Source organism: Lactuca sativa, chromosome 5 (genome assembly GCF_002870075.4).
Source record: "Lactuca sativa cultivar Salinas chromosome 5, Lsat_Salinas_v11, whole genome shotgun sequence".
Taxonomy (NCBI): domain Eukaryota; kingdom Viridiplantae; phylum Streptophyta; class Magnoliopsida; order Asterales; family Asteraceae; genus Lactuca; species Lactuca sativa.
Window position 1 is genome coordinate 40993646 of NC_056627.2, and position 72089 is coordinate 41065734.

General features: G+C 38.8%; 4 long non-coding RNA genes across 5 annotated transcripts; 2 read left to right on the forward strand and 2 right to left on the reverse strand.

The window, feature by feature from the left end:
* Window positions 1-25998: 25998 nt before the first annotated feature.
* On the reverse strand, window positions 25999-26441 carry LOC128126199 (uncharacterized). Its single transcript, XR_008223959.1, has 3 exons — window positions 26369-26441; window positions 26195-26301; window positions 25999-26122 (listed from the first exon to the last, which is right to left on the reverse strand). It is a non-coding gene; the product is annotated as an uncharacterized LOC128126199 (long non-coding RNA).
* Window positions 26442-26587: 146 nt separating this feature from the next.
* LOC128126200 (uncharacterized) lies at window positions 26588-27458 on the forward strand. The gene is made up of 3 exons (XR_008223960.1): window positions 26588-26736; window positions 26805-26958; window positions 27203-27458. It is a non-coding gene; the product is annotated as an uncharacterized LOC128126200 (long non-coding RNA).
* Window positions 27459-39004: 11546 nt separating this feature from the next.
* LOC111913801 (uncharacterized) lies at window positions 39005-42722 on the forward strand. The gene is made up of 5 exons (XR_008223963.1): window positions 39005-39188; window positions 39474-40512; window positions 40806-40913; window positions 42494-42554; window positions 42646-42722. It is a non-coding gene; the product is annotated as an uncharacterized LOC111913801 (long non-coding RNA).
* On the reverse strand, window positions 41505-42549 carry LOC128126201 (uncharacterized). 2 transcript variants are annotated; one of them, XR_008223962.1, is made up of 4 exons: window positions 42468-42538; window positions 42294-42400; window positions 42117-42221; window positions 41508-42036 (listed from the first exon to the last, which is right to left on the reverse strand). It is a non-coding gene; the product is annotated as an uncharacterized LOC128126201 (long non-coding RNA). The 2 variants fall into 2 exon arrangements; XR_008223961.1 differs by having other exon boundaries at window positions 41505-42036; window positions 42294-42549.
* Window positions 42723-72089: the final 29367 nt, after the last annotated feature.

Here is a 72089-nt window from a genome sequence, read left to right on the forward strand (position 1 = left end):
TTCCACATCTCAGTAGCAGCAGATCAGGGGCGAGGCCCAAGTTAGGGAAGGAGTGAGGGTGGGCTGGGCCCGTACCTCACTATCAGCAGGAGTATGGACGGGGTTCCATGACTCATCAGTAGCGGGACAAGGGCGGGGCCCAGAGGTAGGCGAGGCCTTAGGACAAGATCCGTTAGAATGTGTTAAGCTTATGTGATGTGATGTGATATGTTTATGTGCTATTGTATGTTAGTGGGCGAGGCCCTATGACAGGCGAGGCCTAAATGAAACAGATATGTATCCGAGCGGGGCTCGAAGCCAGGCGGGGCCTAGAGCGGCAGGGCCGTTGTAGCGGGCAAGGCCCGAGGTAGGGGTGGACGAGGCCCAGGATAGCGGGCGTGGCCCAGTATGTGCAGTATGTGGTTATGCATGGTATATGGTAGGGTGGAGAATTCACTAAGCTTTGTGCTTACAGTTTTCAGTTTTGGTTTCAGGTACTTCCGGTAGCGGATGATGGAGCTCGGGGTGATCGCATGGCACACACCATAAATTAGTCAGCCTGGGAATGTTTACTCTGATAACGATCATGTAATTTGGAAACTATTACTCTATTTATGGTTTGAAAAGATGAATTTGCTTAATGTGATGTTTTATTAAAAGAAATTTTTAGTCTTGAATTTTAGGACGTTACAAGTTGGTATCAGAGCCTTGGTTTGAGGGATTCGGACATGCTCTCGGGTGTATCTGAACTCAAACCGAGGAATTGGTATAGAAGTTTTGAATTTGAAAAGACAGTTTTGTAAAAAGAGAGTTTTGGGAAAGAAAACAGTTTTAGAAAAGCAAAAATAATTCAGAAAGAAAAGAACTTTGAAAAGAGAAAAAAGGTGTGGTGCATGCAATCAACCGAGCTCAAGTAAGTACCCCAAAATACCCATATAAGTTTATGTTTTGATTATCAGTTAGTAGAACAACATGCTAGAATAGGGCTAAGGATCTAGGGATGATGCCTTATGTGCATGTTATATGTGCTTTCGAGCTGCATGATAGTGATGATTAGACAGTAGTCGGATAGCCTGTTTAGGTTATGCCTGAGTCTATGAGTTTGTGTGGGTCTATGAGTTTGTGTTGCATGCTAGTTCAGTTTCTTGCTATGTGGATATGATTGCTTGAGTATGTTGTGGTTAGATTTCCCTTTGTCTGAATGCTGCTTGCTTTGTGCATTGTGGGATTCTGAGTGATGAAAGTTAGCCATCAGGTGGATACGACACGTCACATGTGATCAGGGTTGAATAATCTCAGAGTGCTGGAATTGGTCCTATTGCGCAGCTCTTGTTTGAGTCCAACCGTTGTAGGGACGTGTCTTTTACTTGAAGGATTATCTGAGCCTCGTCACATGTGATGGTATTCAGGTGATGGCTAATTGGCATCACAAGGAGACCCTCAGCAGCTGAGGACTGGTTTGAGTTGAGTCAGAGGTTTTCCTAAGGTAAGCCTAGGATGAGATAGTGCTGGGAGCAGTAGTAGTGGTTAAGGGACCTGGTGGAGTCAAAGCAATTCCTGAGGAAAGTACGGATAGATGTGGAAGGTAGTATGGGCCCGTACTACTGAAAGAAGAGGATCTGTACTTGATTCGGGAAGGGTCGAGACAAAACCGGAACCTGGTAGGGTGTGTTTGGTCTCGCATCAGTGATGAGTATTCTGATAGTGGTTGTGGTATATTTTCAGCATGGTGACGTTGCGAGAGAGACCAGCGGGCGGATCAGGCACCGGAGACGGATCAGGCTCGGGTTCAGGGGCCGAGCAGCTCGAGGAGCGAATGAGGGAGTTGATATCCGCCGAGGTTACGCACAGTATTTTGAATCAGACTCCTGTGATTTTTGGCACGGTCAAGGAGGGTATATTGAAGATTTTGGATGAGAGGCTGGGAGCCTTCCGTACTGAGATGATGGCTTTGATGGGATCGCATACCTTGACATTTCGGGAGTTTAGGGCTTGCGGGGCACCAGATTATCATAGGGCTAGGGACCCCATCGCTAGCAGCAGATGGTTGGCTGATATTGCCAACGCATTCCGTACGAGCCGGTGCCCTGAGGGGGACAAGGTCAGACTCGCTTCCTGTCTTCTGAAGGACAGAGCGAGGGATTGGTGGGAGGAGATTGGTCATGCTTTGGGGGATGATGTCGCGTTGGACGCGATGACTTGGAGCGATTTCTCGGCCAGGTTCAAGGCAGAGTTTTCGCCAATTATTGAGGTGCAGCAGTTGGCACGGGAGTTTCAGGATTTGACGCAGACCACTGAGACTGTGGCGGAGATCACCGCCAAGTTAGGGGAGAGGGCTCTTCTTGTACCGTAGTATGTCGCGGATGAGGAGATGAAGAAGGCTCGATACCATGAGATGTTGAGGGATGACATCAGGGAGTTCGTGAGCAGATCCAGCTGTAAGACGCTGGAAGATATGATTTCTCGGGCTAGAGAGAGGGAAATTGATTTGGAGCAGATCCGGAAGAGGAAGCCGGATGAGGTTCAGGCAGCTGCAGGTTCGGGCAAAAGGCCCAAGGGATCAGATTCGAGATCGAGGGATTATCAGGACCGCAGTCGGTGCGGGAAGTGTGGCAGGGCGCACGGGGGCGCATGCAGGAGTGGTAGCGGTGGTGAGTCTGGTTGTTTCAAGTGCGGTCAGACTGGTCATTTCAGCAGGGATTGTACTGTTACCACCATGCAGGGATCAGACTTGTTATGTTTTCATTGCCATCAGCGGGGCCACAAGAAGGCCCAGTGCCCCAGTTTGTTTTCAGCAGGGCGGGTGATGACACCTGCCCCTGCAACTTTGAGGATCACAGACGGCCGTCAGGGCCGTGCAGAGGCGCCTGCGGTGGGAGGCATAGCTCTTCAGATGACTACCTTAGAGGCGCGATCAGCACCGGACGTTGCAGGTATGTGATTTCTGTTTTCAGTTCTTTATTTGTGCATGATTATATTGTTATGGTTCTGCATCATTATCGATATGATTATTTTATTTTTTGAGCATTTGATTGTGATCGAGTTATATGCCATCTGCATACCTTGGATATTCGAATGGTAGTGAGGGGATGTGCCCTATTAGAGAAGGTTACATAGCATGCAGTAATTGTAGCATGCTTGGGAGGGACTTGGTATGTCTCGCTAGATCGGAGTTGTATAGTGTTAGAAATGGATTGGTTAGATCCCTAGCTATGGTAAGCTTGGGTTCCTCAGCAGATCGATTATGGAATGGTAGCAAGGATTTCCTTTGAGTATTGAGCAACAAGGGGTAAGCAGGATCAAAGTGGGGGAGAATCCTCCGAGTGTGCAAAGGTAGGAGCACGCAGATCCAGAAAGAGTATCCGACCTCCGAGAAGGAAAAGAAGTGGTTCAATGTTTGATGGATTGAGGATTTCAGGGTTGGGAGTTTGAGAAACTCCTCATCAGCTAGTGCGGGTGATGGTAATGGTTAGTACGTGGTTGGGAATTCAGGTTGTGGATCACCCGTAGGACTCGAGGGAGTCGGAATGAGATCTTGAGAGCTAATGGCACATGGGTGCCTTCGCATTAGCAGTTAGTGGTAGAAAGTGATGCAAGACTACGGGGCAGCCGTAGCATTCACTAGCAATTAGTAGTGGAAGTGTTGTAAGACTACGGGGCAGCCGTAGCATTCACTAGCAGTCAGCAATGGATGGTGATGTAAGACTACGGGTAAGCCGTAGCATTCCTTAGTAGCTTCGATAGCGGAGTTGGGGCGAGGCCCTTACCTCCTAGTGATCGGTCAGGGATCAGGAATGGGTAGTGGATGAGAATGATAGGGGGTTTGCCTATATAGCCCTAGAAAGGTGAGACCTTGGGAGGCCGCTCCAGGATATGGTTGGGTGAGACCCGTGGGCGAGGCCCGAGCGAGAGTGATTAGACTAGTGGGACTAGAAGGATAGAGGCGGGTGGGACCCGTGGGCGAGGCCCATGAGTTTTAGCCGTGCAGGTGGGACCTAGTAGGGACCTTAGTGTCAAGTTAGGGTATCGGGGATCCCAGGATTGTAGTTCCTGAATGGCAGAATAGATTGAGCAGTTATAGGTGGTCGAAGTTTCTTTGGAAGTCGCTGGGAGCGACTAGTGGTGGTGTTCGGACTAGCTACCGGTGGGAGCCGGTAATCTAGACATTGATAGGTTGGTAGGGACCAAGGTGGTCTCAGTTCATACGGAAGGCAGACAAGGAATAGCAGAATTTTCAATCAGTAGTGTTGCGGGTAAGCAGTGTATGGTGGAACTCAGTTAGTTGAATCGAGGGGTGCTCGGCACCAAGTTATGACAGAGAAGAATGTCATTGGTTACTGACGGGGATGACCCGTACTGGAAATACCAGGGTGATGGAGTTGGTGAAGGATAGGACCTTCACAGTGACAGAGGAAATAGTTGGATATGGAGCATCGCCTTAGAAAGGCAAGGGAATCGCGTAAGGAAAGAAGGGGTCAACCCCTATGAGTTCAAGTGCAGTACTCGGAGAACACCAGAAGGATTGTCGATTGAGTAAGTTGTGTTATAAGTTGTTCAGGGTCAGGTTTGACCCGAGGTTTTATCTGCGAGGTTTTTGTTAGTCAGAATGACCATGTGGAAGACCAGCGAAGGTAGGCAGTTGGTGTTGAGATAATTGGTGGGTTTTGGAAGCAGATCGCAGGCGGTGGACCATGGAAAACTTCGAGGACGAAGTTTAGTTTAAGTGGGGGAGAGTTGTAACACCCGAAGTTTAGAAGGCCAAGAAAGGAAAGAAAACCCTAACTTTAAGGGGGGGGGGGGACTCGGCGAGTCCAAGCGGGATCCGGGTCGAGGAGTAAGTGACCGACTCGGCGAGTCGGCCAAGGAGACTCGGCGAGTCAGGTCTGTTCGAGGAAAACCCTAAATCCAGGACTTTGGGCGCTATTTAAACTCCTTATTCTCTCCATTAGGGTTCCTTAGAGCCTCCCTCATACAGAAAACGAACCCTAATCCCCCATTGTTGTGCATTCAAGCTTCCAAGTCATTTTTGGGTGAATTAAAGGAAGAAGAAAGAGGGAAATCATTAAAGTCTCAAGGATTGGACTTAGATCTGGAGTTTGTGGAACCTTTCTGAGTTATTGAAGGTAATAAGTCGTTTCTTTCCTTTAGATCTTCTTTGATTGTGAGATTTGGGGCTTTTTAAACCATGGATAGTCATCCATTTGAGTTAGAAGTCGGATCTGGAGTTGCAACTTCAGATCCAAGCATATTATGGTCTTGAGAAGCATAAAGTTTCAGCCCTTGAGTTGATTATGGAGCCTCCTTGCCTTAAACCCTAGTTTATGGTGTATTTTTGCCTAGATCTCTTTCTCTACACGTAAAGTTTGCAACTTTACGTGAGGAATAGGCTTGGGAAGGGTAGATCTACGGTTTGGAGTCCATGCATGACTCAAAATTCCTCTGCATGTTTAGAGATCTGAATGGACTCGGCGAGTAGCATGAAGATGAGGTGGAACTCGACGAGTGGGATGAACAGCTCGTCGAGTCAGATGAAGTTGGGTAGGAACTCGGCGAGTCTGTTGAAGGTTGTCTTGGACTCGGCGAGTCTGTTCTTGGACTCGGCGAGTCAGGTCGCGAAACCCCAAACCCTTCGAGTTGAGACTCGAATCAGTGAGTCGAGTGGAGACTCGGTGAGTTGGACAGGTCAGGACTCGGAAATCGGTAGACACGGCGAGTCATGGACTGATTCGGCGAGTCGAGATGCGAATGGAAGAACTCTGAACATATGAACTCGGCGAGTCAATAGGGTGACTAGGCGAGTAGGGTTGACCTGGAAGGTTGACTTTGACCAGGACTTTGACTTTGACCGGAGTGACTTGGTTGACTGTCGGGGGTCAGCTAGACTAAGTGTTGCATTGATTTTGGTAGCTCGGGAAGCTAGTGGAGCAGGAGTTCAGAGAGTTGCCGGTCAGCAGCCAGTGGGATCATCAGCGAGTTCAGCCAGTGCAGGTGAGTTTCCCTTTGTATGAATGGGTCTACGGCCACAATGTCGGCCCATGTAGTTATGAGTAGAAGACCCGGGGGTTAGCCCTAGGCACAGTATGCTAGTATGATATTCGGTACGAGGTCCAATGATAGAGGGCGGGTGCCCAAGGAATGGTTTATGTGATAGTTTATACTTGTTGTCTATGTGATACTTGCATGTGCCTGGTAGGGAGGTGAGTGTGGGCGAGGTCCCGTATCTCACCAATATCAGAGTGTGGATGGTGTTCCACATCTCAGTAGCAGCAGATCAGGGGCGAGGCCCAAGTTAGGGAATGAGTGAGGGTGGGCTGGGCCCGTACCTCACTATCAGCAGGAGTATGGACGGGGTTCCATGACTCATCAGTAGCGGGACAAGGGTGGGGCCCAAAGATAGGCGAGGCCTTAGGACAAGATCCGTTAGAATGTGTTAAGCTTATGCGATGTGATGTGATATGTTTATGTGCTATTGTATGTTAGTAGGCGAGGCCCTGTGACAGGCGAGACCTAAATGAAACAGATATGTATTCGAGCGGGGCTCGAAGCCAGGCGGGGCCTGGAGCGGCGGGGTCGTTGTAGCAGGCGAGGCCCGAGGTAGGGGTGGGCGTGGCCCAGTATGTGCAGTATGTGGTTATGCATGGTATGTGGTAGGGTGGAGAACTCACTAAGCTTTGTGCTTACAGTTTTCAGTTTTGGTTTCAGGTACTTCCGGTAGCGGATGATGGAGCTCGGGGTGATCGCATGGCACACACCATAAATTAGTCAGCCTGGGAATGTTTACTCTGATAACGATCATGTAATTTGGAAACTATTACTTAGTTTATGTTTTGAAAAGATGAATTTGCTTAATGTGATGTTTTATTAAAAAAAAAATTTAGTCTTGAATTCTGGGACGTTACAGGTGAATGTCTGAAAATCTTGGAAGTAAATCAAGTTATGGGTTGAAGTTTAAGAACCTTAAACAATTGCAATGGAAATATAATGCAAAACAATGTAGTATAATGTGGTTAGGTACCTAAGTTTATATAAGGTTGTTAGGTATATTCTTTTACCCTATATATATATATATATATATATATATATATATATATATGTATATATATATATGTATATATGTATATATATATATATATATATATATATATATATATATATATATATATATATATATAGAGAGAGAGAGAGAGAGAGAGAGAGAGACTTATGTTGAAATGTTTTCACTATCTATTGTGTGCATGTATGATTAATTCTGGACCAATCATTTTAGTTATTTTAAGAAAGTAATTAATGCATATTAAATGCTGAAGATGTAATTAATATCTGTTATATCTTCAACATGTAATATGATTTAATTACTTTCTTAAAATAACTAAAATGATTGGTTCAGAATCAATCATACATGCACACAATAGATAGTGAAAACAAAATAACCTAACCCTATATATATATATATATATATATATATATATATATATATATATATATATATATATATATATATATATATATATATATATATATATATATATATATATATATATATATATATATATTAGCTCGCGGTTCTAAAAACATATTTGCAAATATTATTAAATGGTACATGTCAATTTGGTATAAGAGCACTTTTATGACAAATCACGATTTTAGTAAACCTATGTAACATTCCAAATTTCTGTGAAGTTTCGTCTCAAAATGTAAACTTATTTTTTAGGCAAACATTGTTAAATTTTATGTTTTTGATAGATAGGAAAAATTACTTATTAAGGTAATTAGTTTTTCGTTATGTTTACATTTAGATAACTATTTTTTTTATACATCTAAGTAACAAACATGTTGGAAGTGTTCACATATGATCAGTATGTCTTGTTATAGCTGGTTAAATCCTAGACGTGAGCACTTTCAACAAGTTCGTTATCTAGATGTGTACAAAAAAAATAGTTACCCAAATATAAACAAAACGAAAAAGTAAAAATAAATCACACAAATGGTCGTTATGGTTTGAGAGAATTTGTGTTTTTGGTCATAACTTATTGTTTTTTAACTCGGATGGTCCCTACTGTTTATATTTATTGGGTGTTTGGTTCATGTCTTACCTAAAAAGACTATTGTGCCCTTATTAATTTATTTTTAATTAATTTTCTTATTTATGTATTTATTTTTTATATATTAAAAAAATAATTATAGACCACACATATATGTATCTCCTTATCATAAACCTCAAACTATATTTGAGAAATTTAATTCGGATGGTCCCTAGCGATGGCCGCCATGGCCCAAACGAAAGTAAAAAGACAAAGAAGTATGAGAAAGAAGATTCGCGGGAGAAAAGATGGAATATTCTATCAACTTCACTATTTTAGTTATTAGTTGTAAATAAAGTCTAGAATGACGAAAATCAAGGTCTTTTAGGTTCTTTCTTTATTTTTATTAAATCATTAAGTTTCATTTCTATGACCTAGCAGATTCTAAAGATATAAATTTGAGAGGAGAACTAAGAGTTCCAAACCAGATTAGGGCTTCTTCCCACATCCAAAACTGGAGAATCAACCCTCGAGAGACAACTAGCAAAAGCATCAGTAACGGTCGAACGATAGTAAAAGGTCATAGCAAATAAGCGCCACTAGTCTTTCTTTTCTTTTACAGACTCTGAAATTTACTTCTTTCCAAAGGCGCCGGTTGGTCCAACCAAGAAAGACATGGAAATTTTGGGCGTCAGATTCTTCTTTTTCTCTAACGACCTAGCCCAAACCTACTTAAACAACCTAAAGGCTTAGCCCTGTCTGAAGGAAGAAGAAAAGTCAACCTTGTAGAAAAGCAGATAGAAGAGGTAGCCTATAGACTCAAGCGACGAGCTGTTGCGCGTCTGGTATCTGTCTTACCTAAAAAGACTATTGTGCCCTTATTAATTTATTTTTTAATTAATTTTTTTATTTATGTATTTTTTTATTTATTTAAAAAAATTAATAGACCTCACATATTTGTATCTCTTCACTGTAAACCTAAAACCACATTTGAGAAATTTAATTTAGGTCTTACCGGTCACCATTCCATTTCTCATCCTCCTCAACTTCTATTTCTTTTCCAACTTTAGTAACATCGACGTCTTCACCATCCTTCTTTTTTTGGTACTTCAACTCTGGCGAACCAACACCATAACCTACTGTCTCTTCATCTTTAGTGGGTCGTGATGTTGATTCTACGGAGTTGAAGGACCGAAAAAAAAAAGGATGATGAAGACATCGATATCATTAAAGATTGAAAATAAATAGAAGTTGAGGAGGATGAGAGATGAGATGGTGAGGATACCAAGCTTGTAACAAAATTAAACAGTGAGGATCATCCGAGTTAAAAAAAAGCTAAATTAATTAAAAAAATAAACAATATAGATCATCCGAGGAGATACAAATATGTGAGGTCTATTAATTTTTTTAAATATGTAAAAAGTAAATACATAAATTAGAAAATTAATTAAAAAAATAAATTAATAAGGGCACAATAATCTTTTTAGGTAAGACATGGACCAAACGTCCAATAAAAATAAACAGTGAGGACCATCCAAATTAAAAAAAAATAAGTTAGGGACCAGAAACATAAATTTCTCCAAACTACAGGGACCATTCATGTAATTTATTTTTCTTTTTCATTTTATTCATATTTGAGTAATTATTTTTTTTGTACACATCTAGGTAACAAATTTGTTAAAAGCGTTCATATCTAGGATTTAACCTGCTATAGTTGGTCATAATGGTCATATGTGAACACTTCTAACAAGTTTATTACATAAATATGTAAAAAAAATAGTTACCCAAATATAAACATACCGAAAAGTTAATTACCTTAATAAGTCATTATAAAGATAAATCAAACATAAGGTCACATGTTTGCAGCTTTTAAACAAACATGAGACTCACATTTTTAGGGCCCTTGAATCGTATCATAAAGACAAAATTGTATGCAAAAAACGTTTACTCTATGAAATTATATTTTACGGAATAATGTTGAAAATAAGGGTTTATGTAAAAATGTTTACTTTATCAAATTATATTTTACCGAATAATGTTCAAAATGATGTTTTAAGGGTTTATGTTATACGTTTATTATCAAATATTCAAACCTTTATCAAATCTCAATTTATTTATTTAAGTAAGCTCTAATATTCTCTTATAAGTAAATTTGTAAATGTTGATATTAAAATACAGTATTACTTGCAATTTGTCGTTTTTCATAATACAGCTATATTAAATTCACAAAATGGATTCTGACCCAACAAAATTAGATGTTATCTTTCTTTCTTCGAAATCGAAAGTTTAAGTATCCTCTAAATCATATGTTGAATTAAGAGTATTTTAGGAGTACATTTGATTTCATCCCAAAAAAAACTATAGAAGCCCTTCCATCGAATCAAATATATTGATTAATAATATTTGTAATAGATTGTGATGCATATAGAATGAAAAATAACGAGGTCCAACATATATAAAAAATTAAACAAAAATAGAAAATGTATAATACAATCTAGAATTTGAAGATTTTTTTATAAGTTTTTACATAAAAAAATAGTGTCAAGTAATGATTTTTAGGAGAAAAAAAATGGTGCCAAGCACGGGTTATTTAAACAAAATAGTGTAGGGAGTTTGCCCCACTTCCAAATAGGGACCATCACCCCTTTTACTATATTGGATCCACCCCAGATTCTTGGTATTGGATAAATTTTATTGATAAAAAATTGTATAAACGAAATAAGCCAAATTCATATTCATGTCACATGTTATCGTCACATTAATTTGGTATTTCTGCAGGGGTCTGAAAGTCTCCCAAGTTGCCTTTCACTTGGAATACGAAAAACTATGGCCCACTACCGAATAGGTACCAGTTAACCCAAACCCAAGTATAAGGAATGTTTTTGGTTTTGTCTATACCAAGTGTACATATTAATACAAAAAAAAAAAAAATAATAATAATAATAATAATAATAATAATAATAATAATAATAATAATAATAATTTAAATAGTTGTATTTTTATCATCCGAGTAAAAACCATCAAGTATCAAGTCCTGTAAATTGTCCCAGGTGTGTCGTATAAAAAATACATTTAAAGGGTTGTAGATTATCCAAAAAATGGCTTAAAACAAATACATTAAACTACTTTCAAAAGAAGTGATTTGCCTAAAAATAAGCAGCTCCATATTTTTCATATTTAAAAATAAAAATATGTCTTAATCGTAGGAGTAGCAATACATTGCAAACAATGAAAACATATAATACTTTGTCTTTTTCCAAAATGTGGTCTATGTTTAGCCATCTTCAATGAAAATGCACATGGAGAGGATGGGTGCACATACAATTATGCACATGCCATTCTTAGGTTCAGGAAACATACATATAGAAGTATGGATTTGGCTTTTCTAATAAATTTTAGGAATCAAGTGTGTGCATATAAATATATATATATATATATATATATATATATATATATATATATATATATATATATATATTATATATATATATATATATATATATATATATATATATATATATATAGGGTTAGGTTATTTTGTTTTCACTATCTATTGTGTGCATGTATGATTGATTCTGGACCAATCATACATGCACACAATAGATAGTGAAAACATTTAAACTTAACTCTCTCTCTCTCTCTCTCTCTCTATATATATATATATATATATATATATATATATATATATATATATATATATATATATATATACACACACACACACACACTATATTATAAAACACATTAGTCATATTTTGAATTTTAAGAGGTACAAGTTAGAAAGTTTTTTGTACAAATTATTTATGTATAAATAAATCATTAATACTTGTTAAAAGTTTAAAGACTTTAATTCACACACACTATATTATAAAACACATTAGTTATATTTTGAATTTTAAGAGGTACAAGTTAGAAAGTTTTTTGTACAAATTATTTATGTATAAATAAATCATTAATACTTGTTAAAAGTTTAAAGACTTTAATTAAAAAAAGTTATTAAGAAATTAATTTGGAGAAAAATGATAATTTAAAATACTAAATTACTGTATATAAATTATTTATAAAGTCTAAACATAAATATTTTATTTAAAAACGGTAATTTTTTTATTACATAATAGCTAATAATAAAATTTAATAATTATTTCACCGCAAAGACACTATTAGCCAAAAGAGCTATATATTATCGCCGCTTTGCACGGGCACACATCTAATATATATATATATATATATATATATATATATATATATATATATATATATATATATATAGAGAGAGAGAGAGAGAGAGAGAGAGAGAGAGAGAGATGGAATATATATTACAACCCCACCTAAGCTTAGGTACAAAACATATTAACTATGTGGTTTTAACTTGATAAATATACCATTCATGATAACCTTTTTTTTCCTAAATTATCGTTTAATGATCATTCTTTTCCTACATCCATTATTGTTTATTACTTCACCCAATGAACAGTACTATTTCTCACCGTCATGGATGTCGAAGATAATTAATATTTTTCTTCCCTATAAAAGTTATTGCTTCAATCCTAAATCTGCAACTTCAAGTGTTAATGTGAATCCTCTAATCACAATCTTTAACTAACAAAACGACGTAGTTTCATGAGGTTTAGTATCAAAGTTTAGGTGAGTCTATAATGTATATTCACTTCTCTCTCTCTCTCTCTCTCTCTCTCTCTCTCTCTCTCTCTATATATATATATATATATATATATATATATATATATATATATATATATATATATAGTAACATCCACAAAATCATGAAAAAATTAAACTTTTAAAAACGACCCAAAATCATAATTTTTTACAACATAGCTTTCAAAACATGTTCAATATCAGAGTTTTCCCAAGATTATAAGTTCAAAACATGAAAATGTATACGGTCATGCCTTCGCCTTCCCACGATCCTATTAAGTACCTAAAGCATAACCCAAAACTGTAATCCAATAGCAAACAACATGCATATGGAGCCTTCAGTTTGACTAGAACGCCCCACCGGCCTACAGTCTATCCGGTATGCTTATAGGACCTTCGGCATGACTGGTACGCCTCACCAGGCCTTCAGCCTATCTAGAACGTCATTCGGACATTCGGCCTGACTGGTACGCCCCTCAGCCTGCAGTCTATCCGGGACGTCCTGGGTCTATCGACCTTCAACTCACAGCAGGACCGCCTCAGCCCAATACACAATCACATATCAACATATAACATATCAAACCCTAGCTAGCATATATAGACAATCATATAGATCTGATAGATCATTAAGCATAAGATCATCATATATACGAGGATACATATAGAACAGATCACTACATCATACAATCATGCGATAAACCAGGATAACAATCCAAAGGGGCCAGACTTGGTGCCTTCAACCCAAAAGTACAGTGAGGAAAAAACACCTTGCACTGTCGAATCTCACAGAAAGAATATTTGGCTGCTGCCCCGTAAAAATCCTCGCGCTACAAATCACCAAAATAATCATCCATCAATAATCGGATTTGGTCCATGCTAAGTGCCTAAACTAGGGTAAAATACATTTTTACCCTTTACTCAACATGACCCAAACCAACAATCTAAAGGCCCAAAATCCAAATAAACACTCAAGGCCCATACATGGCCCAATTTTCCAAATTGGGCCCAAACCCTTACATGGGACTTTCCCTAAGGCCCAACAACATTCCTAGTCCAAAACAATTGCATTCAATGACCTTGGTGATAACTTTTCATCCTCAAATGAATCTCTGAATTCTAACCATCTACAATCCTCGTTGATAATAAAATTCCCCTAGCATTTCAAATGACCTAACAAATTATGTGGCTGACACCACCATCTCCTTGCTATCGTTCCTTCCCTAGCAACGATAGTGATTGAACCCAAAGGTTCTCTCATGGGAAACTGATGGTCCTACCTGAACGAATGCTATCATGTCTTAACTCCGACTTCGCATGATGAACTATTCTTGCTACTTTGACCATATATCTTCCAATCCATACCCTTGAACTGGATCCACCCAAGCAACTGAAACAATCCACTGAAACATTGAATCCCGCCCAACAAGATACGACCCACCGATGACTCTTGGTATGCGAAATGGCTTATAGAGATTCACAATACATAAATCAGGAAAAACAGAGAACTAACCCGAAGATACTACTTACCAATACCCAACAAGATTCCAAGGAAGATACAACACTGATCAAGAACTATTTTGCCATAATATGAATACAAAATTGGGGTTTAATTTACATACTATAGATTTCTTGCGGCTCGACCTTGACCTCTTAAGGAACGATGAGCATTGGGACCTGAACTCCCTCTGCCTCCAAAGCAGGACATCTGGCAATCACCTCGAGCCTGAACTCTCACAGTCTACAAAGTTGCAGTTTGCTCCTCAAGCCTGGCAATCACCTTTCTAGTGATCCGATTTACGACACCGAACAGTTATTCTTGCGAAATCTGAAAAACCTCCACGGTAATCATCTTCCGCATCTGGTCGATCGTTTACAATTGCCTATCCTGGCCACTAGCTCCTGATCCTGATTTGGATCCCACCTCCATTCGTCTCGTCATCACCATACTGAACATAAACCAGGGGGTGTCAGATGAAATGCATATCATACCAGGGAAGCCAACTCCCAATAAATCCCTAGGGGTTGTTGTTGGATTTGGTGTCTAAGCCCATAACTATAACTGAGATGTACTTGACCCAATTGTAGCATGGTTCTTTTGGGTTGCCTTCACCAATGCAATTTGATAGGATGGAATTTTGAGAATAAGGTTATTTATGATTTATTAATATATATTACAAGTATAATATATTAATATGAAATCATATTATTTAATTGTAACATCCCAAATTTCAAGTCCCAAAATTTCATTTTAATTAACTGATTATAAAAACATTCATAAGAAAACTACGTAACAATATATCATTTTGTAAATCAATGTATCATGTCTGAAAACCCAAATCATATAATAGCAACATGTCAGAGTACAATCTGAGAATATCTCAAGTGTGGAAACTCAGTGCGTGTGTGTGTATGATGTGTTGCTACCGCGCCAGCTCCTTCCCCTTCGCTGAAGAGGTACCTGAAACCAAAAATTTAAACTGTAAGAACGAAGATTAGTGAGTTCCCCTATCGTACCACATACCATACGGTCACATAGCATACATACTGACGGGTAATTATGGGGTGCCCGACTTACCCGGTACGACCATTCTGGGGTGTCAACCTACCCGGTACGGCCATTCTGGGGTGCCGACCTACCAATGTCAAGCCATTCTAGGGTGCTGACCTACCCGGTACGACCATTCTGGGGTGCCGACCTACCCGTGTCAAGCCATTATGGGGTGCCGACCTACCCGTGTCAAGCCATTATGGGGTACTGACCTACCCGTCGGTCCTAACAACTGAACTTGGGGACTATTCCCCTCCTACTACCACTATCACATATAACATATCATGCTAGCATATAAACATAACATCACATACCGCCAGACATATCTGGGGTGTCTGACCTACCCTTCGGTCCTAACAACCGAACTCTACTACTATCAGATATAACATATCATGCTAACATATAACATATCAGGTAGTAGAAAACCTAGATGATATCACAAAGACAATCATCTAACATACAAATCCTATTGGTGGGTCGGCATTGTGTCCGTAGACCCACCACTACTGGAAGGTAACTCACCTCGTACGAGTAGCTGATGATAATCTGTGCGGGAAACCTCTGTCTGTTGCTGCTCCGGAAATCCTCCGGCTATAATCCCCACAAAACACTCAGTCATAATCTGATATCTACTCTTAGGGTAAAATGACTATTTTGCCCCTAACCAAGTCCAAGTCAAAGTCAACTTCCAGTTGACTCGACTCGCCGAGTTGGGCCGTCAACTCGTCGAGTCCCTAACCCTTTACCTGACCTTATCCACGACTCTACTCGTCGAGTTTGGCAATGACTCGAAGAGTTCCTCTTCTATATGAACATCGAATGAACCTTCATCCGACTCGCCGAGTTGTATGAACAACTCATCGAGATTCACCTTCATCTGATAAACAAGTCCTGTCCTTGACTCGCTGAGTTGTATGAACAACTCATCGAGTTCATATTCTATTATTAGGATATTGCCTTGGACTCGCCGAGTCTGTTCTAGCACTCATCGAGTCCCATGAACTCCAGGTCTAAGGCTAAGCCCAATACGTTGTGTTACTCCTTTGGACCCTCTAACACCCCTCTAACACTCAACTGGGTTCCTTCGAACCCAAACAGAAAAAGGGGAGTCAAACCTTCGACTCACCGAGTCCAAAGAACAACTCGCCGAGTCGAGGTTGTCCAAGTCTCATTTCTCTATTTCTGATGTACAACACTTGTCCATAAGATAGATCTAGGCTCCTACAATCGATCTAGCACGTAAAGTTACAAACTTTACGTGCATGTATGGGACTTTGAGCTCCAAAAAGGTTCCAAAGAAGCTCTTAGGTTGCATGGAGCCTTCTATGGGTGCAAAAGCAACCCAAATCTGCCTTGTGACCCCTCCCAGGTCCTAGATCCGAAGTCTTGACCCCACAACCATGCTTGTAATCATGGTTGGTTACCTCATATGGCTTAAAAGCCCTAAATCTTCCCCCAAAAAGGGATCTAACAAATGAGCAAGCAAGGTATAGACTTTATACCTTTCAAAGACTGCAAAAGATGTACCAAAATTGAATCCTTCAGTCTCCTCTTGATCCTTCTATGCTCTTCCTTCTTCCCTGTGAACAAAACTACCAAAAATCACCACAAACGCCTTTAGATCTTCACACACAATCTCAAGAATAAAGTTTGGTGGCTAGGGTTTCGTCTCTGGACAATGGAGGCTATAAATGAAACCCTAGAAATGATAATGAGATGCTTAAATAGGGTGCCAAGTCCCGAAATTAGGGTTTCTCAACCCAGACCAGACTCGCCGAGTCAGTCTCCCCGACTCGCCGATTCGGTCACTTAATCCGCGACACGGGTGACGCTCCGACTCGTCGAGTTCCTCCTTGGACTCGACGAGTTGACTCCTTTGACTAAGGGCTTTTCTTTCCTTTCTTGGTCTTTCAGATTCTGGGTGTTACATTAATTAGTATCGATCAAGAATTAATTTGGAATTAATTTTGTGGTCAAAAGAGACTAATTAAATATATAGGGATTGATTATGTAAATCAATGATTCTTATAGTGTGGGCCAATGATCCATGATTATTTAGATGGGCTAAACCAATGAGATAATCCATGGATACTCCACGGAGGTTAAACCTATGGAGCATAAGAATGTGAAAGGTCGTGGAGCATTAGGGTTTGCATGAATGTAACCTTAACTTAGCGACACTATAAAAGCATACCCCTAGTCCCAAAATCACCTACCCCATTCATTCTAAGAGAGTGAAGTTGATTTTGTGCCAAGAAACCTATTCTATCAAGCTTCCTCTTACATATTGGTGTTTGTGAACCATTAGAGGCATCACACTTGAGGTGCTCAAGCTTTCAAAGGTCAAGATCTACAAGTCCTTCTAATAGGTAAGTCATCTAACTAGTTGTATTGTTTATTTGGCAATTTGTATGCTAGTTAGGACAATGCTTTGGAAAATGCAAATATGCATGTATAATTAGATAAAACATAGATCCTAAGCATTTAGGGTTGCATGTGCACCATAGGAGTGTTATAGTTCTCAAAACCCAACAGTGGTATCAGAGCCTAGGATTGTTTTCTGTTATACTTGATGCTTATTGGTTTTCAAAGTTGAAAAAAATCGATTTTCTACCTTCTGACTGGTGGACTCGCTGAGTCCACCTAGTAATAGACCAAATAGATGAGTCCAGTTCATGTACTCGCCGAGTTGGTGCTCCTATGTGCAGAATTTCGAGTTTTTGGTCAGAATTGGATTAGGATCATTACCCCCAAACTGTTTTTTGAACCATTAAATCTGTTTTTTGATATGGTAATGATCATGCTTATCCAATTAAAAGATAATTGTCATAATTTCAAGATTTGTATTAATTTATATGATTAGGCTAATTTCTTAAAGATTGTTGATATGAATTATCTTGTTCTTATGAGTTTAACTAGATTATGGATGAATTATTTGATTATTGTGTTAATTAAAATAATGATCTAAATGCCTTTAATGGACTCAATAACTTGTCCTCAAGTTATGGAAAATGAAAAGTCTTTTCTTTATAATTGCATTAAACTCATAAGTTATGAATATGAAGAGTTTTAACAAGTTTCAAAATTTGCCCTCATGTTTTGGAATTTGTAAAGTCACACTAATGAAACTTTAATTCCAAACCCTAGAGTTTTAAAAGTTAAAATTCAACCCTTATACTTTATAACATTATAAGTTTAATAATATATATATATATATATATATATATATATATATATATATATATATATATATATATATATATATATATAAGACAAGTCGGTCTTACCGTTAGTAGGCCTCATTCACGAAGCCGGTCTATAAGGGGGTGTAAGGTTACTGCCTATAAAATGGTGGTTTAATGGGTGTCCACTCTCATCCACCGCTTCCTTGACTGATAGAGGGCCATTAGCTGAACGGGTAGGATAGGACATTAATTCACCCTCACTAAAAGTATAATGATAAATATAAAGTAACTAAACTTTTGTTAAATCCCCAATCTTAGTTACTTTAGGAAAAATGTGAAAATGGTGCTAATCCATGAAATTACACCTTGCACCTTGTTAAGTCGTTAGTGGAGCGTGTGTGGTTAACCGACACACTAATCTGGGACTGATAATGTGTGGCAAAGGGTAACTTGATGTTAATCATATATCAATGGAGCGTGTATGGTTAACCGGCACATTGATTAGATGATCTGTAACATTGGGTGTACCAAGCTAGTTTGCATGGTTATTCACACCTTGTTTGTGATCCTTGGCATCCCAGTCACAAACTTGAATGGCACAATCGAGATTTAAACATGCCATTGAAAAGTTCAATGAATCTCAAAGGATCTAGGAATTTCATGTAAGGTCCTAAAACATATATTTACCAATGATCAAACAATCAAACAATCAATAGACATAAGAATATGAATAGAAGAAGAGAAATCAAGCTTGCACACGTTTATTACTGAAAAACGTATGGTACAAATCGATATGCTAGGTCGTGAACTCTGTGGCATCAACAACCAATAATGACCTAAACAACCTCTATATATAGTGGACTTGGGCCGGAAACTGGGTTTACGGCCGTAAACTCACTACTGGGCCGTAAACACACTAACAACCTACCAAAACACAATAACGACTCAAAAGAACTTATTACAATGAAAGCCTAGACCAAACCACTAACTGGACCCTTCAATCTCCCCCTTGGTTTGGTGCTAGCTTGAGCTCAGTCTTTGTCGACCACCATCACATCTGACTTCCCCATTGCTCCATTCCACATCCGCTTGTTAATGATATCAATAACCATAGCCATGTATTCTTTGGCAGTTGGCTCAAAGATGTCTTCTGCAACTTTAATCTGATGATGGCTCAGCTGATGTATATCCCATTTTCCAAACTGAAGCAGGTCTCTTTTGTCATATAAGCGAATGCATCCCTTTTCAAGTTTTATGACAGTAGAGGCTGTAGTTTCATCAAACACCCAGTACAGCATGGACCGTAGAAATCCATCTGGATGGTCCTGATGGATAGGAATCTACTTTACTTGATTGGTAGCAGGCCACATCTCAGATCGAATAGGTTAATTGTGTAATGACCCAATTTTCACGTCCAAAAATTTCATTTTAAATCAATACTTTGGAAAACATTTGTGAATAAACATCGTTTGATCCTATCATTTCATAAACATATTTCGTGTCTGAAAACCAAAACATAAAAACAACCATAATGTCAGAGTACAAATCCCAGAATAACTCATGGTGCGGAAAACAATATGCGTGTATGATGTGCCGCTATTGCGCCATCTCCTTCCCCTTCGAAGAAGAGGTACCTGAAAACAAAATTGTAAACTGCAAGCACGAAGCTTAGTGAGTTCCCCCATCATACCACATACCATACAATCACATAACATACAAATACTGTCAGGCATATCTAGGCGCCCGACCTACCCCTTCGGTCCTTTCGACCGGATACTGCCTAGCATATCTGGGTGTTGGCCTCCCCTTCGATCCTTTCGACCGGATACTGCCTAGCATATCTGGGTGCTGGCCTCCCCTTCGGTCCTTTCGACCGGTAACTGGGGACTATTTCACCCCTACTACTACCACATAATATCATATCACACATATCATAATCTGGCTAGCATGGTTGGGTACTAAACTACCCCTTCGGTCCTATCGACCGGTAACCGGGGACCATTTCACCCCTACTACTACCACTATCACATAACATCATAACATGCTAGCGCATAAACATATCAAGTAGTAGCAAACCTAGATGAATATCACAAAGGCAATCATCTAACATACAACTCCTACTGGTGGGCTGACATTGTGGCCGTAGACCCACCGCTACTGGAATGTAACTTACCTCGATAAGTAGCTACTGAAAGTCTGCTTGCTAGATGTTTGAATGCTGCACCGGTAATCCTCCAGCTATAAATCCATAAACATAGATTAGTCACTCATAAATACCCTTAGTTCAAATGACTGACGTACCCCTGATCCAAGGTCAACTCGTTGGTCAAAGTCAACTTCCAGTTGACTGGACTCGCCGAGTCATGGCACAGACTCGTCGAGTCCCTCTCCTAATAACCCAGTACTAACTCATCAAGTCCCTCTTCCCACTCACTGAGTCACCCTTAACTCACTTCTTGGGACGATTAGACTGACTCGCGATCCGATTCACCGAGTCCGAGAACAACTCGCCGAGTCCTACGAGCAGATCTCCTACTCACTTCCCAATCCTCACCAGAGCATCCATCTTGAGGATTTGGGTTTCTGGGACTATTGCTACATGTTAAATTGCTAACTCCGCATGCAGCTACGAAGGGTTGGACCTTCCACACTTAAACCCCTCTTAACTTAGTAACAATTCATATGACTCGCCGAGTTTGAAGAACAACTCGTCGAGTTCCAGGCAATCTTCATAGGACTCGCCGAGTCGTTCATCCAACTCATCGAGTCTAAGACCATCTTCATAGAACTCGTCGAGTCCACTTTGGAGCTCGTCGAGTCTCTTCAACTCTCCTCCCATACATACCAAATCTGAGACATGCAACGGTTCCAAACCATAGATCTAAGCTCCTAGGGCATGCTTATCACGTAAAGTTGCAAACTTTACGTGCATGCATGGCCCTATGAGCTCCAAAAGGCAATTCCAAGCTCTTTCTGAGGTCATACACTCAATAGGGACCTCAATCACTTCAACCACCGATACTTTACACTTCTAAGATGTCCATAAGGTCCAGATCTGAAGTCCTTTAAAAACATAGAGCATAAACACATGGAGTTTGAGGTTTTAGGGCTTGAAAACCACCAATTATGGACAAAAAGGGGATCTAATGAACTAGTAATCAAGGTAGGAACTTTTCTACCTGAATGGAAGCTTCTCACAGTGTAGATTTCGGATCTACTTCCCCTCCTTGCACTCTTCAACCTCCTCCTTCTTCTTCTAAGCTCCAAACTTCCTTCACAAGGCCAACAATCACTCACAAGAACAATATGGGGGCTAGGGTTTCACTCTACAGCTCTCTGGAAGTGTTAGGGACAAGGGAGGCCGAGTTAGAGTGTTTAAATAGGGTGCAAACACCCGGGTTAGGGTTTTACTCGTATAGCATGGACTCGCCGAGTCTGGGACCCGACTCGCCGAGTCCCTCACTTTAATCCCGTGCCAAAATCACTCCTACTCGGCGAGTCGGGCCTCCAACTCGCCGAGTCCAAGGTAAAATGAGAGAAATTACATAAATAGAAATCATACTAGGAATCCGGTGTTACAGATTACAGTCTTCATTGAAGGAAAAACCTTGAGCACTTGATCTTCCAAGAAATGCTTGAACTGTGTAGCCTTGGAATTTTGAGAGGGATTGGCAAAAGGAGCCTTTGACAACTCTGAAAGATCAACTCTGGTCCAAGAGTTGAAGTCATGAGCATCTTTATATAGTTCAGTGGTGCCACTCATTCGTCTCATGATCCACAAGTTTAAAGTGTCGTGAAATCCCCATGAGATGATCCCTGACCTATCACCATATACATTTTTAAAGCGATTCTCTCCAAGATCTGTAAAAGTGATGGTGGGCTGATCCACAGGAGCATTCTGATCCGAGCTCCTTTTGAACAAAATTTGACCCTTCTCAGCAGATTTGGCCAGTTTGGCATGTTTTAAGGCCACAACACTCAGAGCTTGAGCTGGCTCTTCCTCAAATCGATCTACAACACGAGGTGTTTGAGCAGATGTCACAATGGGGTGAGCTTGGATGTGCAGATTGATCCTTGACTCATTAGCGGATGTCTTGAACTTGTCACCAAGTTCCTCTTCTAGCTTTTTCTTCAAATCAAAGTAGCTTGAAGTGAGGAGATTAAAGTGCACTTGGAGGTCAGAAATCTGCTTAGTCTTCAAAGTTTTGTCCTTTTCAAGATCAGAAACTTGAATCTTCAGCTTGGCATTTTCGCTCAAAAGATCAGTAACTTGGATATTTAGCTCAATGTTCTTTTGGTCAAGTACATTCATTTTCTTCTGAAGCTCACCAATGGCTGGATTATCTTATCCTGGATGAACTTCTCTAAAAGAAATTCCTTTAGCTATGGGGGAAGGCATTGAGCTTTGTTCCTGAGCTAGATGCATGGCGAGCCGTACATAAGCAGCATCATGATCTGGCCTGGGAGGAGAAAATTCTGCTTGAGCAGAAGATCCACCAGCCTCAAAGGTGGTACTAGGACCTTCACAAAAAGGTTTTGATGAGACAATGGCAGGAGTGGTTGTTGGTGGAATTGGTAGGCCTTGAAATAGATTAAAATCCAGAAATCCTTGTCTAGTATCACGTCTTCTTCTTTTTGGAGGAGGCTGCGAGGTCTGGATTGTTGCATCATCACTCTGAAGTGGTTTTGTGGTAGGTGAAACAATATCAAGGGGAGGAATCCCTGACACTGTTACCATAGGGGTTGTCATTTCAACCACTTGTTGGGTAGTAAGAGGCGTTGACTCGAGTACATCATCGAAGTCCCGTATCTTCGTTGCTGGATGAGCAACATCATTGATATTGTCAAGTAGCGAGTTGAGATTAACCTTTGACAAAAAAATCTTCATTACTTCCAAAGTTTGACGGAATTTCATGCTTATCGAAGCCAGAAAGATCAAGGTGTTCATATAAATCCGTCTCACTCCCACTCTTTGAAGACCCTTCATTATAATCACTTTGGACTTGAACCGTTGTCAGATCATGTTCCTCTGCCACAGAAACATTTGGAGCAACTATCTCTTCTCTTTCTTCTTAGTCTGACACAGTGATAACATCCTCTTCTGAAATCACTTTCTTTGAGGAAGTAGGGTCAGAGGATACTTTTATCAGAGGATCCATGAGACTCGGATGCCTCATTTAGCTCAGCAAATCTTCCGAATTTGCAACAATAATATAATTGTTGAATCGAACAGAAAAAGCTTGATAAAGTAAAAAAAAATGTCGTCAATGACTGATTTTGCAAAAATCATATAAATATGTATAAATACATTTCTACAAGTTTACATAGGCTATCAAATGTATATATAAATATTAAATACAAGTATATATATATATATATATTGAAAAATATATTTATATTAGTAAAAATATTTGTATACATTTAAAAATGTGTGTATTGAATATTTTATACATTTAAAAATGTATTAAAAATAATAATAATAATACGTATAAAAATGTATTAAAAACATATGAAATATTTTTATACATTTAAAAATTTATGTATAAAATATTTTTATACAATTAAAAATGTAATAATAATAATAATAATAATCAAAATAACAATCAAGGTAAGGGTAAATCCGAACATTTTTGAAAAACTTAAGGGTAAATCAAAATATTTTTGAAAATTCAAGGGCTTTACTGGCATTAGGTAACCGGTAGGTTACCTGGAAACCGACTACAAGGGTAAAAATGAACAAATTAAACAAAACTTCGGGCTTTACTAGACATAAAACACTTCCAAGGGTAAAATCGACATTCTTGTGAAAACTTAAGGGCTTTTATGTCATTTTCCCTTCCATTAAATGCTTAGTTGGTTAAGTAATAATGAGGGTTATTCTGGTAAAAATGTTATTTGTTTTTAGAAGTTGACTATTATTTTGGGACAAACCAAAAAGGAAAGATAGACTATAATTTTGGGACGGAGGGAGTAGTATCACTCATATCAAAAGCCAATGTAGCGAAAGTCAAAACATGTCATGATAAAACATCATCAGAGTATAAATCCTAAAGATCTCCCGCATCTTCTTATAGTTCCGAGATGCTTTCCATGTGCTTATAAGCTTGCTGGTGTTTACAAACTTATTGGCACACATAAACTCATTTATATCTTGTAATCAGCTTCATGTTTAATAAGAATATATATTGCGCATTTTGATTGTAGTCTGAGGCTTGTAAGGTTTTCAGGTCATATTGAATTAAAACTGCATAGGCTAAGTTGATGAACTGTTGTGAAGTGTATGTTGCTTTACGCTAATATATGTTTATGTTTTCAGGTTCCAATGGCTCCAAAACAGCCAAACACAGGACTCTTTGTGGGTCTAAATAAAGGGCATGTTGTCACCAAGAAGGAATTAGCACCTCGTCCTTCCGACAGAAAAGGGGTAAGTAACAAATCATGATATCTAAATTGTGTTGAGTTTCTTTTGGTTAAATTAATGGTTGTGTTTCTTTGGATTATATATAGAAAACAAGCATAAGATCACACTTCGTGAGAAACCTTATCATGTATATTTGAGATCTTTTGTCTTTTAAATAAAGGGCTTTCAATCATACCTTGAGCTATAGAACTCAAACGGAATCACGGGTGCCTATGATTCTGTTTTCCATCAGATCTATAGTCATATTGTAAAAATCATACCTTGAGCTATAGAACTCAAACGGACCCCAAACCAGTTCCCAAAGTTCACAAATTGAGTTGGCTAACTTTCTTAAGCAGGCCAACCTCACTGGTAAGGACTTTATCTATGTGCAAGAATGGAATCTTTGCTGTTAGGTCTGATTCGGGTCTGTTCTGATATGTCATTTTGTTTTCATCATTTATAAGGCTTGGAAAAGGATCCAGAGTGATTCCAAGTTTCTATATGTTCCTGATATTATGAATTTAAGATCTGGAGCAGATGGGGTGTTATTTCCAATTATAAATTGGTTAAAATTGATCCAGACTCCAGATCAGTGGGCAGTCACCAGCTTTTACTAGTGTTGTGATTGTCCACAATGTGAATTTTATATCCGGAGCTTGGGAAATGCTTTTCATTCAATTCCAACTCTGAGACTTTCATTTGTATGTCCTTTACTTCTCTGAATTTTGGTATGGACGAACTCTACTTACAAGTTGGGTAGAATTGGCCATCCTCACTTGACTGTCTTGTTGGAGACAGAAGTGATACACCTTTTTGTAAAATTCATATTTAATTCATCCTTTGGAGTTAGAAGGAGTTCTTTATAGTTCTGGAATCCTGAATAATCATAGTTTCCTATAAAATTTAGTTAAAGCTATGTTTCTGTTTTAGATTTTGGAGTAAATCCATTTTGAACAGCAGGTCTGTTTTAGAGACCTTGCTGTGATTACTCTTTTCTCAACTCATAGCTTCATTACTTCTCCTTTCTAACCTTTAGTCCTTCTAAGATGGGTTTTAAAAGTTTAAAATTTTTGCAAGTGTGCTATTGAAAATGAATAGCTGTACAGCTCTTTGTTGTATCTCAGTATCAATGCATGTTTCATATCTGTCAATGTGTGTGAAATTAAATATTATCAAATTTTGCATATACAAAAAAAAGTGTAGCTCCTATTTATTATAAACTCACTTGCTGAATATTGCCCAGATCTAGTTTTGTAATTCGGGATCTGGTGGTTGAGAGTGCATCAAAATCTTTGCGTATGTTGAGAGAAGAATGGATATTGTTGGAGTCCTGTAGAAACAAAAAAAAAATAGATGATGATCACAAAAGAAAACATAGATGTATAGAAATAGAAATACTCACGATACAGTAGGAAGCTTCTCATGTATAATGACAAAAATGTCCTTTGGGCTACACCCAGGTCGTCTGGCCAAAAGATGGCTGTATTCTCCAAGCAGATAAGCGCTAACCTGCATAATGACATCAGCATACAGTTGTCTATATTTGTGTAGGAAATATAAGATATAATCTACATACCTTCACCATTGTCTCATGTATTGCAGGCTTATCAAGATATTCTCTAGCTTTGAGAGCTGCATAAGGCTAATGATTAAAAAAAGAAAAGTGAGTTGGTAGTAAGTCCTATGAACTTTAATAATGCAGATACCAATCTACATTCTACAATACCAAATTAATTAGAATATTCATGAATCAGAATGGAGATTCTAAAGATCATCATCCAAATGCACCAAAATTTAGAGTAAGATCGAACCACTATTAATGAAGGTATTCTACTAGGCTAGGATGCTTGTTGTTTGGATATGGAGCCATGGAAGAACTTGGACCCTTCCGTGTTAACAGTGATGGAAAAACACTCTACCCCAACCACTATGCATGGAACAATGGTAACAAAAATTCCTTTAATTACTATGTCCCATTCACATCACTTATAATCTTAGTCCCTGTCTTGCAGGTGCATGCCTAACCCTATAAAACCTTTGCTTTTGAGGTACTAACTGTTTTCTCCTGGAATTTTTTTTGCCTGAGATTTTTTGCTGCCAGCTATCCCTTCGGGACCACTCTTATGTATTATGTTAAAAGCACCAATTCAGAAATTTGCTGATTATGTAAGTCAGCTTTCCTCTTCCTTTTTGCTTTTTATTATTTATGCACCCTTATGCCACAAATCTCTTTATTTATCATACTAAATATGCAACCATCCCTTATTTTACTCCTAACTTGTTGTATAATTCATTCATGTCAGCTGCATATATGTTGCATAAAATAAATTGGTAAAAGTAGACATGTGAATTATGCATCTGTTATCTCAAATCTTACATTTATTTTTATTTTTGTTATTGTTTTTTCCAGCTTTTAGGTGTTGGTGTCAAGCTTGTTGGCAATACAGTGTGGAGTACCCTCTTTCATCAATTCTTAATAGTGATGTCACGTGAGAAATCATTTTTCTTTTTGTTAAACAAGTCTTTATTATCATGTATTAGGTCATACCATGGGTAAAAACAGCCTTGCCCCTGGTTCCGGGGTTGTCACAAAATACTTGACTTTTTAACTTTGTTTGTGGTTTCATTTAGTAATAATCCTTCTGAGGGGGTGTTTGTTGGCCTGCTTCTTTCAATGTCATTAACAACAGTGGTAAGTAAAATCTTACTACTATGAACCTCTTTTGCTTAAACCTACCTTATTGACCTGTAGTTGATTAAACATTAAATTAATTATGCAGGTTTTGAAGTTTTTGATGGAAAAGAATAGTGTTAATGCTCTTCATAGAAAAGTATGTTGGTATTTTAGGAAAATTGGCTAATAATTTAGTTAATTATATAAAAAATGTTGAAATCTTACATTTGTCTACTATTGGAATGATTATTTGTAGTATTACATTTGTCTACTATTCGAATGATTATTTGTATAACATTAACTTTTGTGCAATGCATTGTATTATTTGTATATGGTATTTTATTTTCCATTATGTGACATAAAATGCAAATTTAATATGAAAATAAGTAAATCCATAAATAATTTTTTTTTTAATTTAAAATTACGATACGCAAAAATGTGTGTCATCTTCATTTATGACATGGCCTTTCTTGACAGGGGCTTTCTTGATACGCATTGCGTGTCATTAACACGCGCGTCGTAAGGTTACGACACGCGAATGCGTGTCGTCTTCCTTTATGACAGGGCCTTCCTTCATACGCATTGCGTGTCGTAACCGCGCGTCGTAAATGCGTGTCGTAAATGCGCGTCGTAAATGCGCGTCGTCTTTAGACGACGCGCAAATGCGCGTCGTCTATCTTTATGACATGGCCTTCCTTGACACGCATTTGCGCGTCGTCTGAGCCATTTACGACGCGCAATGAGCGTCGTAAAAGGCCTTTTTTTGTAGTGATCGCAAATACTCCTATAGTATTTTAATTCTTGTGTTTGATTCTTGTAATGGTTTGGTAAGGTTTGACTTGTTGCTTACTACGATCATTCCTCGATATACGTTGGTCCAATCTCGGGCAAATATAGTTGATCACGCTATATTTGTCCAAAATCTGATTACATATATCGAGTCTCAATCGTAGTGTCAACTTGTCTAAATACTTGTATAGTTGTATAACATGATAATAATTTGTGGTATGCTTGTAATTGTACTTAAATGAACTATCAATTTAAGTTGAACGCAATGCTGCTTAAGCGTAAAAAGAAAATTTGTTTTGTCAGAGAGTATTAGTCCCTTAAGCATTTATAGTTTGTATATCTTATGTGGTTCGATATACTTAGTTCACTATAAACATTGCTCTGATACCAATCTGTCACACCCCCAAACCTGAACGGCGGAAACATTCGGGGGCGGATGACTTCATGTGGTAACGTAACAAATGAATACATAGTAAAGAAAGCAATACAACCATCATATATATAATTGAAAGTTTACATTTGTCAATAGTTACATGTTCAAAACCAATTACAATATGATGTCAAAATACGAGATTAAACTGGCGCCGCAGCATCCCTTCATCAAAAGCAAAATGAATACCTGAAATTTACTGATTTCCTGGGACATACAAGTAAATTTTGAAAGAGTAGATCAACATTTAAGCTGGTGAGTTTCATAAGTATTTAAATGAAAATGTTTGAATGAAATGAAATGTTTTGTCTTTGTTTGTTTGTGTTTAGAAAATCCTATATTTTCTACTAGTATAATAGTAGCCTTCACTCAAGACCAATGTTTGTTTCTAAAATGTATGTAAGTGTAAAATAACCAATGAGTTTGAAAACCTTGTAAATCAATGCATTTTTAATACCCCTTGTGAGTTTTATAACCATACTATTGACTCGGAATGCCTATACACAACGTTCTTCAGGCGTTGGAATGTTATGACGTTTGTCACCCCAAACGGTGGACTGCAGCTAACAGTCAGGGCGCGGGTTGTCAAGCCCGTATAGATCTATACACAAACACCATGCTCCCCCTCTAAGGGATTCTGGTATATAATACAGGACTTGAAATGTGTACTCGAACGTACATGAAGTTAGTGTCTCACAAAACCGTGGTATAAAAACAGATCTACTTGTTAAAGTGTTACGTTTGTTCTTGTATACGAAAGTAAACTTCTTGAAATTCATGTTTCTAGTACATAAGAGTTAGAAATTTGTTCGTAAAACTATACCTATTATAGTTTTCTAAAAGTGTGTCTTGTTTGTTTAGAAATACCTAGAAAAGAAATCACTTGTTTATGAAAGCATAGATTTTTGGTGTAGAGTCTAAGATAGACAAGAATAATCTAAGAAAAGTTTAGTTTATACATGCATTACAACAAATTTATATTTCAAAAGATAGAATGCTATTTTAACATATGTTATATATATGAAAGTTCCTTAAAGGTTTATAAATCGCATGTGATTTGGATATATAACAGCATATAAAAGAGTTTCTTTATGTAACACACGATAATACTCGTGTGTTTTACTTATAATCCCCCCCTTGAAAGCATATAAAAGATTTTATAAAATATTTAAAAGGTAAATTAAGGGGTATGAACTCACTTGAAAGTTTGAAGATAGCGAGATGGAAAACCGGGCAGAGTTTCGTCTCGGGAAACGGATTTTCCTCGGGATTCTCGGGAATCTCGGGAGTAAAATCGACCCTCGGGACTTGAGCAAAAAGACCAGAGCTTCGGGTTTGAACGGGCACGGAAAACGAGGCAAGATTGTGAGAGAGAGGAGAAAAATGAGCCCTTTTCTCGGAAGCCCTCGCATCCTATTTATAGGAAGGCTGGACTGCCTCGGTACGCGGGGCGTACGCTCGTACGCAGCGCGTACGCGTACGTCATGCATGACCGAAGCCTCGACTGCCTCGGCTTCGGATGGGACGGGTTACTGGGGAGGCGGGTCGGATGGGACGGCGGGTCGGACGGGACAGCGGGTCGGACGGGTCGAACGGGTCGGACGCTTCGGACGGGTCGGACGCCTCGGATAGGGCGATGTGGACGATCAGAGGCCAAGTCTCTCGGGTACGCAGGGCGTACAGGGGTACGCAGCGCGTACCTCGGATGAGGACGCTGACTCCTCTTCGGATAAGGTCCGAATTTTGAATTAAATAAATATATAATTTATTTAATAAACTTCAAAAATTCATATCTTCTTCATACGAACTCCGTTTTCGATGGTCTTTATATCCACGCGTAGGTGAGGCTACGCTCTACAACTTTCGTTTAGACTCCGACGGCAAATTCCGAAATTATTTTTTTATTATTTATTTTAAACTCATCATGTTTAAGGAATTTCTTTGAAAATTCATAACTTCTTTATCTGATGTCGGTTTTTGCCAGACTTTTTACCGCTGGAATACCATTGTCGAGACCTTCGATTCTCGTTTAGGTCATTCCGGCCAAAAGTCGCTCGATCTCCGATTCGAGTTTTTAGCTGTCTGTTGCTAAGCCGAACTTGGAAAAATCATAACTTCGCTATATGAAGTCCGATTTGGGCGTTCTTTTCACGTACGATCATGGTTAAAAGACATTTAAACATAGAAGGAAATTAAATAGAACTATTTGTACATTTTATTATGAAAGTAAATTTTATTACTCAAAAGTGGTTACAATACTTGACCCTTTTTGGTCATTACAAAGAGGTGAAATATCGGGTTGTCACATCATCCCCCCGTTAGAGAGAATTTCGTCCTGAAATTTAAAGTAGTAAAGATACTAGTGAACATGAAAGAGATGAGGGTACTTTTGTTTCATCTGATCTTCGCGTTCCCATGTGAATTCAGGTCCCCGCTTGGCGTTCCAGCGAACCTTCACGATGGGTTTCCGACTTTGTTTTGTTTGTTTGACCTCTCGGTCCATGATTTCTATTCGTTCTTCCACAAAGTTGAGGCTCTCGTTGATCTCGATCTCGTCGAGTGGAATAACAAGAGTCTCGTCGGACAGACACTTTTTCAAGTTTGAGACGTGGAAGGTTGGATGGATGTTACTAAGTTCGCGCGGTAGGTTAAGCTTGTAAGCCACAGGGCCGATTATGGCAAGGATCTCGAAAGGCCCTATGTATCTTGGATTTAGTTTCCCACGCTTTCCAAATCGTATTAAACCCTTCCACGGTGAGACCTTTAATAAGACGTGGTCTCCTACCTGGAATTCCAAAGGTTTCCTCCTTTGGTCAGCGTAGCTTTTCTGTCGGTCTCTAGAGGCTTTCAATCGTTCACGAATCTGAATGATCTTCTCTGTCGTTTCTCATATGATTTCTGGACCGGTGAGAGTGCTTTCAGGAACTCTTCCTCTAGCTAACTGGGTATCGCCAACTTCAGTCCAGCACAGAGGGGATCTGCACTTTCGACCATAGAGGGCTTCAAACGGAGCAGCCTTTATGCTTGTATGATAACTATTGTTGTATGAAAATTCGACAAGGGGTAAATGAATATCCCATGCCTTTCCAAAGTCAATCACACAGGCTCTCAGCATATCTTCTAAAGTTTGTATTGTTCTCTCACTTTGTCCGTTTGTTTGTGGGTGGTAGGCCGTACTCATGTCTAGCCTAGTTCCCAGGGAACTTTGTAGTGACTGCCAGAATCTTGAAGTGAATCTACTATCTCGATCGGAGATAATGGATATCGGAACACCATGCAGTCGCACTACTTCCCTTAAGTAAGTTCTTGTAAGCTTCTCCATTTTGTCAGTCTCCTTGATGGGTAGGAAATGCGCGGATTTGGTCAATCTGTCGACAATGACCCATATGGTATCGAGTCCACTTGTCGTCTTGGGTAACTTGGTTATGAAGTCCATAGTAATCCGCTCCCATTTCCATTCTGGTATCTCTGGTTGTTGTAGTAATCCTGACGGTTTCTGATACTCGACCTTAACCTTAGCACAAGTAAGACATTTACTCACGAAGGTAGCAATTTGTGCTTTCATGTTAGGCCACCAGTACAGCTTCTTAAGATCCAGATACATTTTATCTGAACCCGAGTGAACGGAATATCTTGAGTTGTGAGCCTCGGTCATGACTATGTTTCTGAAACCACCACGTTTCGGGGTCCAGATTCGGTCCATGAGATAGTAGGCTCCGCCACCCTTGACTTCTAGATTCTTCTCCATTCCTCGCAGGGATTCACCTGCCACGTTTTCAGGTTGCAAAGCTTCCATTTGTGCCTCCTTAACTTGTGTGGATAAGTGGGAATGGATAGTCATGGTCAGAGATTTGACCCTCCGACCAGTGTATTCCTTTCGACTGAGGGCGTCAGCTACTACGTTGGCCTTGCCAGGATGATAACGAATTTCGCATTCGTAGTCATTCAGTAACTCAAACCATCGTCGTTGTCGCATGTTGAGTTCCTTTTGATCGAAAATATGTTGAAGGCTCTTGTGATCGGTGAAAATAGTACTCTTTGTTCCGTATAAGTAGTGCCTCCAGATCTTCAGAGCAAATACCACTGCTCCTAACTCGAGATCGTGTGTCGTATAGTTCACTTTGTGTGTCTTAAGCTGTCGGGAGGCATAAGCGATAACCTTCCCTCTCTGCATAAGAACACAACCAAGTCCTTGATTTGACGCATCGCAATACACCACGAAGTCTTCTATCCCTTCGGGGAGGGATAGTATCGGTGCGGTGCACAAGGCCTGCTTTAGTGTCTGGAATGCCTTCTCTTGTTTCGCTTCCCAGTCAAAGGCCACACCTTTCTAGGTTAATGTAGTAAGAGGTTTCGCAATTCTCGAAAAGTTCTTTATGAATCTGCGATAGTAGCCAGCTAGACCTAGAAATTGACGAATTTCTGTAGGTGTCTTTGGTGCCGACCAGTTCTCAATAGCCTTAATTTTGGAGGGGTCCACGTGTATACCTTTCTCGCTAACAACGTGGCCTAAAAATTCGACTCTTCGTGTAACAGCCCGGAATTTCAGGTATTGTTATATTTATGTTTTGGGTGTTTTAAGAGGGGACTCGACGAGTTGGAGCCTAGACTCGCCGAGTAGGATCGCGGATCTGGTCGCGGGTTCGTGACTGGACTCGACGAGTCCGGATATGGACTCGGCGAGTCTGTGCTATTTAGCGAAAACCCTAACCGTTCAGGTTTGGGACGTATATGAGGGACTTTATGGCCATCATTGTCCACCCTAGCCCTCTGAGAGAAACCCTAATTCGATTGTGAGTGCCTGGAGCAAGGTTGAAGACCATTGTTGATTTTGGAGGTGTTGTTTTGCAAGGAAGAAGAAGCTTTGGTTGAGGGACCAATAAGGGAAGCCACGTTCTGTAGATTAGGGACATAGAGAGCACGTTATTCAGGTAATATTTCGAGTTACATTCCTCTATGCTGATGTGTATATGGATTTAGGGTTTATTGAACCCTTTTGTGGCTAGATTGGGTATTGCATTAGTCCCCCAAACGATTGGAACTCTGTATTGGGACCTTTGGAGGTCCAGAATGTCCCATGCCTGAGCATTTCGGGAATCAATGGAGGTTTTGGATTGGAATCCTTATGCCTTAGGTCAAAATGTAAATTATGAATCATGGGGTGTATTATGAGCACCGAAATGGGGACCTTAAGTGATGAATGAGTCTAGGAAGGCCAGACCTAGGAAGGGTCGGAGCAGTTCTGACCTTAGAAAGCAGTTTGAGCGGTTGCATGGCATGGACTCGCCGAGTCCGATGAACAGACTCGGCGAGTAGCTTGAAGATTAACTGGGACTCGTCGAGCTGTTCTTCAGACTCGGCGAGTTGAGTCGGGGTGGCCCCGCGATTCTTCCAGGAGAAACTCGTCGAGTCAAGGAGGATACTCGACGAGTAGAAAGTGAATCTTAGAGAACTGGTGAGGACGTCTAGACTCGCTGAGTCGCCCTAGCACTCGCCGAGTCAGGTCAGGTTGACCGTTGACCGTTGACCAGGGTTGACCTATGTTTGACCTCTTAGGGATAGTCAAACTTAGAAGATAAAAGTGTTAATAAGAGATGTATGATATTATAGGGAGATTATAGCTCGGCGGATCGAGTACGAGTGACTCCGGGATTTGCTAGCTTTCGGCATTCACGAGGTGAGTCTTCTCACTATACTGTACCCGGAAGGGTTTGACTGTGTGACTGGAAGGTCGGATATGATATGTGTTATGGGTGTTCTATGTGCTATGTATGATATATTTGATATGGGCCGGAAGGCGAATATGTTATGGGCCGGAAGGCGTTGTGTTATGGACCGGAAGGTCGGCGTGGGTAGGACCGGAAGGTTTACCCAGCAGGGACGGAAGTCCCCTGAGACACATGGACCGGAAGGTCAGGGCCTGGAAAGGCGTATGTGCGTAAGTTGTATATTGGGGAACTCACTAAGCATTTATGCTTACAGTTGTTATGTATGTGTTTCAGGTACTAGCGAGGACCGTGGGAAGGCGCCGGCGTGATCTGTACACACTGAAGGATGTTTTGTGATCTTGGGATTTAGATGATTTGTATTTTGACATGACACTTGAAATGTTTATGCCTTGTTTTGGAATAAAAATACTATATTTTGAAATGAAAAATTTGTTTGAAAATTTACGTTGTTACACTTCGAATCCAAAATTCGCATTTAGAGAACTTCGCATAGAGTTTCTCCGTTCGCAGTGTTTCTAGGACTTTTCGTAGGTGCTGACTATGCTCCTCCTCACTTCGAGAGTAGATAAGTATATCATCGATAAAGACGATGACGAACTGATCCAAGTAAGGGCGGCATACCCTATTCATTAGGTCCATAAATACTGCTGATGCATTGGTTAATCCGAACGGCATCACTACAAATTCGTAGTGTCCATAACGAGTTCGGAAAGCTGTCTTTGGAATGTCCCCCTCTAGAACTCGTAGTTGGTGATATCCAGATCGTAGGTCTATCTTTGAGAAGTAGTTAGCTCCTTGAAGTTGATCGAATAGGTCGTCAATGCGGGGTAGAGGATAGCGGTTCTTGACAGTAAGTTTGTTCAGCTCTCTGTAGTCGATGCACATACGGAACGATCCGTCTTTCTTCTTTACAAACAAGACCGGTGCTCCCCAAGGTGAGAAACTTGGTCTTATGAATCCTTTTTGAAGGAGTTCATTAAGTTGACTGGAAAGTTCCTGCATCTCTGCTGGTGCGAGACGGTAAGGCGACTTCGCTACTGGGGTAGCTCTTGGAACTAAGTCGATTCTGAACTCGACTTGGCATTGCGGTGGTAATCTTGGTAGTTCTTCTGGAAAGATATCGCGAAAGTCGCGTACTACCGAGATGCTCTTGATGTCCTTCAGTTCTTGACTTGTATCAACGATGTGCGCTAGGAATGCTTGACAATCCTTCCGCAAGCACTTTCGAGCTTTGATGCACGAAATGATGCGAAGGTTTGTACTAAATTTGTCGCCGTAGATAACTAAGGTTTCGTTGTTAGGGAGATTAAGACGGACTGCTTTCTCAAAGCACATGATGTCGGCGCGAAGAAGACTCAACCAATCCATGCCGACTATGACGTCGAAACTTTTAATTTGGACCGGCATGAGATTGATTGGGAAAGAATGGCCGTCTAAAGTTAACATACAGCCCATGTATATGCAATTAGTGTTTTCGGTTTTTCCATTGGCCATCTCTATAGTGAATGATTTTTCTAACTTGCTAGGTTTAGGTTTAAGTAAATGAATAAAGTTTTGACTCACGAAGCTTCTCTCCGCTCCACTATCGAATAATATGCATGCGTATGAATTATCGAGAAGGAACGTACCAGCAACTATAGTTGGATCAGCTACAGCTTCGTCGTGGCCTATTGCCAAAACTCGTCCCACACCTCCGGTGCCTGCTGCCTTAGGACAGTTCCTCTTGTAGTGGCCCACCTCGCCACAATCGTAGCAAGTCTGCCCTACACCCGCACCGGGAACTTGAGTGATAGGTTTTGCAGGGTCTTTGCAGAAATGGGCTGTGTGTCCCTTCCTGTTGCAGTTGGCGCACTGCATTTCCCGACAAGGTCCATGTTGGTGGAAATTGCATTTGGTGCACTTTGGGAGGTTACCTATATAAGGCTTTGTTGGGTAGGTATTTGTAGGAGCTGTAGTAGGTACAGTGGCAGCATTCACTGAAACCAGTTGTTTCTTTGCGGATTCTTGGGAAGACCCACCCTTCCCTTTATTTCACACTCTCTTTCTGCCATTGTTGTTGTTGTTGTTGTTGTTGTTGTTGTTGTTGTTTCCTTTCTGTGGTGCTGGTGCAGAAGTGGTTGAGTTCTGATGACCTCCGTAGTCAATCAGAGATTGTGCCAGTTCCTTAGCACTTTCAAAGGTGTCAGGTTTAGAAGCTAACACGCTTGATCGCATTTGGGGCATCAGTCCCCAGATGTACCTTTCTATTTTCTTGCTCTCGGGAGCAATCATATCTGGACAAAGGATTGCCAGCTCGCAGAATCTGTTGGTATAAGTAGCGATGTCGGTACCAACCATTCCGAGAGTCCATAGCTCGTGTTCAAGCTTTTGAATCTCTCCCCGTGGGCAGTATTCTCTCATCATCATGGCTTTCAGGCTCTCCCAGCTTATGGAGTTTGCCACGATTAGGGTAAGTACTTTAACGTGGCCATTCCACCAAGTTAAAGCTTTATCAAGAACGGTGAAAGTTGCAAATTTGACTTTGCTGTGCTCGGGACATGAGCAGATTTCAAAGACTGCCTCCGTCCTTTCAATCCACTGCCTCAGGGCCATTACACCACCAGTTCCATAAAACATCCGGGGCTTGGCATTAGTGAAGTCCTTATAGGTGCATTCTCGAGGTGGTCCATGACTCTCGCCATGGTTGGATAGGTGTGTGCCAGATCCCGAGCCATTAGTACTCGAGTTATTGATCTGTGACATGGCAGCTGCCACCGCTGCGGTGACTGCTGCTTGAAACATAACAGCATCAAATTGAGGTGGAGGAGGTGGTGGTGGTACAGGTGCTTCCTCACCGTTGTTTCGCCTTGGATTCCTACGCGGAGGCATCCTTCAACTATAGGTTGAAAAGACAAGGATAAGAATTTCATAAAATAGAAAATGTATGTGTCTCATGAACTAAATCGCTATAGTTCAACAGCAGATGATAGTATGAGTCTTAAAATAGAAGAATGAAAGTTATTTGTAAGACTGAAGGTATGAAACAAGTATTTGGCTTTCCAAAGACCATTCAAGGTTTGAACGAAATACTCAACATAGTAGTAATAGTGCCACTTATATTAATATAAAAGTTGTTACAACGATCATGAAAATTTGACCCCTATAAGGGTCTCCGATTACAAAGTTCGAGAAATTTAAAGACTTTTAGCCGAGGTCCTAAGCTATAACAAAATTTGAGTCCTTGACAAGCACTACTTGCGTCGAAGGTTGCGCTTGGAGCTTGACTCCGCATCTGATTGCTTTGACTCCATTAAACGCCTATCAAAAGCGGCTTGTTGTTCCCTCAGTTCAGCGAGGGCTGCAATCATTTGCACTTGAAATGCTTCGGTTTGGAGTTGAGCATTGTCTTGTATCTTGTCCAGCCTACGGATGTCAGAAGTGTGAATCTGCACTTCCACGTTGACATCCCGGAGTCGACTAGCTTGAACTCCAGACTGATAGGACTCATTGGCTAACTTACCCACCATTACCGGGAGTGCTCGATCAGCTGAACCTCCGCCGCGGACATCATAGAAGTCCCGGCACATGCCGTAGGGAGGGCGTAGGTTTTGCTGTTGGCTCCAATGGTGGAGGTGACTTCCCCAGACGGGAGTCGGTCCTTGAAAGTTCCTTACGAAGACGGGAGGTTGAATGGGTGGTGGATCGATAACTTCCGGCTCTGAGTCGGTACCGGAGTCATCACCCACTTCTATGGGTTCCTCGTCCTCTTCGGGATCATCTTCGATCCATCCTCCGTTGCCTTGGTTGGGAAAGTAGGGGTCGCCAGGGTGGTGAAATCCAGCCATTTGACTGTACGAGAAATAGGGTTATAAGAATGTAATAAAGTTGAAACGTGCAAAACATGTAAGTTAAACTAGTTTAGATCCACTACAAGAAAAAAGGCCTTTTACGACGCGCAAAATACGACGCTCATTGATCTATGTTACGCAAAGGAGAGTGACATTAGAAAAATGTCATCTCTTCAAAAAATTTAAGGATAGAAGACACGCATTATTGCGCGCCCTTAAATTAGTGTCTAAAAAAAACACGGAGGGCACCTATAATAAAATGCGCGTCGTCTAAGGATGTCGCTTTATATTTTTTAATGGAACGCGCGTTCCATCCTTTAATAGTGGGGGAAAGGGGGAAATGAAATTCTGAAAAAATTAAAAACCCCGCCATGCTCTCCTCTACCTTCTTTCAATCGTTCTTCTCTCTCTCTCTCAATCAAATACCAAAAATTGACTATTGTTGGAACTAGGGTTCCGGTTCTTAGTGAAATCGAAGGTTTTTTGGTCACCAGGCCATGAAATTGATCAAAGGGGTACAGTTTAGAGTGATTTCCATATCAAGTAGAATAGTTGCTCCATTAAAGTCAAGGTCTCGAAACTCCATGGTCAATCACCATCAACATTCTACTTCTTTATTTGTTCCAGAGGTTTGTCTTACTTTATTATGAGTTTTATAACCTTTTTAATCAAACTCAATTATCCCTCGATACCTAATGTTATCTTTTGCGTTGTTGCTTCTGCTCTGTTCTTCTTGAAACCTCCCCACACACTCATGTCGAAACATAATTTATGATATCAAGTTGGAAATCAATAGAAATGGCTATGAAGGTCGGTTGGGTTGGACGATTCTCTGGAGGATGAGAGAGATTTGGACATGGCAGATCGTAGGGCTACAGAGATTGAGCTTGATACCATGGAGGGTTTTGCGTCAAGGGAAAAGCTCCACCATCATCTCAACGACCAAGGTTGGTTAGGGTTTCTGTTTTTTTTTCTGTTTTTTCTTTTTCTCCTTCCCCAGTTGAAAATTCTCTTTGGTATGTGCTAGTTCTCTCTCCAGCTTCTCATTTTTTAAGATTAATTGTTAGTGGAAATAGGTTTTAGATTCATTGAAATGTTCTCTTTTGCTTCCTTTTCTCTAATGAGCATTATATGTTCTATTTCACATCTAATTTATATGGTCTGATTCTCTTTTTGTTTATTGGGTTTTATGTGTTAATCTGTGATAAAAATAAGTTCACTTTTTTGTGCAGGTTTCTTGACTTGAAGTTTAGTTTGTCTATCATATTTAGAGATAATAAACGAGTCTCTGGGAGGTATGCAATGAGCTTTAAGTAGGTCAATTAATAGATCCCATGAATCCAAGTGCACCACTTGCATGAGTTGGATGAAGTTGTGGGTTACATGAGCCTGTGTTACCCTTTTGGGCTAACTGCCTCGGTTCTGTTTGGAAGACATCATAAGGCCATATTACAATCTCCAAAAAAAAACTTTCCTTGTTCTTCTTTGCTTTAACTTCATCAGCCTCCAGATCTAATATTAATTTTTCTCTTAGATTCAGAAATTGATAAATCTCTTAAACAAGGTTTATCCCATTTTTTTCTTCAGTAGTGTAGAAAGACATGTTGCCAATGTATACGGTTGTTGAATTTTGGAGTGCGTGTTCATATTCTTATTGTGTTCCTGGAAACCTTTTGTCACGATACGCTGAAATCTTTGTTGGATCCTGTAACATTAACATAGGTAATGAATAGAATGCACACTGATAAGTGATATTGGTAATTTAGTAATTTTAAAAATAGGAAAAATATTGGATATTACCTTGAACAGCAACGCCATTGCACCTTATCTGAAAATGAAGACAAGTAGTATATTGTGTTGTTACTCTCGAGTTAATAGTTACACATGCTTATAGAAACAAATCTGATGATGTTTAAATTAGTATGACTATCACATTTGTTGCATGAAATTATTCTTACAGAACCAACTCTGATGATGTTTAAATTAGATGAGAAGCTGAAGTTGATAGAATCTCGTCTGGAAAGCAAAGTATTTACTAAACCACCTCAATACTCAACCCCTTTTACATTGTTTTCATCATATTGTTACATATAACAAGATACACTTTTTGTTATTGTAGAATTGAGGGCCCACTTCTGGCTTACATCCTCGTTGACGTACATCACGTGATATTCCTCCGGTGTGGAGTTAAGAATTTGGGGGTTTCTTTCAAGAAGCAAGTAAAATGTACAGCAACTAAAGTTTACTTGGTCTCAAATTCTTCTTGCCCAGGTTGTTTTTCTTCCCTCATTGTACTTTTAGTTTTCCCGCATCTTCTTATAGTTCCAAGATGCTTTCCATGTGCTTATAAGCTTGCTGGTGTTTACAAACTTATTGGCACGCATAAACTCATTTATATCTTGTAATCAGCTTCATGTTTAATAAGAATATATATTGCGCATTTTGATTGTAGTCTGAGGCTTGTAAGGTTTTCAGGTCATATTGAATTAAAACTGCATAGGCTAAGTTGATGAACTGTTGTGAAGTGTATGTTGCTTTACGCTAATATATGTTTATGTTTTCAGGTTCCAATGGCTCCAAAACAGCCAAACACAGGACTCTTTGTGGGTCTAAATAAAGGGCATGTTGTCACCAAGAAGGAATTAGCACCTCGTCCTTCCGACAGAAAAGGGGTAAGTAACAAATCATGATATCTAAATTGTGTTGAGTTTCTTTTGGTTAAATTAATGGTTGTGTTTCTTTGGATTATATATAGAAAACAAGCATAAGATCACACTTCGTGAGAAACCTTATCATGTATATTTGAGATCTTTTGTCTTTTAAATAAAGGGCTTTCAATCATACCTTGAGCTATAGAACTCAAACGGAATCACGGGTGCCTATGATTCTGTTTTCCATCAGATCTATAGTCATATTGTAAAAATCATACCTTGAGCTATAGAACTCAAACGGACCCCAAACCAGTTCCCAAAGTTCACAAATTGAGTTGGCTAACTTTCTTAAGCAGGCCAACCTCACTGGTAAGGACTTTATCTATGTGCAAGAATGGAATCTTTGCTGTTAGGTCTGATTCGGGTCTGTTCTGATATGTCATTTTGTTTTCATCATTTATAAGGCTTGGAAAAGGATCCAGAGTGATTCCAAGTTTCTATATGTTCCTGATATTATGAATTTAAGATCTGGAGCAGATGGGGTGTTATTTCCAATTATAAATTGGTTAAAATTGATCCAGACTCCAGATCAGTGGGCAGTCACCAGCTTTTACTAGTGTTGTGATTGTCCACAATGTGAATTTTATATCCGGAGCTTGGGAAATGCTTTTCATTCAATTCCAACTCTGAGACTTTCATTTGTATGTCCTTTACTTCTCTGAATTTTGGTATGGACGAATTCTACTTACAAGTTGGGTAGAATTGGCCAACCTCACTTGACTGTCTTGTTGGAGACAGAAGTGATACACCTTTTTGTAAAATTCATATTTAATTCATCCTTTGGAGTTAGAAGGAGTTCTTTATAGTTCTGGAATCCTGAATAATCATAGTTTCCTATAAAATTTAGTTAAAGCTATGTTTCTGTTTTAGATTTTGGAGTAAATCCATTTTGAACAGCAGGTCTGTTTTAGAGACCTTGCTGTGATTACTCTTTTCTCAACTCATAGCTTCATTACTTCTCCTTTCTAACCTTTAGTCCTTCTAAGATGGGTTTTAAAAGTTTAAAATTTTTGCAAGTGTGCTATTGAAAATGAATAGCTGTACAGCTCTTTGTTGTATCTCAGTATCAATGCATGTTTCATATCTGTCAATGTGTGTGAAATTAAATATTATCAAATTTTGCATATACAAAAAAAGTGTAGCTCCTATTTATTATAAACTCACTTGCTGAATATTGCCCAGATCTAGTTTTGTAATTCGGGATCTGGTGGTTGAGAGTGCATCAAAATCTTTGCGTATGTTGAGAGAAGAATGGATATTGTTGGAGTCCTGTAGAAACAAAAAAAAAATAGATGATGATCACAAAAGAAAACATATATGTATAGAAATAGAAATACTCACGATACAGTAGGAAGCTTCTCATGTATAATGACAAAAATGTCCTTTGGGCTACACCCAGGTCGTCTGGCCAAAAGATGGTTGTATTCTCCAAGCAGATAAGCGCTAACCTGCATAATGACATCAGCATACAGTTGTCTATATTTGTGTAGGAAATATAAGATATAATCTACATACCTTCACCATTGTCTCATGTATTGCAGGCTTATCAAGATATTCTCTAGCTTTGAGAGCTGCATAAGGCTAATGATTAAAAAAAGAAAAGTGAGTTAGTAGTAAGTCCTATGAACTTTAATAATGCAGATACCAATCTACATTCTACAATACCAAATTAATTAGAATATTCATGAATCAGAATGGAGATTCTAAAGATCATCATCCAAATGCACCAAAATTTAGAGTAAGATCGAACCACTATTAATGAAGGTATTCTACTAGGCTTGGATGCTTGTTGTTTGGATATGGAGCCATGGAAGAACTTGGACCCTTCCGTGTTAACAGTGATGGAAAAACACTCTACCCCAACCACTATGCATGGAACAATGGTAACAAAAATTCCTTTAATTACTATGTCCCATTCACATCACTTATAATCTTAGTCCCTGTCTTGCAGGTGCATGCCTAACCCTATAAAACCTTTGCTTTTGAGGTACTAACTGTTTTCTCCTGGAATTTTTTTTGCCTGAGATTTTTTGCTGCCAGCTATCCCTTTGGGACCACTCTTATGTATTATGTTAAAAGCACCAATTCAGAAATTTGCTGATTATGTAAGTCAACTTTCCTCTTCCTTTTTGCTTTTTATTATTTATGCACCCTTATGCCACAAATCTCTTTATTTATCATACTAAATATGCAACCATCCCTTATTTTACTCCTAACTTGTTGTATAATTCATTCATGTCAGCTGCATATATGTTGCATAAAATAAATTGGTAAAAGTAGACATGTGAATTATGCATCTGTTATCTCAAATCTTACATTTATTTTTATTTCTGTTATTGTTTTTTCCAGCTTTTAGGTGTTGGTGTCAAGCTTGTTGGCAATATAGTGTGGAGTACCCTCTTTCATCAATTCTTAATAGTGATGTCACGTGAGAAATCATTTTTCTTTTTGTTAAACAAGTCTTTATTATCATGTATTAGGTCATACCATGGGTAAAAACAGCCTTGCCCCTGGTTCCGGGGTTGTCACAAAATACTTGACTTTTTAACTTTGTTTGTGGTTTCATTTAGTAATAATCCTTCTGAGGGGGTGTTTGTTGGCCTGCTTCTTTCAATGTCATTAACAACAGTGGTAAGTAAAATCTTACTACTATGAACCTCTTTTGCTTAAACCTACCTTATTGACCTGTAGTTGATTAAACATTAAATTAATTATGCAGGTTTTGAAGTTTTTGATGGAAAAGAATAGTGTTAATGCTCTTCATAGAAAAGTATGTTGGTATTTTAGGAAAATTGGCTAATAATTTAGTTAATTGTATAAAAAATGTTGAAATATTACATTTGTCTACTATTGGAATGATTATTTGTAGTATTACATTTGTCTACTATTCGAATGATTATTTGTATAACATTAACTTTTGTGCAATGCATTGTATTATTTGTATATGGTATTTTATTTTCCATTATGTGACATAAAATGCAAATTTAATATGAAAATAAGTAAATCCATAAATAATTTTTTTTTTATTTTAAAATTACGATACGCAAAAATGTGTGTCATCTTCATTTATGACATGGCCTTTCTTGACAGGGGCTTTCTTGATACGCATTGCGTGTCATTAACACGCGCGTCGTAAGGTTACGACACGCGAATGCGTGTCGTCTTCCTTTATGACAGGGCCTTCCTTCATACGCATTGCGTGTCGTAACCGCGCGTCGTAAATGCGTGTCGTAAATGCGCGTCGTAAATGCGCGTCGTCTTTAGACGACGCGCAAATGCGCGTCGTCTATCTTTATGACATGGCCTTCCTTGACACGCATTTGCGCGTCGTCTGAGCCATTTACGACGCGCAATGAGCGTCGTAAAAGGCCTTTTTTTTGTAGTGATCGCAAATACTCCTATAGTATTTTAATTCTTGTGTTTGATTCTTGTAATGGTTTGGTAAGGTTTGACTTGTTGCTTACTACGATCATTCCTCGATATACGTTGGTCCAATCTCGGGCAAATATAGTTGATCACGCTATATTTGTCCAAAATCTGATTACATATATCGAGTCTCAATCGTAGTGTCAACTTGTCTAAATACTTGTATAGTTGTATAACATGATAATAATTTGTGGTATGCTTGTAATTGTACTTAAATGAACTATCAATTTAAGTTGAACGCAATGCTGCTTAAGCGTAAAAAGAAAATTTGTTTTGTCAGAGAGTATTAGTCCCTTAAGCATTTATAGTTTGTATATCTTATGTGGTTCGATATACTTAGTTCACTATAAACATTGCTCTGATACCAATCTGTCACACCCCCAAACCTGAACGGCGGAAACATTCGGGGGCGGATGACTTCATGTGGTAACGTAACAAATGAATACATAGTAAAGAAAGCAATACAACCATCATATATATAATTGAAAGTTTACATTTGTCAATAGTTACATGTTCAAAACCAATTACAATATGATGTCAAAATACGAGATTAAACTGGCGCCGCAGCATCCCTTCATCAAAAGCAAAATGAATACCTGAAATTTACTGATTTCCTGGGACATACAAGTAAATTTTGAAAGAGTAGATCAACATTTAAGCTGGTGAGTTTCATAAGTATTTAAATGAAAATGTTTGAATGAAATGAAATGTTTTTTCTTTATTTGTTTGTGTTTAGAAAATCCTATATTTTCTACTAGTATAATAGTAGCCTTCACTCAAGACCAATGTTTGTTTCTAAAATGTATGTAAGTGTAAAATAACCAATGAGTTTGAAAACCTTGTAAATCAATGCATTTTTAATATCCCTTGTGAGTTTTATAACCATACTATTGACTCGGAATGCCTATACACAACGTTCTTCAGGCGTTGGAATGTTATGACGTTTGTCACCCCAAACGGTGGACTGCAGCTAACAGTCAGGGCGCGGGTTGTCAAGCCCGTATAGATCTATACACAAACACCATGCTCCCCCTCTAAGGGATTCTGGTATATAATACAGGACTTGAAATGTGTACTCGAACGTACATGAAGTTAGTGTCTCACAAAACCGTGGTATAAAAACAGATCTACTTGTTAAAGTGTTACGTTTGTTCTTGTATACGAAAGTAAACTTCTTGAAATTCATGTTTCTAGTACATAAGAGTTAGAAATTTGTTCGTAAAACTATACCTATTATAGTTTTCTAAAAGTGTGTCTTGTTTGTTTAGAAATACCTAGAAAAGAAATCACTTGTTTATGAAAGCATAGATTTTTGGTGTAGAGTCTAAGATAGACAAGAATAATCTAAGAAAAGTTTAGTTTATACATGCATTACAACAAATTTATATTTCAAAAGATAGAATGCTATTTTAACATATGTTATATATATGAAAGTTCCTTAAAGGTTTATAAATCGCATGTGATTTGGATATATAACAGCATATAAAATAGTTTCTTTATGTAACACATGATAATACTCGTGTGTTTTACTTGTAATCCCCCCCTTGAAAGCATATAAAAGATTTTATAAAATATTTAAAAGGTAAATTAAGGGGTATGAACTCACTTGAAAGTTTGAAGATAGCGAGATGGAAAACCGGGCAGAGTTTCGTCTCGGGAAACGGATTTTCCTCGGGATTCTCGGGAATCTCGGGAGTAAAATCGACCCTCGGGACTTGAGCAAAAAGACCAGAGCTTCGGGTTTGAACGGGCACGGAAAACGAGGCAAGATTGTGAGAGAGAGGAGAAAAATGAGCCCTTTTCTCGGAAGCCCTTGCATCCTATATATAGGAAGGCTGGACTGCCTCGGTACGCGGGGCGTACGCTCGTACGCAGCGCGTACGCGTACGTCATGCATGACCGAAGCCTCGACTGCCTCGGCTTCGGATGGGACGGGTTGCTGGGGAGGCGGGTCGGATGGGACGGGTTGCTGGGGAGGCGGGTCGGATGGGACGGCGGGTCGGATGGGACAGCGGGTCGAATGGGTCGGACGCTTCGGACGGGTCGGACGCCTCGGATAGGGCGACGTGGACGATCAGAGGCCAAGTCTCTCGGGTACGCAGGGCGTACAGGGGTACGCAGCGTGTACCTCGGATGAGGACGCTGACTCCTCTTCGGATAAGGTCCGAATTTTGAATTAAATAAATATATAATTTATTTAATAAACTTCAAAAATTCATATCTTCTTCATACGAACTCTGTTTTCGATGGTCTTTATATCCACGCGTAGGTGAGACTACGCTCTACAACTTTCGTTTAGACTCCGACGGCAAATTCCGAAATTATTTTTTTATTATTTATTTTAAACTCATCGTGTTTAAAGAATTTCTTTGAAAATTCATAACTTCTTTATCTGATGTCGGTTTTTGCCAGACTTTTTACCGCTGGAATACCATTGTCGAGACCTTCGATTCTCGTTTAGGTCATTCCGGCCAAAAGTCGCTCGATCTCCGATTCGAGTTTTTAGCTGTCTGTTGCTAAGCCGAACTTGGAAAAATCATAACTTCGCTATATGAAGTCCGATTTGGGCGTTCTTTTCACGTACGATCATGGTTAAAAGACATTTAAACATAGAAGGAAATTAAATAGAACTATTTGTACATTTTATTATGAAAGTAAATTTTATTACTCAAAAGTGGTTACAATACTTGACCCTTTTTGGTCATTACAAAGAGGTGAAATATCGGGTTGTCACATCATCCCCCCGTTAGAGAGAATTTCGTCCTGAAATTTAAAGTAGTAAAGATACTAGTGAACATGAAAGAGATGAGGGTACTTTTGTTTCATCTGATCTTCACGTTCCCATGTGAATTCAGGTCCCCGCTTGGCGTTCCAGCGAACCTTCACGATGGGTATCCGACTTTGTTTTGTTTGTTTGACCTCTCGGTCCATGATTTCTATTGGTTCTTCCACAAAGTTGAGGCTCTCGTTGATCTCGATCTCGTCGAGTGGAATAACAAGAGTCTCGTCGGACAGACACTTTTTCAAGTTTGAGACGTGGAAGGTTGGATGGATGTTACTAAGTTCGCACGGTAGGTTAAGCTTGTAAGCCACAGGGCCGATTATGGCAAGGATCTCGAAAGGCCCTATGTATCTTGGATTTAGTTTCCCACGCTTTCCAAATTGTATTAAACCCTTCCACAGTGAGACCTTTAATAAGACGTGGTCTCCTACCTGGAATTCCAAAGGTTTCCTCCTTTGGTCAGCGTAGCTTTTCTGTCGGTCTCTAGAGGCTTTCAATCGTTCACGAATCTGAACGATCTTCTCTGTCGTTTCTCATATGATTTCTGGACCGGTGAGAGTGCTTTCAGGAACTCTTCCTCTAGCTAACTGGGTATCGCCAACTTCAGTCCAGCACAGAGGGGATCTGCACTTTCGACCATAGAGGGCTTCAAACGGAGCAGCCTTTATGCTTGTATGATAACTATTGTTGTATGAAAATTCGACAAGGGGTAAATGAATATCCCATGCCTTTCCAAAGTCAATCACACAGGCTCTCAGCATATCTTCTAAAGTTTGTATTGTTCTCTCACTTTGTCCGTTTGTTTGTGGGTGGTAGGCCGTACTCATGTCTAGCCTAGTTCCCAGGGAACTTTGTAGTGACTGCCAGAATCTTGAAGTGAATCTACTATCTCGATCGGAGATAATGGATATCGGAACACCATGCAGTCGCACTACTTCCCTTAAGTAAGTTCTTGTAAGCTTCTCCATTTTGTCAGTCTCCTTGATGGGTAGGAAATGCGCGGATTTGGTCAATCTGTCGACAATGACCCATATGGTATCGAGTCCACTTGTCGTCTTGGGTAACTTGGTTATGAAGTCCATAGTAATCCGCTCCCATTTCCATTCTGGTATCTCTGGTTGTTGTAGTAATCCTGACGGTTTCTGATACTCGACCTTAACCTTAGCACAAGTAAGACATTTACTCACGAAGGTAGCAATTTGTGCTTTCATGTTAGGCCACCAGTACAGCTTCTTAAGATCCAGATACATTTTATCTGAACCCGAGTGAACGGAATATCTTGAGTTGTGAGCCTCGGTCATGACTATGTTTCTGAAACCACCACGTTTCGGGGTCCAGATTCGGTCCATGAGATAGTAGGCTCCGCCACCCTTGACTTCTAGATTCTTCTCCATTCCTCGCAGGGATTCACCTGCCACGTTTTCAGGTTGCAAAGCTTCCATTTGTGCCTCCTTAACTTGTGTGGATAAGTGGGAATGGATAGTCATGGTCAGAGATTTGACCCTCCGACCAGTGTATTCCTTTCGACTGAGGGCGTCAGCTACTACGTTGGCCTTGCCAGGATGATAACGAATTTCGCATTCGTAGTCATTCAGTAACTCAAACCATCGTCGTTGTCGCATGTTGAGTTCCTTTTGATCGAAAATATGTTGAAGGCTCTTGTGATCGGTGAAAATAGTACTCTTTGTTCCGTATAAGTAGTGCCTCCAGATCTTCAGAGCAAATACCACTGCTCCTAACTCGAGATCGTGTGTCGTATAGTTCACTTTGTGTGTCTTAAGCTGTCGGGAGGCATAAGCGATAACCTTCCCTCTCTGCATAAGAACACAACCAAGTCCTTGATTTGACGCATCGCAATACACCACGAAGTCTTCTATCCCTTCGGGGAGGGATAGTATCGGTGCGGTGCACAAGGCCTGCTTTAGTGTCTGGAATGCCTTCTCTTGTTTCGCTTCCCAGTCAAAGGCCACACCTTTCTAGGTTAATGTAGTAAGAGGTTTTGCAATTCTCGAAAAGTTCTTTATGAATCTGCGATAGTAGCCAGCTAGACCTAGAAATTGACGAATTTCTGTAGGTGTCTTTGGTGCCGACCAGTTCTCAATAGCCTTAATTTTGGAGGGGTCCATGTGTATACCTTTCTCGCTAACAACGTGGCCTAAAAATTTGACTCTTCGTGTAACAGCCCGGAATTTCAGGTATTGTTATATTTATGTTTTGGGTGTTTTAAGAGGGGACTCGACGAGTTGGAGCCTAGACTCGCCGAGTAGGATCGCGGATCTGGTCGCGGGTTCGTGACTGGACTCGACGAGTCCGGATATGGACTCGGCGAGTCTGCGCTATTTAGCGAAAACCCTAACCGTTCAGGTTTGGGACGTATATGAGGGACTTTATGGCCATCATTGTCCACCCTAGCCCTCTGAGAGAAACCCTAATTCGATTGTGAGTGCCTGGAGCAAGGTTGAAGACCATTGTTGATTTTGGAGGTGTTGTTTTGCAAGGAAGAAGAAGCTTTGGTTGAGGGACCAATAAGGGAAGCCACGTTCTGTAGATTAGGGACATAGAGAGCACGTTATTCAGGTAATATTTCGAGTTACATTCCTCTATGTCGATGTGTATATGGATTTAGGGTTTATTGAACCCTTTTGTGGCTAGATTGGGTATTGCATTAGTCCCCCAAACGATTGGAACTCTGTATTGGGACCTTTGGAGGTCCAGAATGTCCCATGCCTGAGCATTTCGGGAATCAATGGAGGTTTTGGATTGGAATCCTTATGCCTTAGGTCAAAATGTAAATTATGAATCATGGGGTGTATTATGAGCACCGAAATGGGGACCTTACGTGATGAATGAGTCTAGGAAGGCCAGACCTAGGAAGGGTCGGAGCAGTTCTGACCTTAGAAAGCAGTTTGAGCGGTTGCATGGCATGGACTCGCCGAGTCCGATGAACAGACTCGGCGAGTAGCTTGAAGATTAACTGGGACTCGTCGAGCTGTTCTTCAGACTCGGCGAGTTGAGTCGGGGTGGCCCCGCGATTCTTCCAGGAGAAACTCGTCGAGTCAAGGAGGATACTCGACGAGTAGAAAGGGAATCTTAGAGAACTGGTGAGGACGTCTAGACTCGCTGAGTCGCCCTAGCACTCGCCGAGTCAGGTCAGGTTGACCGTTGACCGTTGACCAGGGTTGACCTATGTTTGACCTCTTAGGGATAGTCAAACTTAGAAGATAAAAGTGTTAATAAGAGATGTATGATATTATAGGGAGATTATAGCTCGGCGGATCGAGTACGAGTGACTCCGGGATTTGCTAGCTTTCGACATTCACGAGGTGAGTCTTCTCACTATACTGTACCCGGAAGGGTTTGACTGTGTGACTGGAAGGTCGGATATGATATGTGTTATGGGTGTTCTATGTGCTATGTATGATATATTTGATATGGGCCGGAAGGCGAATATGTTATGGGCCGGAAGGCGTTGTGTTATGGACCGGAAGGTCGGCGTGGGTAGGACCGGAAGGTTTACCCAGCAGGGACGGAAGTCCCCTGAGACACATGGACCGGAAGGTCAGGGCCTGGAAAGGCGTATGTGCGTAAGTTGTATATTGGGGAACTCACTAAGCATTTATGCTTACAGTTGTTATGTATGTGTTTCAGGTACTAGCGAGGACCGTGGGAAGGCGCCGGCGTGATCTGTACACACTGAAGGATGTTTTGTGATCTTGGGATTTAGATGATTTGTATTTTGACATGACACTTGAAATGTTTATGCCTTGTTTTGGAATAAAAATACTATATTTTGAAATGAAAAATTTGTTTGAAAATTTACGTTGTTACACTTCGAATCCAAAATTCGCATTTAGAGAACTTCGCATAGAGTTTCTCCGTTCGCAGTGTTTCTAGGACTTTTCGTAGGTGCTGACTATGCTCCTCCTCACTTCGAGAGTAGATAAGTATATCATCGATAAAGACGATGACGAACTGATCCAAGTAAGGGCGGCATACCCTATTCATTAGGTCCATAAATACTGCTGATGCATTGGTTAATCCGAACGGCATCACTACAAATTCGTAGTGTCCATAACGAGTTCGGAAAGCTGTCTTTGGAATGTCCCCCTCTAGAACTCGTAGTTGGTGATATCCAGATCGTAGGTCTATCTTTGAGAAGTAGTTAGCTCCTTGAAGTTGATCGAATAGGTCGTCAATGCGGGGTAGAGGATAGCGGTTCTTGACAGTAAGTTTGTTCAGCTCTCTGTAGTCGATGCACATACGGAACGATCCGTCTTTCTTCTTTACAAACAAGACCGGTGCTCCCCAAGGTGAGAAATTTGGTCTTATGAATCCTTTTTGAAGGAGTTCATTAAGTTGACTGGAAAGTTCCTGCATCTCTGCTGGTGCGAGACGGTAAGGCGACTTCGCTACTGGGGTAGCTCTTGGAACTAAGTCGATTCTGAACTCGACTTGGCATTGCGGTGGTAATCCTGGTAGTTCTTCTGGAAAGATATCGCGAAAGTCGCGTACTACCGAGATGCTCTTGATGTCCTTCAGTTCTTGACTTGTATCAACGATGTGCGCTAGGAATGCTTGACAATCCTTCCGCAAGCACTTTCGAGCTTTGATGCACGAAATGATGCGAAGGTTTGTACTAAATTTGTCGCCATAGATAACTAAGGTTTTGTTGTTAGGGAGATTAAGACGGACTGCTTTCTCAAAGCACATGATGTCGGCGCGAAGAAGACTCAACCAATCCATGCCGACTATGACGTCGAAACTTTTAATTTGGACCGGCATGAGATTGATTGGGAAAGAATGGCCGTCTAAAGTTAACATACAGCCCATGTATATGCAATTAGTGTTTTCGGTTTTTCCATTGGCCATCTCTATAGTGAATGATTTTTCTAACTTGCTAGGTTTAGGTTTAAGTAAATGAATAAAGTTTTGACTCACGAAGCTTCTCTCCGCTCCACTATCGAATAATATGCATGCGTATGAATTATCGAGATGGAACGTACCAGCAACTATAGTTGGATCAGCTACAGCTTCGTCGTGGCCTATTGCCAAAACTCGTCCCACACCTCCGGTGCCTGCTGCCTTAGGACAGTTCCTCTTGTAGTGGCCCACCTCGCCACAATCGTAGCAAGTCTGCCCTACACCCGCACCGGGAACTTGAGTGATAGGTTTTGCAGGGTCTTTGCAGAAATGGGCTGTGTGTCCCTTCCTGTTGCAGTTGGCGCACTGCATTTCCCGACAAGGTCCATGTTGGTGGAAATTGCATTTGGTGCACTTTGGGAGGTTACCTATATAAGGCTTTGTTGGGTAGGTATTTGTAGGAGCTGTAGTAGGTACAGTGGCAGCATTCACTGAAACCAGTTGTTTCTTTGCGGATTCTTGGGAAGACCCACCCTTCCCTTTATTCCACACTCTCTTTCTGCCATTGTTGTTGTTGTTGTTGTTGTTGTTGTTGTTTCCTTTCTGTGGTGCTGGTGCAGAAGTGGTTGAGTTCTGATGACCTCCGTAGTCAATCAGAGATTGTGCCAGTTCCTTAGCACTTTCAAAGGTGTCAGGTTTAGAAGCTAACACGCTTGATCGCATTTGGGGCATCAGTCCCCAGATGTACCTTTCTATTTTCTTGCTCTCGGGAGCAATCATATCTGGACAAAGGATTGCCAGCTCGCAGAATCTGTTGGTATAAGTAGCGATGTCGGTACCAACCATTCCGAGAGTCCATAGCTCGTGTTCAAGCTTTTGAATCTCTCCCCGTGGGCAGTATTCTCTCATCATCATGGCTTTCAGGCTCTCCCAGCTTATGGAGTTTGCCACGATTAGGGTAAGTACTTTAACGTGGCCATTCCACCAAGTTAAAGCTTTATCAAGAACGGTGAAAGTTGCAAATTTGACTTTGCTGTGCTCGGGACATGAGCAGATTTCAAAGACTGCCTCCGTCCTTTCAATCCACTGCCTCAGGGCCATTACACCACCAATTCCATAAAACATCCGGGGCTTGGCATTAGTGAAGTCCTTATAGGTGCATTCTCGAGGTGGTCCATGACTCTCGCCATGGTTGGATAGGTGTGTGCCAGATCCCGAGCCATTAGTACTCGAGTTATTGATCTGTGACATGGCAGCTGCCACCGCTGCGGTGACTGCTGCTTGAAACATAACAGCATCAAATTGAGGTGGAGGAGGTGGTGGTGGTACAGGTGCTTCCTCACCGTTGTTTCGCCTTGGATTCCTACGCGGAGGCATCCTTCAACTATAGGTTGAAAAGACAAGGATAAGAATTTCATAAAATAGAAAATGTATGTGTCTCATGAACTAAATCGCTATAGTTCAACAGCAGATGATAGTATGAGTCTTAAAATAGAAGAATGAAAGTTATTTGTAAGACTGAAGGTATGAAACAAGTATTTGGCTTTCCAAAGACCATTCAAGGTTTGAACGAAATACTCAACATAGTAGTAATAGTGCCACTTATATTAATATAAAAGTTGTTACAACGATCATGAAAATTTGACCCCTATAAGGGTCTCCGATTACAAAGTTCGAGAAATTTAAAGACTTTTAGCCGAGGTCCTAAGCTATAACAAAATTTGAGTCCTTGACAAGCACTACTTGCGTCGAAGGTTGCGCTTGGAGCTTGACTCCGCATCTGATTGCTTTGACTCCATTAAACGCCTATCAAAAGCGGCTTGTTGTTCCCTCAGTTCAGCGAGGGCTGCAATCATTTGCACTTGAAATGCTTCGGTTTGGAGTTGAGCATTGTCTTGTATCTTGTCCAGCCTACGGATGTCAGAAGTGTGAACCTGCACTTCCACGTTGACATCCCGGAGTCGACTAGCTTGAACTCCAGACTGATAGGACTCATTGGCTAACTTACCCACCATTACCGGGAGTGCTCGATCAGCTGAACCTCCGCCGCGGACATCATAGAAGTCCCGGCACATGCCGTAGGGAGGGCGTAGGTTTTGCTGTTGGCTCCAATGGTGGAGGTGACTTCCCCAGACGGGAGTCGGTCCTTGAAAGTTCCTTACGAAGACGGGAGGTTGAATGGGTGGTGGATCGATAACTTCCGGCTCTGAGTCGGTACCGGAGTCATCACCCACTTCTATGGGTTCCTCGTCCTCTTCGGGATCATCTTCGATCCATCCTCCGTTGCCTTGGTTGGGAAAGTAGGGGTCGCCAGGGTGGTGAAATCCAGCCATTTGACTGTACGAGAAATAGGGTTATAAGAATGTAATAAAGTTGAAACGTGCAAAACATGTAAGTTAAACTAGTTTAGATCCACTACAAGAAAAAAGGCCTTTTACGACGCGCAAAATACGACGCTCATTGATCTATGTTACGCAAAGGAGAGTGACATTAGAAAAATGTCATCTCTTCAAAAAATTTAAGGATAGAAGACACGCATTATTGCGCGCCCTTAAATTAGTGTCTAAAAAAAACACGGAGGGCACCTATAATAAAATGCGCGTCGTCTAAGGATGTCGCTTTATATTTTTTAATGGAACGCGCGTTCCATCCTTTAATAGTGGGGGAAAGGGGGAAATGAAATTCTGAAAAAATTAAAAACCCCGCCATGCTCTCCTCTACCTTCTTTCAATCGTTCTTCTCTCTCTCTCTCAATCAAATACCAAAAATTGACTATTGTTGGAACTAGGGTTCCGGTTCTTAGTGAAATCGAAGGTTTTTTGGTCACCAGGCCATGAAATTGATCAAAGGGGTACAGTTTAGAGTGATTTCCATATCAAGTAGAATAGTTGCTCCATTAAAGTCAAGGTCTCGAAACTCCATGGTCAATCACCATCAACATTCTACTTCTTTATTTGTTCCAGAGGTTTGTCTTACTTTATTATGAGTTTTATAACCTTTTTAATCAAACTCAATTATCCCTCGATACCTAATGTTATCTTTTGCGTTGTTGCTTCTGCTCTGTTCTTCTTGAAACCTCCCCACACACTCATGTCGAAACATAATTTATGATATCAAGTTGGAAATCAATAGAAATGGCTATGAAGGTCGGTTGGGTTGGACGATTCTCTGGAGGATGAGAGAGATTTGGACATGGCAGATCGTAGGGCTACAGAGATTGAGCTTGATACCATGGAGGGTTTTGCGTCAAGGGAAAAGCTCCACCATCATCTCAACGACCAAGGTTGGTTAGGGTTTCTGTTTTTTTTCTGTTTTTTCTTTTTCTCCTTCCCCAGTTGAAAATTCTCTTTGGTATGTGCTAGTTCTCTCTCCAGCTTCTCATTTTTTAAGATTAATTGTTAGTGGAAATAGGTTTTAGATTCATTGAAATGTTCTCTTTTGCTTCCTTTTCTCTAATGAGCATTATCTATTCTATTTCACATCTAATTTATATGGTCTGATTCTCTTTTTGTTTATTGGGTTTTATGTGTTAATCTGTGATAAAAATAAGTTCACTTTTTTGTGCAGGTTTCTTGACTTGAAGTTTAGTTTGTCTATCATATTTAGAGATAATAAACGAGTCTCTGGGAGGTATGCAATGAGCTTTAAGTAGGTCAATTAATAGATCCCATGAATCCAAGTGCACCACTTGCATGAGTTGGATGAAGTTGTGGGTTACATGAGCCTGTGTTACCCTTTTGGGCTAACTGCCTCGGTTCTGTTTGGAAGACATCATAAGGCCATATTACAATCTCCAAAAAAAAACTTTCCTTGTTCTTCTTTGCTTTAACTTCATCAGCCTCCAGATCTAATATTAATTTTTCTCTTAGATTCAGAAATTGATAAATCTCTTAAACAAGGTTTATCCTATTTTTTTCTTCAGTAGTGTAGAAAGACATGTTGCCAATGTATACGGTTGTTGAATTTTGGAGTGCGTGTTCATATTCTTATTGTGTTCCTGGAAACCTTTTGTCACGATACGCTGAAATCTTTGTTAGATCCTGTAACATTAACATAGGTAATGAATAGAATGCACACTGATAAGTGATATTGGTAATTTAGTAATTTTAAAAATAGGAAAAATATTGGATATTACCTTGAACAGCAACGCCATTGCACCTTATCTGAAAATGAAGACAAGTAGTATATTGTGTTGTTACTCTCGAGTTAATAGTTACACATGCTTATAGAAACAAATCTGATGATGTTTAAATTAGTATGACTATCACATTTGTTGCATGAAATTATTCTTACAGAACCAACTCTGATGATGTTTAAATTAGATGAGAAGCTGAAGTTGATAGAATCTCGTCTGGAAAGCAAAGTATTTACTAAACCACCTCAATACTCAACCCCTTTTACATTGTTTTCATCATATTGTTACATATAACAAGATACACTTTTTGTTATTGTAGAATTGAGGGCCCACTTCTGGCTTACATCCTCGTTGACGTACATCACGTGATATTCCTCCGGTGTGGAGTTAAGAATTTGGGGGTTTCTTTCAAGAAGCAAGTAAAATGTACAGCAACTAAAGTTTACTTGGTCTCAAATTCTTCTTGCCCAGGTTGTTTTTCTTCCCTCATTGTACTTTTAGTTTTCCCGCATCTTCTTATAGTTCCAAGATGCTTTCCATGTGCTTATAAGCTTGCTGGTGTTTACAAACTTATTGGCACGCATAAACTCATTTATATCTTGTAATCAGCTTCATGTTTAATAAGAATATATATTGCGCATTTTGATTGTAGTCTGAGGCTTGTAAGGTTTTCAGGTCATATTGAATTAAAACTGCATAGGCTAAGTTGATGAACTGTTGTGAAGTGTATGTTGCTTTACGCTAATATATGTTTATGTTTTCAGGTTCCAATGGCTCCAAAACAGCCAAACACAGGACTCTTTGTGGGTCTAAATAAAGGGCATGTTGTCACCAAGAAGGAATTAGCACCTCGTCCTTCTGACAGAAAAGGGGTAAGTAACAAATCATGATATCTAAATTGTGTTGAGTTTCTTTTGGTTAAATTAATGGTTGTGTTTCTTTGGATTATATATAGAAAACAAGCATAAGATCACACTTCGTGAGAAACCTTATCATGTATATTTGAGATCTTTTGTCTTTTAAATAAAGGGCTTTCAATCATACCTTGAGCTATAGAACTCAAACGGAATCACGGGTGCCTATGATTCTGTTTTCCATCAGATCTATAGTCATATTGTAAAAATCATACCTTGAGCTATAGAACTCAAACGGAGATTCTAAAGATACCAATCTACATTCTACAATACCAAATTAATTAGAATATTCATGAATCAGAATGGAGATTCTAAAGATCATCATCCAAATGCACCAAAATTTAGAGTAAGATCGAACCACTATTAATGAAGGTATTCTACTAGGCTAGGATGCTTGTTGTTTGGATATGGAGCCATGGAAGAACTTGGACCCTTCCGTGTTAACAGTGATGGAAAAACACTCTACCCCAACCACTATGCATGGAACAATGGTAACAAAAATTCCTTTAATTACTATGTCCCATTCACATCACTTATAATCTTAGTCCCTGTCTTGCAGGTGCATGCCTAACCCTATAAAACCTTTGCTTTTGAGGTACTAACTGTTTTCTCCTGGAATTTTTTTTGCCTGAGATTTTTTGCTGCCAGCTATCCCTTCGGGACCACTCTTATGTATTATGTTAAAAGCACCAATTCAGAAATTTGCTGATTATGTAAGTCAGCTTTCCTCTTCCTTTTTGCTTTTTATTATTTATGCACCCTTATGCCACAAATCTCTTTATTTATCATACTAAATATGCAACCATCCCTTATTTTACTCCTAACTTGTTGTATAATTCATTCATGTCAGCTGCATATATGTTGCATAAAATAAATTGGTAAAAGTAGACATGTGAATTATGCATCTGTTATCTCAAATCTTACATTTATTTTTATTTCTGTTATTGTTTTTTCCAGCTTTTAGGTGTTGGTGTCAAGCTTGTTGGCAATATAGTGTGGAGTACCCTCTTTCATCAATTCTTAATAGTGATGTCACGTGAGAAATCATTTTTCTTTTTGTTAAACAAGTCTTTATTATCATGTATTAGGTCATACCATGGGTAAAAACAGCCTTGCCCCTGGTTCCGGGGTTGTCACAAAATACTTGACTTTTTAACTTTGTTTGTGGTTTCATTTAGTAATAATCCTTCTGAGGGGGTGTTTGTTGGCCTGCTTCTTTCAATGTCATTAACAACAGTGGTAAGTAAAATCTTACTACTATGAACCTCTTTTGCTTAAACCTACCTTATTGACCTGTAGTTGATTAAACATTAAATTAATTATGCAGGTTTTGAAGTTTTTGATGGAAAAGAATAGTGTTAATGCTCTTCATAGAAAAGTATGTTGGTATTTTAGGAAAATTGGCTAATAATTTTGTTAATTATATAAAAAATGTTGAAATCTTACATTTGTCTACTATTGGAATGATTATTTGTAGTATTACATTTGTCTACTATTCGAATGATTATTTGTATAACATTAACTTTTGTGCAATGCATTGTATTATTTGTATATGGTATTTTATTTTCCATTATGTGACATAAAATGCAAATTTAATATGAAAATAAGTAAATCCATAAATAATTTTTTTTTTAATTTAAAATTACGATACGCAAAAATGTGTGTCATCTTCATTTATGACATGGCCTTTCTTGACAGGGGCTTTCTTGATACGCATTGCGTGTCATTAACACGCGCGTCGTAAGGTTACGACACGCGAATGCGTGACGTCTTCCTTTATGACAGGGCCTTCCTTCATACGCATTGCGTGTCGTAACCGCGCGTCGTAAATGCGTGTCGTAAATGCGCGTCGTAAATGCGCGTCGTCTATCTTTATGACATGGCCTTCCTTGACACGCATTTGCGCGTCGTCTGAGCCATTTACGACGCGCAATGAGCGTCGTAAAAGGCCTTTTTTCTTGTAGTGATCGCAAATACTCCTATAGTATTTTAATTCTTGTGTTTGATTCTTGTAATGGTTTGGTAAGGTTTGACTTGTTGCTTACTACGATCATTCCTCGATATACGTTGGTCCAATCTCGGGCAAATATAGTTGATCACGCTATATTTGTCCAAAATCTGATTACATATATCGAGTCTCAATCGTAGTGTCAACTTGTCTAAATACTTGTATAGTTGTATAACATGATAATAATTTGTGGTATGCTTGTAATTGTACTTAAATGAACTATCAATTTAAGTTGAACGCAATGCTGCTTAAGCGTAAAAAGAAAATTTGTTTTGTCAGAGAGTATTAGTCCCTTAAGCATTTATAGTTTGTATATCTTATGTGGTTCGATATACTTAGTTCACTATAAACATTGCTCTGATACCAATCTGTCACACCCCCAAACCTGAACGGCGGAAACGTTCGGGGGCAGATGACTTCATGTGGTAACGTAACAAATGAATACATAGTAAAGAAAGCAATACAACCATCATATATATAATTGAAAGTTTACATTTGTCAAGAGTTACATGTTCAAAACCAATTACAATATGATGTCAAAATACGAGATTAAACTGGCGCCGCAGCATCCCTTCATCAAAAGCAAAATGAATACCTGAAATTTACTGATTTCCTGGGACATACAAGTAAATTTTGAAAGAGTAGATCAACATTTAAGCTGGTGAGTTTCATAAGTATTTAAATGAAAATGTTTGAATGAAATGAAATGTTTTGTCTTTGTTTGTTTGTGTTTAGAAAATCCTATATTTTCTACTAGTATAATAGTAGCCTTCACTCAAGACCAATGTTTGTTTCTAAAATGTATGTAAGTGTAAAATAACCAATGAGTTTGAAAACCTTGTAAATCAATGCATTTTTAATACCCCTTGTGAGTTTTATAACCATACTATTGACTCGGAATGCCTATACACAACGTTCTTCAGGCGTTGGAATGTTATGACGTTTGTCACCCCAAACGGTGGACTGCAGCTAACAGTCAGGGCGCGGGTTGTCAAGCCCGTATAGATCTATACACAAACACCATGCTCCCCCTCTAAGGGATTCTGGTATATAATACAGGACTTGAAATGTGTACTCGAACGTACATGAAGTTAGTGTCTCACAAAACCGTGGTATAAAAACAGATCTACTTGTTAAAGTGTTACGTTTGTTCTTGTATACGAAAGTAAACTTCTTGAAATTCATGTTTCTAGTACATAAGAGTTAGAAATTTGTTCGTAAAACTATACCTATTATAGTTTTCTAAAAGTGTGTCTTGTTTGTTTAGAAATACCTAGAAAAGAAATCACTTGTTTATGAAAGCATAGATTTTTGGTGTAGAGTCTAAGATAGACAAGAATAATCTAAGAAAAGTTTAGTTTATACATGCATTACAACAAATTTATATTTCAAAAGATAGAATGCTATTTTAACATATGTTATATATATGAAAGTTCCTTAAAGGTTTATAAATCGCATGTGATTTGGATATATAACAGCATATAAAAGAGTTTCTTTATGTAACACACGATAATACTCGTGTGTTTTACTTGTAATCCCCCCCTTGAAAGCATATAAAAGATTTTATAAAATATTTAAAAGGTAAATTAAGGGGTATGAACTCACTTGAAAGTTTGAAGATAGCGAGATGGAAAACCGGGCAGAGTTTCGTCTCGGGAAACGGATTTTCCTCGGGATTCTCGGGAATCTCGGGAGTAAAATCGACCCTCGGGACTTGAGCAAAAAGACCAGAGCTTCGGGTTTGAACGGGCACGGAAAACGAGGCAAGATTGTGAGAGAGAGGAGAAAAATGAGCCCTTTTCTCGGAAGCCCTCGCATCCTATTTATAGGAAGGCTGGACTGCCTCGGTATGCGGGGCGTATGCTCGTACGCAGCGCGTACGCGTACGTCATGCATGACCGAAGCCTCGACTGCCTCGGCTTCGGATGGGACGGGTTACTGGGGAGGCGGGTCGGATGGGACGGCGGGTCGGACGGGACAGCGGGTCGGACGGGTCGAACGGGTCGGACGCTTCGGACGGGTCGGACGCCTCGGATAGGGCGATGTGGACGATCAGAGGCCAAGTCTCTCGGGTACGCAGGGCGTACAGGGGTACGCAGCGCGTACCTCGGATGAGGACGCTGACTCCTCTTCGGATAAGGTCCGAATTCTGAATTAAATAAATATATAATTTATTTAATAAACTTCAAAAATTCATATCTTCTTCATACGAACTCCGTTTTCGATGGTCTTTATATCCACGCGTAGGTGAGGCTACGCTCTACAACTTTCGTTTAGACTCCGACGGCAAATTCCGAAATTATTTTTTTATTATTTATTTTAAACTCATCATGTTTAAGGAATTTCTTTGAAAATTCATAACTTCTTTATCTGATGTCGGTTTTTGCCAGACTTTTTACCGCTGGAATACCATTGTCGAGACCTTCGATTCTCGTTTAGGTCATTCCGGCCAAAAGTCGCTCGATCTCCGATTCGAGTTTTTAGCTGTCTGTTGCTAAGCCGAACTTGGAAAAATCATAACTTCGCTATATGAAGTCCGATTTGGGCGTTCTTTTCACGTACGATCATGGTTCAAAGACATTTAAACATAGAAGGAAATTAAATAGAACTATTTGTACATTTTATTATGAAAGTAAATTTTATTACTCAAAAGTGGTTACAATACTTGACCCTTTTTGGTCATTACAAAGAGTTGAAATATCGGGTTGTCACAATAGGTGCAGCTTGGTACTAATCTGTCTTCACCAAAAGCTCCTGGGATGTACCTGTCTATTGCTGACCTGAGAATACAAGTTATTTGAAAGCGAGTATCAGCATTTTTATAAATGTTGGCGAGTTCATAAGTATTTAGTGTCATTTTATTCAAATAACTTTATAAAAAGTAGTAGTTTAGAATCAACGGTGTATTAGAGTCCTTTCCAGAAAATCCTAGATTTTCTAAATAAAAGCAGCCTTCTAACAAGACCCGACACTGTTATGTTTTACAGAGAATTTCCCTAAAATATTATCATTACCAAAATACGGTATTTGACTTTAAGGAAAATAGAAGGATATCACAAATAAAAACTTTAGGGAAAATAACATAGGCCTCAGCAGGAAATACTGCTGACTAAGGCAAAAGAAATCATAGACTCCAGGAGAGTATTGAATGAACGACACGCCTGGCTCAGTCTAACGAAAGGAGACACAAACCCCAGACAGTATCAAATGAATGATACGTATAGCAAGGTCTAAAAACAGTGAATACAGACCCCAAACAATATCAAATGAATGATATGTCTAGCAAAGTCTAAAAACAGTGAATACAGACCCCATACAATATCAAATGAATGATACATCTAGCAAGGTCTAAAAACAGTGAATACAGACCCCAGACAGTATCAAATGAATGATACGTCTAGCAAGGTCTAAAAACAATGAACACAGACCCCAGACATTATCAATTGAATGATACGTCTAGCAAGGTCTAAAAACAGTGAATACAGTGTTAATTCCCGTTACCTTAAAGCCATGAATTATAAGGTAACCCCGAGATACTCGTAACCATACTGATAAACACGAGAGAACTTGACCCCCTGCAAGCGTCGGAAAGAATGTGACATTTGTCACCCCTTGGCTTGGTAGGCCGTGGACTGTAGCTAGCAGTCAGGGTGTGGGGGTATCAATCCCGTATAGATCTATACACACAATGCCCGCTCTCCTTACAAGAGACTCTGGTTACCAACTTGACAACGGAGAAGGCCGTGTCCTGAAGATGCATCTCGTATAGTGAGTTCTGATGTAAATACTGGGCTAATGATAGAGACTCACAAATAAACTGACCGACGTAAACCTATATGTCTATACATGTATACATAATATATAATTAATGATCAAACGACCTTCGGACGGATATCCGATCCCACCAGACCACATCCCAATGAGGAAAAGGAAATAGGGCGAACTAGCCTTCCTAAGTCCTTTAAACATTATTTATATAACTATACAAGTACAGGCATACATTTAACTAAGTAGAAGCATTTAACGAAGTTGAAGTGTTTATCGAAGTAGAAGTGTTTCACAAAGTAGAAGCGTTAACAGGTAGAAGCGTACCACGAAGTAGAAGTGTATCACGAAGTAAAAGCATATCACGAAGTAAAAAAGTAAAAGCGTTAACAAAGTAATAGCGTTTAACTAAGTAGGAGCATTAACTAAGTAGAAGTATAACGAAGCAGTAGTATCTAACAAAATAGGAGTATAAAAACATGGAAGAAAACTTTGATGAAAACTTTGGAAAACCTTTATACTTAAGAAAATCATGACTTGGTATTCTTTTGTAAAATAAGTTTGAAAACCTTTAGAAATCCTTTGAAAACCTTTCATAAACAAGTTTTAGTTCGAACTTTGATGAAACATTATAGGTAAAGAAATCCTTTGTTTAAAATACTGCTGTAACTAAATCTGAAATAAAACATACAGCGCGAGGGTCAATTTGAGAAAAGCTTTGAACAAGTAAAGACGTTTTAGAAAACCATTTACAGTATCATACTTGGTAAAAAAGTTAACAGTGTAATAAATCCTTGTGCATGCGGGTTATCAATCACATGTGATTGATATGATAACTGGCATGTTTTAACTTGTATTCCCCCCCCCCATAAAAGCATGTAAAAACATTTAAAAGGTTAATGCAGGGGTATGAACTCACCAGTTGTAAGTGGATCGAACGAAGGTGTCGATTGGGTGCTCGGTGTCAAGTAAAGACTTGAACACACTTAGTGACCTATTAACATATGATGACATATGTTTACATACAATTAGTAAATATAATACTAATTAAACACGTATACACATCCTAAAGTGCGGAAAACACTTTGAGTAAGTGCTAGGGGTGTCCCGGGTAACATCTATGAGTATGTATGGCCTAGATAGGGAGTTTACTCTTCAAGAGTAGACTCTTTATAGAGTTCACGGCCCTAAGACAAACTCCCCATGAGTTTACAGCCGTAAACTCATGGTGGGGGTGTTCTAGGATGCTAAATGGTCTTATCTCACTCATAGAATTAGACTAGGTCCAAATATCAGGCATACAAATGGGTTTAAGGCAACAAATGGACCATTTAAGTAGTTCACGGCCCTAAACAAGGAGTTTACGGTCGTAAACTCCCACTTGGTCATTTCCTTCATAGATCTAATCCTTAAATGATAGAGTATAAAGTTCTAAGCATTATTCCAAGTCAAATGGGGGTGTTAGGGCATCATTTGGCCACCTTTTGGGAGTTTACGGCCCATGGACCAATTCTAGGGGGGTTTACGGCCATAAACTCCTATTTCCTTGGTTTAATTGATGTTTAATGCCTTTACTTCAATGGTGGTTGCTTCTAGAGATTTTCAAAGGCCATAGGAGGTGTTTGAGGGCATTTCTAACACCTTAAAAGGTGTTCACGGCCTATGAAGAGGGGTTTACGGTCCAAGAGTGTTCTTGGGCCGTAAACTCATGTTTACTCTCTATATCGTAAAGTTTTGGTGTTCTAAGCTCGAAGGTGTAAGTCCACAAGTCATATCTAAGCCCTATGGGTAGTTTAGAGGGGTTTTGGGGCTTAAAAACCCCACTTAAGGGTGTTCACGGTCCAAGAGTGTTCTTAGGCCGTAAACACATAATCTTGCCCCTATTTGATGTCTTAAACACGAATTTTCATGATAACTAAGCTATACAACAAGTTTGGATAAATTACTTACTAGTTTGGGGTTCGGAATAGGCGTTTTTGGCTCGAAAACAAGTTGTAGAGAGAGAGTGTAGAGAGAGAGTGGAAAGTCTCAAATGGACTTCCACTCACCCTTATATAGGGGTTTGAGTTGGGGCTCAGTGGAAATCTACCCGATACTGCCGTTAAACGGGGCTTTTGGTCGCACCCGATTAAATGGGAGTTGTAAAGCGTTTACTAAGGATTGCTAAAAATTCACGAGTTATCTATTAAGTTAAACTCCATTTGTGAATAAGAAGAAACACTAAAACTTGTAATTCAAAATCTGACAATTTTGACCTTTTTGATTGGGGTCCATTAATGGTTAAAACGGATAAAGTAAAGACTTAACATATTTAGACGAATAATTATGCATTGTCAAAAGTACATCGCTGCAAGTTTAAAAGTGAACACTAAGTTTTTCAATGTTGTAAGTTTTATAAACACAAATTATAAAACTAATTTGAATTAAAATAAACAAATAAGGTGTGTTTTGAAATGTAGGCATCAATGATGTCTTTTAAATACATTTGGATAGGAAAGTTGTAAAAATACCATGTCAGGTTACTAGAAAACACATTTAAGTTAAGTACAATGCCTAAATGAGAAAGTAGTCAAAAGACTTAAAACAAAAGTTGTTTGAAGATCCGATGAAGCTTTTACACATACTATGAATTTTGATGTCATATGTTTAAGTTTTATAGTATAGGGTTTAAACACTTTTATAAAATAAAATGTTTCTTAGTTTTTCGAAAACGTGCCAAAATGGTAAGCAAGGTTTAAAATGGTTTATATGCCCTTAAAAGCACATCTATCCATTGGAATGGATTTGAAATGAAATTGAAATAGCAAGGTTAAAACCAATATTAGTTAAATTGAGTTTTGAAGAGGAGTGTTAAGTTAAAGCAAGTTGGCAAAAGATTTTTTTTAGCAAGAATATGGCTCACATTGTTAGGAAATGTCTACTAAGTTGAATGAAGTGGTTATAAAATATTTTATCGATGATAAATAAAACCGATGAAGCGAAATAACTTTTCGATGGAAGATTAAGAAGAAACGAATAAGTATGTTAGTGTAGCTAATCGTACTAAAATACTAAGGCGAGTACCGATGTTTTTTCCCCAAGATAAAGGACAAGAAAAATTGTTAGTAACACGTTTTATGGTGTCAATGCAGTTTATGACCTTTTATAGAGGTCAAAGGGATATCCTATGTTAAGTTTTAAGCTCAAGGTGGAAACAATGTAGAGCTAAATCGTAACGTAGTAATAAGGTCTCACGTATGCGTTAAGCCTCCGTGTCTCCTCGTGAGTCGAATTGGGAATGCTCTCCAATGATATCCAAGTGGCTACTTAGAAACAACTCATCTACCTCCTTACGCGATGCTCCAATTATCATTCGTGTCGATATCGAAACGCTTTTTCCTAGTTGTAACTCTAATATGAAGACGATCAAGAGGTATTAAGGAATAATTGGTATAGGTTTCGACTTAAGATTATTACTAGTGCATATCTAGCTATTAACCTTACATCTAAAGTCAATAGTTACCAAGTAATACCCATTCTTAGTACTATGTGCATTGCTCCTAGAGCGGCTAGTGATATAACCTAAGTGGTTAACCTAGCATTTGATAAGGGGTAAGAATATTTCTAAATAAAGGCATTGTTATAAAAGTGCACTTAGTTTCTAAGTGTATCTAGATGAATGCCTATAATATGCAATGCCCGTACGCACACCGAAAAATTTTGTTTTTCAAAAGTTTAAGTTGAAAATTGTTTTGAACATAATTATAGTATAACCGTTTCTAGCCTCACATTAACTTTCCTTAATTAAGCATAGTTGGATGCTATACTTAATTAGAATCCAATAATGCGTAGTCGAATTAGTTATACTAATAGTATGTTCAGTATTTTAAAAAAGTTTAGAAACTTTTTGGCTATAGTTGTGGTTTTCCAAAGGAAAACCGGTATTCTCTATAACCTTCGGCTCTGATACCATTTTCTGTCACACCCCGCTAAAGCGGAAACACGAGGCGTGGCAGTATAAAAGGTTTCATAGCAAAAGTTAAAAGACAACACCAACCATAGTATTAAAAATCATTACAAATTTACAATGGGTTTGAACAACTTTTAAAAGAAATTACAATGAAAATTGGAATACAAGACATGCGAATGCTCCTAACAGTGAAGTGTCCCTAAGTGCCACTTACTCGATGATTCCTGAAAAAGCATGTAAAACGAGCGTCAACTATAAAAATAGTTGGTGAGTACTCACAAGTTTAACAAAATAATATTGGTTCATGAATTGAAATCAAAGTTTTGATAAAAGTTTCCAATAATAAAAGTATATTGTTAAAAGGAGTAAATAAGTTTGTAGAAACAAAGTTCTTTGTCATCATGAGAGATAAATTATGTTGCCCGAATAAGATGCAACATTCATATTCTCATGGAAGATAAAGTTCGTTACTCAAACGAGTAAACAAGCTTCATTGCTAAAATGAGCAATCAATTTCGTTGCTACAATGAGCAAACAATTTCATTGCTAAAACATGTATATAAGTTTTCAGTAATAAAAGTTCGTTGTTGTAATGAGAAACAAAGTTCATTGCTATAATTAATAAACAAGTTTATTGCTATAATGAGTAACGAGTTTCGTTGCTAAAATAAGTATTCAAGTTTCATTGCTAAAATAAGTATACAAGTGTCATTGCTAACATGGGAATACAAGTTTCGTATGTGCATAAAGAATAGTATGTGCATCAAGTTTCCATTCATGAGTTCACAACCAAGCCTAATGACCGAATCGTGCCCTATTGACTACTATGTGTATCGCAAACATAGTGTATAAAATGGTAAAATGCACTTGTGACATCCCCAATTTTCACGGCCAGAAAAGACCGATTTTGTTTATGCTTTATAAAAATCAGAGTACTTCATTTCATAAAAGTGTTGTGGAATTTGTTCCCAGAAAAACACGATAAATACGTTATCAAAACATTTTCAAAGAAACGTGTTTTATTCATTTTAAAATGTTTGGGATGTCATCGTCAATACAGAAACATAAGCATAAATGGAACTTACATTTATTTACACTAGTGATCTACATCTCTTTAATCTCTCAGTGTAATGTGACTTCGTATCAACACCTGTGATATAAATAAACTGAGTGGGTCAGGTTGGGAAACCTGGTGAGTACATAGGGTTTTCAACCCACAATATTATAATTATTATGTTTAAACAATCAAACAATCAACCCAATTACCCATCCCCATTATCTTCTTTACTCTTAAGGATTTAACCTAAGAGTCGTCTATCCTGCATTCGTTTATTCCAAAGTCCCTTACTTCCACGGTTATAGGACTGACACTAAGTCCATAGCTGCCAATGTTCGTTCGTAAAGCACTAATTCCATAGCTGCTATAGTCTATTCATCGGGTACTAAATCCATAGCTACCAGTGTTTATCTAATAGGTACTAAGTCCATAGCTACCAATTCCCAACAGGTACTAAATCCATAGCTACCAGTGTTTGTCCAATAGGCACTAAGTCCATAGCTGCCGATGTTTATTATGCACTAAGTCTATAGCTGCCAATGTTTACTCACATCATCTTTTATCTCTCGTCATTCATCTACCCATGTCATACCCAACATATTCGTATATATAATACAGTTTAAATCATATAAAACATGTATAAAAATCTTTCACCAGCATAGACAGCAAGTATTCAGACAATATACACATATAGCACGTAATTTATATTAAAATACTTCATATCTATGTGTAAGATGAAAGTAACTATGCACTCACCTGAAAGGTGGTGAGTCGGCACTCGGAAAACACTTCGTTACTCTTAAAACAATTATCCCTTGACGAAACCTAGTATCATTACCACTAGAGTTTAGTCTAACGCTTGACGAGACTAATTTAATAGTCTAGCTATTATTACTATTATATAAGCGTTAAATAACACTCAATATAACTCATAATAATAGCCCAAATAATTATTTTAAGGTCCTAATAAGGTTACTATAATTAAATAAAATCTATATTAAATATAGTATAGGCGTAGCTCACTTACAGCGGGTTTTTATTAAAAATCGGACTTCACTGGAGCAGCGTTTCCGAGCCAAAAGCTTTTCTTCTCGGAGCCGTCGGGCGCTCCAGGGCTTTCTTCTTGTGATAGGGAGGTTCCCTAGACTTGGGAGGGGTTTTGGGAGGTTAGAGAGAAGTTAGAGAGAGAAAGAAAGGTTTGAAGGTGTGAGGAAATTATGAAGAGTTCATATCTTATTTATAGGAATTGTATAGTAAAGTAGTCTCCAAGCTTCGTCCGTAACTTTTGCATACGAGCTCCGTTTTTGTCTGTCTTTTTACCGCTGAGTTCCTATTAATGAGATCTTAAACTCTCATTTAGACCTTGTTGGCTAATTCTCATTCTATCTCGGATTTACGAAACTGTATCGAATTCGTCGCGCTCGAAAAGTAGAGACTAAGCTTCGTCCATATCTTTCTCATACGAGCTCCGTTTTCGACTGTCTTTTTATCGTTTAACTCCTATTAACGATATATTCATTTATCGTTTAGATTATTTTGGCTTAAAATCGACCGATCTAAAATTCAGATTTCGGGCTGTGTACTGCTATGCTAAATCTTAGAAAAATCACAACTTCCTCATACGAAGTCAGATTTGGATGTTCTTTTTAGGCAAACTATTGGTTTAACATAAACTACGACTTTCGTTTAGATCGCTAAGGCTAAATCTCGCTCTATCGTAAATTCACTATTTACGCCTCCCGATATCGTGTCGGTTCCGTCGCGAAACTTCGACGGGTCATAACTTCTTTGTTATAACCCGGATTTCGACGCTCTTTATATGTACGGAAACCTTGTAACATATACTAAAACTTGGTTGAGATTATTTATTCTTAATAATCTTTTGTCGAAAAGTCATTTTCGACCCCTATTACCTCTAAATTGACTAGCCCGGATCTACGGGCGTTACAACACTCAAGCAAATCGTGCGAGTGAGGAGTTGTCTACCTCCTGATAGCGCTATCCATAATAACCATAGGCTCAAAAGAGTTAATGAGTTGTGTCTAGAGATTCTAGGGACTTAACCGCGATACAGTCCTCATGAATTAAAGTAACATACGCATACATACGAAATATAGCAACCAAGTTTCATACAAGTCAAAAATAAATACAACGAACATAACAATAGTTTAGGACATGCTTTTCCACCACAAAACATTTAAAAACCGAAAATAGGGGAGTGCGTGAATACTGACAATATGCAAAATATAGTAATCAAGTTTATACGAGTCAATTAAATATAACGAACATAAATAGTTTAGGACATGCTTTTCCACCTCAAAACATAAAAACTGAAAATAGGGGAGTACATGAATACTCACAATGCATTTAGATGATGCAAATGGTGCCTTGAACTACGCTCCACTCGTACCACTATCGTTTTCCTACAACGATGTTACACACTAATGAGTCTCTAATCGAAATCTAACACTAGTATACATACTACTACAACAGAATTATGCTAATATTGTGTCAAAATTTAATATAGATAAGTTAAAAACATTTTTCTGTGGAAATTAAGTTTCAAAGAATCAATTGTTATATAACAATTTAAGTGGAAAATTTCCATTATTGAAATGTTAATATTTAACATTTTAGAGGTGTTCCAATGATTAAATATTCAAAACTAAATCAATTTAGTTCTAAAATTTCCCAAACTTTTCATTTCAGTTTTAATTGAAGTCAAATACCTCAATATAAATTTTCTTGAATTTTTGATTTGTCTAACTATTTTTCACCGTTTTAGTTTCTTGAATAACCATAAAATCATGAAAAATATTAACAGTTAATAAAAATTACCAAACTTCAGATTTTGGTTCTAAATGTGTTAAAAGACCTCTAGATAAATTTTCATGGATTCTGGATATGCATAACCATTTTTCATATATTTAATTCTCTAAATATATAACAATTCATGAAAAATATAAATCAGTTAAGAAAATGCCCTAAACTTTTTATCGTAATGTCATTACACATACGTAAGCTGATAAAAATATACAACGCGGTTTCTAAACTGTTTAACCCAATTTTATGATTTTTATGCATTTATTCTAATAAAAATGGGGATAAATAGAAAACAGTTTCCAAAATTACCCAAACTTTTTGTAATATTGCTATTACACATTGTTAACCTGGAAAAAATTTAAAAATGGATTTCCAAACTATTTAAACCAATTTTATGATTTTTGAGCATTGAAATAAATAGATAATAGTTTCCAAAATTGCCCAAAGTTTTTGTAACACTGTTATTAGTCATTATTAAGCTAGGAAAAATATAAAAATGAATTTATAAACTGTTTATACCAATTTTATGATTTTTGTGTATTTATTCTAATAAAATTTGGGTTTAAGTGTATTTAATCTTGGGAAAATAGAAGAAAAATAGTATACAGAAGAGAAAACTTATAAAAATTTTTATGTAGCAGCCTAATATACTACATGGTGTTCTGGTAAATTTTCATAATTTTTGGATAAGTAAAACTATTTTTCCTGTTTTTAGTCCATTATAAATACAAAAATCGGAGAAAAATAGGAATACATTATGCAAAATTTTGAAAATAATTTTCTAAGTCTTCCACAGAGCTTATAAGCTGCGAAAATTGTTAGTTTTCCCTTTCACTTTCTCTAAGGTGGGTTTATGATTTATTGAAACCAAACAAAAAGAAAATTCAAAAACATGTTAAAAAGTAACAAAAATAGACGAAATTTAATGTGAAGTAATTATTTATCATAGGGGTCATCCACAAATTTACCTAGGATTTATAGACTTCAGAAAAGTATTTTATATGATTTATTGCCCTATTTTTTTTCAATAATTATATTAATTCGAAAAAGATGAAATATTTTCTGGAAATTTACAGATCATCTTATTTTGTTTATGGGAATCTGGGAAAAATCGGATTTGGTCAGAAAAGAAGTTTTAGATATTTATTTGGAAATAAATCCGTCATGAACATATTTGAAAGCTTTTAACAACATACTTTGATGATCTAGCATCTAAGCTTGAGGATCATCACATGCATGTTGGTTTAAAGACCATTCATGAGTTTGAAATGTTCAAAAATCGTTTTTGAAAGAAAAATTAGAGTGCATGTGGTGATTTTCCACCAAAACTTATAGAAAAGTGCATTTTTCATGATCTTGACTTAGGTTTAGGTCCTTGGATTTCACCATTAACAACATGCATGTTGTTTTTGGGTGAA